This window comes from Mobula hypostoma, chromosome 21 (genome assembly GCF_963921235.1).
Source record: "Mobula hypostoma chromosome 21, sMobHyp1.1, whole genome shotgun sequence".
Lineage (NCBI taxonomy): Eukaryota > Metazoa > Chordata > Chondrichthyes > Myliobatiformes > Myliobatidae > Mobula > Mobula hypostoma.
Window position 1 is genome coordinate 42,860,466 of NC_086117.1, and position 72,089 is coordinate 42,932,554.

At 44.1% G+C, this 72,089-nt stretch overlaps 1 protein-coding gene across 1 annotated transcript; it reads left to right on the forward strand.

The window, feature by feature from the left end:
- Nucleotides 1–1,460: 1,460 nt before the first annotated feature.
- Nucleotides 1,461–39,335, forward strand: bspry (B-box and SPRY domain containing). The gene is made up of 6 exons (XM_063073849.1): nucleotides 1,461–1,946; nucleotides 18,701–18,799; nucleotides 20,929–21,159; nucleotides 21,251–21,276; nucleotides 28,684–28,808; nucleotides 31,644–39,335. Exons 1-6 carry the CDS (start codon nucleotides 1,629–1,631, stop codon nucleotides 32,165–32,167), a joined length of 1,323 nt encoding a protein of 440 aa, XP_062929919.1. The 5' UTR covers nucleotides 1,461–1,628; the 3' UTR covers nucleotides 32,168–39,335.
- Nucleotides 39,336–72,089: the final 32,754 nt, after the last annotated feature.

Below are 72,089 nucleotides of genomic sequence, written 5' to 3' on the forward strand. Positions count from 1 at the left end.
GGAGGCTGAGAAGAGTTGGACTATGCCCATAAATCCTCAGGTCATTCTACAGATGCACAGTGGGGAGCACCCTAACAAGCTGCAGTACTGCATGTGGTAGACATGAAGACTACAATGGGTAGACAAAAGTACCCATCGCATCACTGGCACCATCCTACCCACCATCAAGGGATAATTAAACAAAAAGGTACCGGAAAAGGGTCAGCAACATCATGAAGGATCCCACCAACCCTGCTCATGGACTGTTTGTCCCTCTCTCATCAGGGAGAAGGCGGCGTTGTATCGATGCCAGGACCACCAGACCCAAAAACAGTTAATTTCCCCAAGCAGTAAGGCTGATCAACACCTCCACTCACTAACCCGTCTCTCCACATCCCCAACCACCACCCCTTTATCATTTCCTGTCAGTTACCTAATGTTAGACACTCCTGGACTGAGCATCGTTTATGGACATACAATCAATCTATGTTTCCTTTACACGTGAGTACTAGAAATGACATTGAACTATCTTGAATCTTATAGTAAGAGCTACCAACTTTGGCATTCTCCCCACCACCAAAAGCTGGTCATTCCATAAATACATGGGCTATTTTCACCCACATTTTGTTACCGCCGCTGCCTCTTTCACCCACACTAACCCAGTCTCCGCACCATCCCCAGTTCTCTTTCCCCACCCTCTCCCCCACTCCACCCTTCCCCACACTCTCTTGCTGTCTCCTTTTTCCCACTCTTTCCCCCATCTCCCCCTTCCCTACACTCTCCCGTCTCCCCACTTTACTGAGACTCTCCCGTCTCCCCACTTTCCCCACACCATCCCCATGTCCCTCTTTCTCCATATTCTCCATCTCCACCCTTCCCACACACTCCCCCCAACTCCACCCCTTCCCCCACTCTCCCCGTCTCCCCCATTTCCTTACACTCTCACATCTCCTCCCTTTCCTCACACTCCGACCTCATCTCAACCCCCCCCCCAACACCCAGCCTGAGCCTCTTTCTCTGCACTTTGACCCTGTCAACAAGGTCTTGCCCCAGGAGGGGCAAAGGTCCGCTTCCAAAACATGGAAAAATTCTGTAGTTGATGATGCAAGATTAAAGAACTGATTTTTCGGCCCTTTCAGTTGTTGCTATTGGTTTACTGTCGTCACATGCCCTGAGATCCCGCAGTAGAAAGCTTTGCTTTGCGGGCGGTCCGGGCAGATCATGCTCTAGTCTACATAAGTACAGTACACGGAGATAGTCAAAAGAAAACGGAATGCAGAATTTAATGCTGCAGTTATGGAGAAACCGAGGATTAAAAAGCCGCATAATTCTCAGCGAGGCGTCTATGGACGTCCTCGAGTCCAGCAAGAGGAAAAATAAAATGCAAATCAGTCACTATATCAGAGCAAATCTTTGTTTTATTTGTATACGACAAACTCACGTTTTAAAGGCAAACCCTCGGTACATTATCACTACTTTTGGGCCCCGCACTTTAAGGACTGATTCTGGAGTGAGTGTTTAGAAACCACCTGAAGGTGAGCTGAGTAAGGAGTGCCTGTTCCAGTATTTCCTGCATTGCCTGCCTGGCCCCCTCCCTCCACAGTGACCTCTGTAGCGATCGCTATTTCCGCGTTCACCTGTTGCCGGCTATGTCTCAGCCAGGGGCCGAGAACCAGGCAGCGGCCCGACCCCCGGCTTCCCCCTCCTGCCTCAGCTGCTCGGCTGCCGGGCAGCAGACGCAGCCGCCACAGGGGTCGAGCCAGCCGCAGTGCACCTGCCTGCGGGAGGGGAGCCCGGAGCTCGTCGCCTCGCCGGCGCCAGAGAGCGGAGTGTGTCCGGTTCACCGAGCCCAGGCGGACTGGTTCTGCTTCACCGAGGGCAAGGCGGTGTGCGCCCGCTGTGTCATCCCGGGAGCCTGCAGCGACCACCTGGGCGCGGGCATCGGGCAGGCGGCCGACCGCATGAGGGTGAGTGGAGAGGGGCAGGGGCAGGGGCAGGGCGGTAGGTTAAAGAGGGCAAGTAGATACAGGCTGAATGAGAACGGGACGGGTGGGGGTGGTAGGGTTGAAGTATTGGAGCCAAACTGATCAGGTACAAGAAATCATAAATTGATTGGGATACAGGTGGATTGTGGTACGGTAGGATTGTGTACAGGTGGATTGGGGTACAAGGAGTTAGGTACAGGTGATTGTATGGGGTACAGGAAATTTGGTACAGGTCGACTGGGCTACAGTTGGATGGGATGAATTAGCGTATAATTGGTTTCTGGTACAGGGATATTGGGTACAAGTGAACTGTGTTGTAGTTAGATCAGGTTACAGCTACATTGAGCAAGGTGAATTAGAATATAATTGGTTTCTAGTACAGGTGGATTGGGCTACAGGGGTATTGGGTACAAATGAACTGTGTTATAGTGAGATCAGGTTACAGGTGAATTGAGCAAAGTGAATTAGGGTATGATTGGTTTGTACAGGTGGATTGGGAACTGGTGAAATGTACAGGTGGATTTTGGTGTAGGGGAAATGTGGTACAGGTAGATTGTTGTACTGGTGGAATATGGTACAGGTGGATTTTGGTGTAGGGGAAATGTACAGGTAGATTGTTGTACTGGTGGAATATGGTACAGGTGGATTTTGGTGTAGGGGAAATGTGGTACAGGTAGATTGTTGTACTGGTGGAATATGGTACAGGTGGATTTTGGTGTAGGGGAAATGTGGTACAGGTAGATTGTACTGGTGGAATATGGTACAGGTGGATTTTGGTGTAGGGGAAATGTGGTACAGGTAGATTGTTGTACTGGTGGAATATGGTACAGGTGGATTGTGGCTCAGGTTAAATAAGAATCCGCAGAGTGTGGTCGAGGGGGAGAGCTGTCAAAGCTTTGAATGAGCTACAGACATGGTTTATTTGATTAAATGTTCTGTGCCTTACAAGTCTTTTCTCAATCTAGTTCATCTAGGCCTTTGGTGTGTATTTTACATTCTTTCCATCACGTGTGTACTATCCTCATGCTATTTGCCTCAGCCAGTTCCAGGATCTTCCAGTGATGGTTCCACCTTTCAGCACCAGCTGTGCCATCCTGCAGCTCATTGCCTTTCAGGAGTGCATAGTGCATGGACCGTGTAAGTGTGCTGAGGCTTCCAGCAGCTAATGTCAGTGCTCTGTGTGTTCCCGGAGAGGGAGCATGCCGTGCCCACTGACTCCGGTCTTCTGGGATCAGTGGGCACCACAGGGGCTGGAGTGCATCTTGGACAAGGATGATCATGCTTTAGTTTTGGTGTACAGTATGTTTGTAAAGAATGGTGTAGGTGCAGTATTGTATTATGTAAGTAAACCTCAATTTGGGTAGAAAAAGTGTTATGTTTTTGACCACTATCAAGCAGAGAGATCATCCTGTGTGTGGAAATATTTTTCCCCACCCTCCCACTAATAGCTCCACCCAGCTTGAGAAAATTTGTCCTTTATAATTGCTCAGTTTAGACTCCCTGGAATTTTAAACAGCTCAACTATATCTCTCTTTGGCCTTGTCCAATCCAGTAGCACCAGCCTATCTAATCTTTCCAAATAGCCTCTAGCTACCAATCCTGGTAATATCTTTATTGGTCTCTACACTCTCTCAAGTCTAATCACGTCTTTCTTGAAATGTGGTTGTCAGAAATGTACTCAAACTGTAGTCTAACTGTTATTGTACACAGTTTCAGCATAGACAGCCTCCAGTTGTTTGCCTTTTAATGTTATCACTGAGCATATTTTGGCCAGACTAATTGAAGAAGTCTTCAGGAACTTTTCATTGGGGTTATTAGTAAACATCTCACCCATTTTCATGCTTGAATCCTGGTTTTGGTCTCCCTCCCAAATGGAAACATGATCAAACAATCCCGAGTGCTCAGCTTGCTACCCTGCACAGGAAAAATGATGACTGGGGTGGGGCGTCCTAATAGAACAGCACATGATCTTGAAAACAATGAGCCATCCTTCAGCCTACAGTTTTCTCAAGAAAAATGCATCTTGATAGTTATAATTTCTTGATTTTAAGAGTGCGAGTGCGCTGGTGGTAGGAGTTGGGTACAGGAGAGACGGAAGGTGGAAGTTGAGCAGTAGAGGAGAAAGAGTTGAGCAAAAGCAGACGTTCTTGCAGATTTCCCCAATGTTTTCCCTGGGAGATTCGAGACTGGCAAGAAACCCATTGTAGAAACTTCCTCATTCTGTTCACCGTCCTTTTTGTGTTTTCCTTATCTTGGTGGGTGTAGCAAGATTCTTGCTGCCTCATCACTGGGGGAGTCCGTTTCTTCCTTGGAAGCACTCTGCTCTTTGCTGGGGTACAGTAGAGCCTTCGCACAGACATTTTACTAAGACAACTCAGATTCCGATTCATTTATTTATCACGTTTACGCTGAAATGCTTCATTTTAAACCATCTTAATTCCATTTCCCATTCCTATTCTGACATGGCCTCTTCCACTGCTACAAAGCAGTGGAGGCTATCTCAGTAAATATATTTAAAACAAGGTTGGAGAGATTTTTGCATAGTAGGGGAATTAAAGGTTAAGGGGAAGAGGCAGGTAGGTGGAGACGAGTCCATGGCCAGATCAGCCATGATCTTATTGAATGGCGGAGCAGGCTCAACGGGCCAGATGGCCTACTCCTGCTCCTGTTTCTTATGTTCTTATGAGGCCATTCTTATGTTGGAGGAGCAGCACTTCATATTCCATGTGGGTAGCCTCCAACCTGGTGGCATGAATGTTGATTTATCTAATTTCTGTTAATTTACCCCCTCCCCCTTCTTCAATTTCCCACTCAGGCTCCCCTCTTACCTCTTCTCTTTTCCTCACCTGCCTTTAGTACCTCCCCTTGGTGTTCCACCTCCCCTTTCTCCCATGGTCCACTCTCCTCTCCTATCAGATTCCTCCTTCTACAGCCCTTTACCTTTTCTACCTATCACCTTCCAGCTTCTTACTTCAACCCCCCCCCCACCCATCTGGCTTCACCTATCACCTTCTAGCTTGTACTCCTTCCCCTCCCCCTGCACCTTCTGATTTTGGCTTCCCCCCACCCCGCTTCCTTTCCAGTCATGATGAAGGGTCTTGGCCTTCATTTCCATAGATGCTGCCCGTCCTGCTGAGTTTCTTCAACATTTGTGTGTGTTGCTCTGTGAAATGCGTTTTAACAATCAACACAACCTGAGGGTTTGCTGGGGGCAAGTGTCACCACACATTCCAGTGCCAACATAGCATGCCATCATGTTCACAAAACCACACATGCAACAGCAACAGAACAGGAGGAACAAAACAACAACAGCAAAACAAACCCTTCCCTCGCACACACACACAGTCCCCCAAGCCCAGGGCAGGCAGTCTCTGAGCCTCCAGCTTCCAGTGGTCTTCTACTTCCCCAGTGGATTCACAGACTCAGGATTCAGGTCATCGGGCCTTGACTTCTGGACGTCCGATTGACCTTCGGTATCGATCCCAGGATGAATGAGGATCCTGAACTTCAGGCATCAAACTCCGGACACTCTGATGACCATATTGCCAAACACTTGGTGTCGAACGAGATCTAGGAAGTTGGAAGTACAACGAGATCTGAGTGTCCTTGTTCATCAGGCACTGAAAGTAAGCATGCAGGTACAGCAGGCAGTGAAGAAAGTTAATGGCATGTTGGCCTTCGTAACAAGGGGAGTTGAGTATCGGAGCAAAGAGGTCCTTCAGCAGTTTTACAGAGCCCTGGTGAGACCACACCTGGAGTATTGTGTGCAGTTTTGTCTCCAAATTTGAGGAAGGACATTCTTGCTATTGAGGGAGTGCAGCATAGGTTCACGAGGTTAATTCCCAGGATGGTGGAACTGTCATATGTTGAAAGATTGGAGCGACTGGGCTTGTATACACTGGAATTTAGAAGGATGAGAGGGGATCTGATTGAAACATATAAGATTATTACGGGATTGGACACGCTAGAGGCAGGAAACATGCTCCTGATGTTGGGGGAGTCCAGAACCAGAGGCTACAGTTTAAGAATAAGGGGTAGGCCATTTAGAACGGAGTTGAGGAAAAACTTTTTCACACAGAGAGTTGTGGATCTGTGGAATGCTCTGCCTCAGAAGGCAGTGGAGGCCAATTCTCTGGATGCTTTCAAGAAAGAGTTAGATAGAGCTCTTAAAGATAATGGAGTCAAGAGATATGGGGAGAAGGCAGGAAGGGGGGTACTGATTGTGGATGATCAGCCATGATCACAGTGAATGGCGGTGCTGGCTCGAAGGGCCGAATGGCCTACTCCTGCACCTATTGTCTATTGTCTATTGAACTCTGGTCTTGCGGACTGGTATACCTAGGGGGTCACCAGCCCTCTATGCCCACACAGAACTCCAAACCTGGAACCTGCCGATGACTCGCTGAACTGGGGAAGGGGTCTGGCCCAACATCTGACCATGGATGTCCTTCATCCCACGTACATGTTGCTGCTCTTCAAACGTGGAGCGCAGAGCAAAGGCCTAGACTCTGCCTGACCTCTAACTCCCACACATCCCCGTACCTAAACCCTAACTTTACCCTTAACTCTCCCCTGTGTCCCCAAAACCATCGCTATGAACCTAAAAGAAACCAAGTCTGAGCCATGAGATCGACGGAGACCGCAGCTTGGCGCCATCTTGACTGAAATTCACCATTATTCCTGTGTGAGCATTATGGATTTTCTTTCACCGCAAAGGGTGGATTGCAGCTGAGACTGATTTGATTGTGGGTTTTAGTGTCCCACTCAGAGGAAGGAAGTAATATTCTATCATAGCCTTGTTGCCCCAGGAAAAACTTACTCACAGATGCTCGTGTTGGGTTTTGCCAGGACTACTTGGCTCCAGTTTTCTTCACAGCCTTGGTCTGAACATAGGCCAAAGAGCTGGATTCCAGAGGAGAGGTCAGAGTGGCATTAAGACAGCATTTGATGGAGTCTGACATCAAGGCACCATAATGGTGGGAGTCAAAGACTCCGGCAGTTAAACTCTTTAGCTTGTTCGAGCTGTGATCGTCAGAAGTCAGTCAGTCTCCCCTGCCCTGGAATATCACCACTGGAGCAAAAATATAACCTCCACTGAACCCAAGATACAATCTGTCACGAAATGAGCAAGAATATGTAACTTATACCCTTCACTTTTATTACGCCCCCCACTCGTGTGACTGGTTACCACAATAAACATAACAAACGCACAACGCAGTTGCTCATAATGCAGCTGGAGAACAGATACATGGCTCCTACATTCCAACCCACTAATTGTTCTTAGCATTTCTAAAATTACAAAATCTATGTTTTTTTACTTGTGTATCCCATCCGATTATTTTCGTCCTTGATTGTTCCCTCATTATTCACCATTTGACTGCCTGACTTTCCTTCTTAGCTATTCATCTGTATTTCACTCTGTAACGCAGTGATTAAGGCCACTGACTGTTACTTCCAGATGTCATTTTGCGCCTGCTGCACCTTAATCCATTCACAGTTTCAGTAAGTCATGGTCCAGGGAAGAGTAATTGTTCATGACGCAGCCTTAAAAAGCCCTGACAACAAAATGCACCACAGGATGGATGCCCAGTATGAATTACTCAGTTAAGCATTAAAAACTCTCGCAAATTATATTGAGTTGCATGAGCTGGTGCCAGCTATCATTATTTTAAGTCTGCAATGCTTCTAAAATCTAACTTGTTAAACTATTTATTTATTTATTGAGATCCAGTGCAGGAAGGGCCCTTCTGGTACTTCAAGCCACGTTGCCTAGCAACCCCCAATTTAGTCCTAGCCGAATCATGGGACAATTTACAATGATCAATTAACCTACCAACTGGTACGTCTTTGGACTGTGGGAGGAAACGTGGAGAATGCACACACTCCTTACAGGCTGTGGTGGGAATTTTACCTCAGTGGGACTTGAGGCTCCCTGTACCTCCTTCCTGATGGCAGCAATGGAAGAGAGTATGGCCTGGATGGTGGGCATCCTTGATGATGGATGCTGCTTTCCTACAACATCGCTCTTTGTAGATGCGCTCAGTGGTGGGGAGGGCTTTACGCATGACGGACTGGGCCGTATTCACTACTTTTGGTAGGCCTATCCACTCAAGGGCATTGGTGTTTCCATACTGGGCCATGATGCAACTAGTCAGTATATCTAGAGAAATTTATCAGTTTAGATGTCAGGCTTCGAAAGAATTAGAGGCACTGCCATTGCTTTCTTTGTAATGGCACTTATGCGCTAGACCCAGGACAAATCCTCAGAAACGATAACGCCGAGGAATTTAAAGCTGTTGAACCCCTCCTGATGGGGACTGGCTCTTCAGGAGACCAGAGGTGGAGACATTTAGCAGCTTTAGATTCCTTGCTGTTATCATTTCAGAGAGCCTCCAGTTTCCTCCTCCTGTAGTCAATAATCAGCTCTTTTGTTTTGCTGATGCTGAATGAGAGGCTGTTGTGGCATCAATCAGCCAGATTTTCTCATATATGCTGATTCATCACCATCGTTGATTAGGTGTCGTCAGAAAACTTAAATGTGGAATTGGAGCTGTGCTTCGCTTCCCAGTCGTAAATAAAACCAATAGGCACATAACCTTGTGGTGTACCTGTGCTGGTGCTGATTGTGGAGGAGATGTTGTTGCTAATTCAAACTGACTGGGATCTACAGGTGAGGAAATCAAGGGTCCAGTTACTCAAGGAGGTATTGAGGCCTAAGTTTTGGAGCTTGTTAATTAGTTTTGAGGGAATGATAGTATTGACTGCTGAACTATAGGCAATGAAGAGCATCCTGATGAATGCACCTTCACTACACAGATATTCCAGGCTTGAGTGAAGAGTCAATAAAATGGCACCTGCTGTTGACCTGTTGTAGTAGTAGGCAGCTGTTGATCCCAGGGCATCATGGGTTTGTGCCTCTGGTGGATTCTGTCCTCTCCAGGGTGCAAGCTTGGCAGGAAGATTTGAGGAACCGGCTGTTGCCCATGCAGTGGGTTCCCCCTCTCCATGTCACTGATGTAGTACAAGAGAAGGGCAAGTGTCGATACAGCTTGGTACCAGTGTTGTTGCTGAGGTTGCCAGAGTGAAGTTGTAAACAACATTAGACTGCCTTTGGGACCTCGGCTTCGGATTTCTTCCTCGGGGTTTGCTCCCGAAGCCTTTCCCATGGGTGGGTATGGCCGCAAGACAGCGGAGGTTTAAAATCAGAGATTTCCTTCTGCTAGGCAGACTGCCGTCCAAGACTGACGGGCCCCTCCTGCCCGAAGCAACTGGTTTTGAGGTGCCAGTGGTCCGCCTTTGCCCTTCTCTTGTCAGTAGAAACAGTTCCAATAGTTCCACCGGGCCTAGTAGCTAAGCCACATTGAAAGCCAAGAGTTGGATTTGGTTGTCAGAGGCTGTTGGAGACGTACGCCATTTGGAGCACTTTATAGGTAGTGGGACCTTATCCCCCCACCACCCCCAACTATGACAACCTTAGGAACCTGACCTGTTGTGATGGTGGGTACATTGGAGCAGATCCAGGTTGCAGCTCGGGCAGATGACATGTTTCATGACCATCCTCTCAAGACACTTCATCACTCTGGATGTAAGTGCTATTGGACAATAGTCATTGAGACAGGGTACCACGTTCTTCTTGGGCACCGGTACAAATGAAGCCTGGTTGAAGCAGATAGGTACCTCAGACTGCTGAAGGGAGAAGTTAAAGACCTCAGTGAAAACTCCAGCCGGTTGATTAGCACAGGTTTTCAGTATTCGGAGAGGTGTACTGTCTGGGCCAGATGCTTTCTGTGGGTTCATCCTCTTGAACAATGTTCTCATACCATCTCATACTAGACTGTGATGCATCCACTGATGGGCTCATCTTTATCTGTTAAGTACAACTTCAAACTCTCTCTAAGATTTGTCAAACATTTCTTTTATAAATCCTTGTTGACTAGTTCTAAAATTTATTTTCCAAGTGCCAGTTTACTACTTCCTTAATGACAGATTTTTAAAATTTTCACCCTACCACACGGCCAATTGTTCCTATTTCAGTCCTTGAATCTTTATAATTAAGCAAGGTTGTTGTCCATTGCCCGAGTATTGGATCATACTCTCAGCAAGTTTTGTGGAGTAGTTTTGAGGTGATGGATCTGCACGAATTATGAACAACAGAGTCTCCATTGATACCAGATCTCACAGTGAGCCACATGGAGAACATCTTGCTCAGCTTTTAATGGTCAAATAGGTTTGCAGAGTGTGTGGTTTAGCTGTCGCTAATTGACGATATGCAATGAACTGTTAACCCACAATGGAGTATAATTCAAGAAAGTTAGTTATGGGTAGACAGAAGGGTGTAAAGTTACTGCATCTGTATGTGGGAAGTTTAGAAACAGAATCAGGTTTATTACCACTGTTGTGGAACTTGTTTTGCATCAGCAATACAGTGCAAGAGATAAAAAAAATCGCTCTAAATCACAAAGATAAGTAAACAGTACGGAAATGAATAAGGTACAGATTAGTTGCCATAGTTTCACCTTTCAATTGCCGATCGAGCAGCCAAGCTTGAGGCTGTCAGCCTTGTGCAGGCACTATAAATCACATGAGCCAGGTTTTGTTGAGGAAGTGTACTTTGCAATGTGTTTGAATCATGATCACATTAACAGTGATATTCAATAGTTCACCCTGTGTTTGTGTGCAGCCTAGCTGCTGTGGAGAGCAGGAAATTGGAAGCAGATTTATTCAGGTGACAGGCAGAGTAAAACATTTTCTCTCCAGAACCTCTCCCATCCACAGTCAACCTGGAGGAAACTTCACATTGATTCACATCGTTGGCACCCACTGTGTTCCGTAATGAAGCTTTCTCCATACAGTCTGCTCTCTCTGGAATTTATCGGTCATTTGCCCTGGCTTGAAAATTACTCTGCAAATATTAGAAACAGAAGGAGGCAAAGAATTATGTAGTGCCTGGTTATGTGTTTCTCAGTTAATAAACCACTATGTAATGCAGTCACTGGTCTCTTGACAAGGCCACTGGAACAATACATAATAGTCATGTGGTGTAGCGGGTGATCACTGATGTGAAGCCCAGTTTTCAACTTCAAAAGAAATAAAAATTGAGAGAATTGTAAACAACCTTAGCAATCTTTTTTACTGAGTCTGTTGGCCAAATTCCAAATCTGCCTCCTTAAACAACAAACATTTATATCCAAAATATCCACTTGTTGTGGAACATACAAAAACAACAAGTATTTGAGAATTATCTCTGAAGACTCTGTCCCATCCAGAGTCAGCCTGGAGGGACGGAGTTTATTCAACTCCTGACATCCATTGTGTTCCTGATCATTACCAGGCCTTCCCCGTACAGATTGTAGTGGTAAGCAAATAGACTTCAGTATCATTCAGGAAACTGGGTAACCAGCTCTAATTGGTTAACAGAGTAAGAGAATAAAGCTGAAACCAGGCAACTTAAGTATTCTGAGATAGACACTATTCCCTGAAATGTGTGTGTGGGTGACAGAGGCAATGTTGTCAGCCTGGGGCCAGGCTTGAGGACTTCCCCTTGGCGTTTAGAGTGGGCTTGGAGTCCAGTGACCCAGAAAGGGCAGTTTCAGTCCAAATTAAAAAGCAGCAGTCAGTGGATCATTTTCTGAAATCAGTTACAAATTGAACTCAGGTCAAAGTTCGAAGTAAATTTGTGAAAATGTTCAAAGTTCAAATCAAGCCAGTGAGATTGGAGTGTTCGAGTGGCTGGGTCAAGGATTGGTGTGAAAGGAATGCTGTTCAGATGGGCCTAACTTGGAATGAGCTTTGACCGGTGACGAACGGGATTGAGTAAATAGCTCTGTAGGGAAGGTTTTAAAGCAGATAGAAATGGTGGAAGTCCCTGCGAGGGAATATTTAGAAAGGCTAAATGAATGGATAAAGTGACAGCGCGGGGTATCCACGTGGGTAATGTAACCAGAGTACACCAGCAAGGGACAGAGAGTGCACATATGAGTGTATACCTGGGATTAGGACAGGTGATAGAGAGGCACATCTGAATACATACAACATTCACTTCGAGGTATATGAATTAATGGAACAAACAGAACTAAATGTGTGACAGGTGTTGTTAAGACCACAGGCAGAGTCAGGAATCGAGGTGCTGAGCAGCTACTTGTATTACAGCGCAAGAAGTATTGTAGGAAAGGAAGATGTGCTCAGAGCATGGAATGATGATAGTGTGGCCATTGCTGAGACGTGGTTTCAGGAGGGGCAGGACTGGCAGCTTGATATTCCAGGATCCTGTTGCTTTAGACGTGATAGAGTTGGAGGGATTAAAGGGGGAGGAGTGGTGTTACTAGTCAGGGAATATGTCACGCCAGTGCTCAGTCAGGACAGACTGAGAACTCATCCAGTGAGGCTTCATGTGTAGGAATGAGGAATAAGAAAGGTATAACCACGTTAATGGGATTATGTTATAGACCCCACCCCCCAAAAGTCTGCAGGATTTAGAGGAACAAATTTGTAGAGGGATTGCAGGCTGTTGCAAGAAACGTAGGTGATTTTAACTCTCCACATATTGACTGGGGCTCTTATACTGTAAAAGAACTAGATGGGGTAGAGTGTGTCAAATGAGTTCGGGGAAGTTTCCTTAATCAGTACAAGAGGTCCCAGTGAGAGAGTGTGCGATACTTGATCTGCTATTAGAGAATGAGACGGGGCTGGTCACAGTTCGGGTCCAGGATCACTTTGCATCTAGTGATCATAATATCATTAGTTTCAAGGTAACTATAGAAAAGGACAGGTCTGGTCCTCAGGTTGAAATTCTAAATTGGAGAAAGGCCGATTTTGATGGTATCAGAAAGGATTTGGCAAGTGTGGATGGCACAGGCTGATTTCTGGCAAAGGGTGTACTTGGTAAGTAGAAAGCCGTCAAAAGTGAAATTTTGAGAGTACAAAGCTTGCATGTGCCTGGCAGAATAAAAGATAAAATATAACAGGTGTAGAGAATTTTGGTTTTTGAGAGATATTGAGGCCCTGGTTAAGAAAAAAAATGGAGGAGGTGCATAGCAGATAGGAACAAATGAGGTACTTGAGTATAAGAAATGCAAGAGAACACTTAAGAAAGAAATCAGGAGGGTTAAAAAAGAAGGCATGAGGTTGCTATAGCAGACAAGATGAAGGCAACCTGAAGAGCTTCTACAGATGTGTTAAGAGCAAAAGGATTTCAAGGGACAAAACTGGTTCTCTGGAAGATCAGAATGGCAATTATGCATGGAGCTGAAAGAGATGGGGGAGATCTTAAGTGTTTTTTTCTGCACCTATATTTACTCGGGAGACGGACACAGCACCCGTAGAAGTGAGGCAAAGCAGCAGTGACGTCATGGACCCTGTGCAGATTACAGAGGAGGAGGTGTTTGCTGTCCTGAGGCAAATCAGGGTGGACAAATCCCCAGGGGCTGACAAGGTGTTCCCTCGGACCCTGTGGGAGGCAAGTGCAGAAATTGCAGAGGCCCTAGCAGAGATATTTAAATCATCCTTAGTGACAGGTGAGGTACCAGAGGACTGGAGGATAGCTAATATTGTTCTGCTGTTTAAGAAAGGCTCTTAGAATAAATCAGGAAATTATAGGCTGGTGAGCCTGACATCAGTAGTGGGAAAGTTATTGGAAGGTACAGTATACTAAGGGACTGGATATTTGAGTGTTTGGATAGACAGGGTCTGATTGGGGATAGTCAGCATGGCTTTGTATGTGGTAGGTCATGTCTAACAATTTTATAGAGGTTTTCGAGAACATTACCAGGAAAGTTGATAAAGGCAAGGCAGTGGATGTTGTCTACATGGAGTTTAGTAAGGCATTTGACAAGGTTCCACATGGGAGGCTGGTCAAGAAGGTTCAGTCACTTGACATTCAAGATGAGGCAGTAAGTAGGAATAGACATTGGCTTTGTGGGAGAAGCTAGTGAGTGGTAGCAGTGGTAGTAGATGGTTGCCTCTCTGACTGGAGGTCCGTGACTAGTGGAGTGCCACAGGGATCAGGGCTGGATCAGTTGTGGTTTGTCATCTGTATCAATGAACTGGATGATAATGTGGTCAGCTGGATCTGCAAAGTTGTGGATAGCGTGGAAGACTATCAACATTTGCAGTGAAATCTGGACCAGCTTGCAAAATAGGCTGTAAAATTGTAGGTGGAATTTAATGCAGGTGATTGTGAGGTTTGCACTTTGGAAGGACCAAGGGTAGGTTTTTCTCAGTGAACGGTAGGGACAGAAGAGTGCCATAGAACAAAGGGATCTGGGAATACATGTCCTTAATTCATTGAAAGTGGTGTCACAGGTAGCTGGAATCGTAAAGAAAGCTTTTGGCACATTGGCCTTCAAAAATGTAAGTATTGAGTACAGGAGACAGGATGTTATGTTGAATTTGTATAAGACATTGGTGAGGCCTAATCTGGAGTATTGTGTGCAGTTTTGGTCACCTACCTACAGGAAAGATGTAAGTAAGATTGAAAGAAGTACAGGGAGAAATTTACAAGGATGTTGCTGGGTCTGTAGGACCTGAGTAATAAGGGAAGATTGAATAGATTAGAACTTTATTCTCTAGAACATGGAAGATTGAGGCGAAATTTGATACAAGTATACAAAATTATACTTTATACTTTATTGTCGCCAAACAATTGATACTAGAACATACAATCATCACAGCGATATTTGATTCTGCGCTTCCCTCTCCCTGGATTACAAATCGATAGTAAATATTAAAAATTTAAATTATAAATCATAAATAGAAAATAGAAAATGGAAAGTAAGGTAGTGCAAAAAAAAACCGAGAGGCAGGTCCGGATATTTGGAGGGTACGGCCCAGATCCGGGTCAGGATCTGTTCAACAGTCTTATCACAGTTGGAAAAAAGCTGTTCCCAAATCTGGCTATACGAGTCTTCAAGCTCCTGAGCCTTCTCCTGGAGGGAAGAGGGACGAAAAGTGTGTTGGCTGGGTAGGTCGTGTCCTTGATTATCCTAGCAGCACTGCTCCGACAGCGTGCGGTTTAAAGTGAGTCCAAGGATGGAAGATCCTTGGACTTACTTGGAGGGATATAGATAGTGTAAATGCCACCAAGGTTGGGTGAGACTACAACTAGAGGTCATGGGTTGAGGGTGAAAGTGTTTAAGGGGAACATCTGGGGAAACCTCTTCACTCAGAGGATTGTGTGAGTGTTGAACAAGCTGCAGTGCAGGTGGTGGATGCGATTTTGATTCCAACATTTAAGGGAAGTTTGGACGGGAGGGGTATGGAGAGCTGTGGTCCCGGTGCTGGTCAGTGGGACTGGGCAGTTTAAATGGTTTGGCACAGACTAGATGGGATGAAGGGCCTGTTTCTGTGCTGTAGTTTTCTATGACTCTTTGACAGAGAGACTAGGTTTGGGAATTAAATGTTTAAGGAATTTTAACGTTTGGATGAGGTTCGGAAAATGGAAGTGGAGGCCGAGGAGCCTTGATATTGCAGAGTAGGGTAAAGGCAGTGAAGAGAAGGTGTCTTTATTCCGAAAATTAATCTTCAATCAAGTAATCTCTATTACTTACTAAGGGTAAATTCATGTAAATCCAGATCAGCATACTGATGAACCAATGGACTGGTGCTGGGTCCTTTGTTGTTTGTCATCGATATCAATGATCTGGATGATAATGTAGTTAACTAGATCAGCAAATTTGAGGATGACACCAAGATAGGGGGTGTGGTGGACAGCAAGGAAGGCTATCAAAGTTTGTAGCAGGATCTGGACCAGATGGAAAAATGGCAGATGGAATTTAATGCAGACAAGCGAGAGGTGTTGCACTTTGGGAGGACCAAGGGTAGGTCTTACACAGTGAACGGTAGGGCACTGACAAGCACAAAATTTTTATGCAATGGAAATGAGGTTATTGATGGTTAAGGGACTTTTAGGAAACAGTGATCATCACCTGGTAGAATTACATTCTGTATAAAAATTGAAACTGGTTTAGTGCAGTCTGAAATCAGAGTCTGAAATTTAAATAAAGCAAAAAGAGCACGAGATGCCAACAGTAGATTTGGAAATTGTATTAACAGCGTACGGCAGCAGACAAGAAATGGCCAACTTTTAAAGAAATAATGCAGAGTCCAGAAGTCATGTATTTCTCCTTAAAATAACAACACAAAACAAACGGGAAAAGTGGTCCAATTTTGTAATCAAGAGGAAGTTTTAGATCAAGTAGACAGACTTGGAACTGCCAAAAAATGTAGTGGACTTGGGAATGAGAAAATTCCAGGAACATGCAAGGGAGGGTCGAAGCACTGATAAGCAGAATATGGGAGTAACGCAGTGAGAACAAACTGGAAATTTCTGTACGTATGTGAAAAGATAACTGGGTTCCTCAGAACAGTAGATATATTGAGGAGTCAAGGAATGATAGAGAAATTAAACAAACATTCAAAGTTCAAAGAAAATTTATTATCAAAGTACCGTATACTACCTTGAGATTCATTTTCTCACTGGTATTTGCAGGAAAAAATATCCGATACAATATAATTTTAAGAAAAACTATACATTGACAGCTAAAGACTAACAAGCAACCAATGTGTAAAAGAAGAGAAATTGTGTAAATAAAAAATAATACTGATAACATGAGTCAGTAGGTTGTAGAATCAGTTCAGAGTAGTGTTGAATGAAGTTATCCATTCTGGATCAGGAAACTGGAAACTAGTGGAATGTTATCCAAGGTTTCTGTATCTCCTGCAACACACATCAAAGTTGCTGGTGAACGCAGCAGGCCAGGCAGCATCTCTAGGAAGAGGTACAGTCGACGTTTCAGGCCGAGTCCCTTCGTCAGGACTAGAATTTTGCTTGTCAGGACTAGAACTAGGATGTTGCTTGAATTTCCAGCATCTGCAGAATTCCTGTTGTTTCTATATCTCCTGCCTGATGGTGGTGGTACCCAAGGCTTCAGTTCCTCGTGCCTGATGGCATTAGTGACAAGAAGGCATGGCCTGGCTAGCAGGTCATTGGTGATGGATGTTGCTTTCTTGTGGCAGCACTCCACATAAATGTACTCCATATTTAACTGAAGAAAATACAAAGTCATGCTGAAAGCTCAGTAAGATGTGAGGACCCACTGTCCAGAATAGGTGACAGTGGGGAAATTGGTTGTCACCTTCCAGCATTCCACAGATTATAGAATGATTCCCATAAACTGGAAGATTGTAAATGTGTGTTGTATAATAAAAGGTTGAGGCCTCACACCAAACCCTGTTGTACATTAATCCTACATCTAGTCAACCAGGAAAAGACCCATTGATGCCTTTTCTCAGTTTTCCATTGGCTTGTCAATCGTCTGTATTCACCAGTATGTTATCTTACAAACCATGACCTTATACTTTCTCCAATAATCTCACATGCCTTTTGGTAATCTAAGTATATTTCCCTTTTATTTATAGTACATTACTTTAATGTCCTGATGGATTACTATTATACAAAAGAGCTGGCATTCAAAGACTCAACTGTTCCATAAATCTTGCCTTATACTCAGGCTGATTAGAACTTCACAACTAAACACTTCCCTTACAGCAGCAATAAACTTAGCTCCTGTGAGATTCCATCTTCTGTAGAGTCGTGTGCCCCCCTGCTGGAATGATGCCCGTTGTTCACTCACACACACAGATTGGGCTGAATTGCTGGGAACTGGACAACTACCAGAACTGTGGTCATCGATAAATGGAGTCAGCACCCTCCAACCCTGTTCTCTTTCGCTGCTCGTCTGGCATGAACATGAAAAAAGCTCATAAGCTGAAGGAGAACCACTGAAGGATGGTCTGATAGGTGAATTTAGAATTGTGATGGCATTGAAAATGACCGATGATTAATGATCAATGAACTTGCAGGATAGATCAAAACAAAAGACCATGGATAGGCAATTACCATCAATTTCCCCACTCTAAGGTTCAAGGGAAACTTCTTTACCCAGAGAATGCAAAACTCTACTACGTGAGGTGACACTGTTATGATGATAACTGAGGCAACCAATTGCTTGTGTTTCCATTTCTCACCTGAGGGAATCCAGATTACTTAATTAATTAGCTGTAACTTTCACATTTGCACCTGTATCTCTGTGTTATTTGTTCAAGCATCTGAATTACTTGCAGAATAATCTAGCCATTATACCACCTTTTTTTTATATAATGTAACTAATGTTAATAATAATGGGAGATCTTATAAAGATATACAAAGTTATCAGGGGCATAGATAAGGTAAATGTAAGTAAGTTTGCCCCACTGAGGTTGGGGAAGATTAGAACGAGGTGCCATGGGTTAAGGGGGAAAGGTGAAATATGGAAGGGGAACTTGAGGGGGAGCTACTGCATTCACAGGGAGGAATGAGGGTGGAACAAGTTGCCAGTGGAAGTGGTGGATACAGTTTTAATTGCAACATTTGCACAGATAAATAGATGGGAAGGGTATGGATGGCTATGACCCCTGCAGGTAGATAGGACTGGGCAGAAAAATAGGCCAGCCCTGACTGGATGGACTGAAGGGCCTGTTTCTAATCCCATAGTGCTTATGTCTATGACTCCATGAGGAAAGTAACACTTTACTTCAGCTACTGTTGAGCAAAATTAGCTACCTCTTACCATTCCATGAATTTAAAGGATATGTGTTGAATTAAATCTTGTGGTTTAAACACCTTTTCAGTATAACTTGGTGAATAATTGTTTTATTTTCCCTTTCTTTTACTTCCACGACCCCCCCTCCCTTGGCCACAGAATAAGATGGTTGATGTTTGTGAAAAATTGCAGCTGAGAATAGCCTCTGTGCAGAGGTTCATGGCAGAGACCCTGGACAGTAAAGATCACCGTGTAAAGGTGAGTATCTTCAATCAAAAAAAAACCCGCCTCTTGCTGTGGGCAAAATTCTTCCTCATACAGAGAATGTACTGTGCAGGATCCAAAAGGCAATTATTCTGTACCTTTTAATGGGATTTATTTTGTAGCTGATGTCTGCTGGGGAATCACAGGTAGAGAGGAGAAAGAACAGGAGTGGGACGAAGTGGATATTCCTTTCTAAGGCCCTGTTCTTGTTGGCTTCCCGTGCTGTGGGAGCAATTTTAATCTAGCTTGCTGGCAGAAAATCTGAGATAGAGTGCAATGCCAGTCATGTATTTGTCTGTGAGGAGTTTGCACGTGCTCCCAGTGACCTCAGTAGGCAGCGGGTAAAGCTACCCACCTAGAATGCTGCAGGAACTCAGCAGGTCAGGCCGCAATCTACAGAGGGAAATAAACCGCCAGTGTTTCAGGCCGAGACCCTTCATCGGGATGTTTATTCCCCTCCATAGAAGCTGACTGACCTGCCGACTTCATCAGCATCTTTCTGAGTGGCTCAAGGTTTACAGTGTTTGTAGAACTCTTGTTCCTCAGAGGGTAAAGCCAAGGCGATGAGCTTAAAATTACCAAGGTTTCCATGATCTTTCATCAGAGAAGCTTGAGACCTCCCTCTCCTTCGGTAAAATCACCTACCATAGCTAACCCAACTCCCTTCATTTTCTTGCCCAATCTCTATTTCCATTGTTCCCCCAGTGCAAAAAAAAATCTATTGGCCTTTGCCTTGAAGATAGTCATTGGACCAACACCCTCAAACCTTTGGACTTCAGAATTCCAGAGATTCACGCCCACTTGTGTGAGTAAAGTTCTCCTCGTCGCAGTTATAAATATCCAGCTGAGACCACGATGCCTGCTTCTCTGCTTTTTAGTATTTCGGGAGAACACTGATCAGTGCCTTTACCTGCTGGAATATCCAAGCACTATCTTCAGAGCACAAATAGAGGGGATGTGATACCTCTCACTGTCAATAGCTATAGCTGCCTTTGATTTCAGTGGCTGCTTTTCATTGTTAATGCTGATTGCAGTGACGGGAGTTGACTTCTACAATGGCAGTTCTTCCTAAAATGCACATACTTAAAAACTCTCATCATTGTGCTCTAATCACTTTCTGACACCTCCCCCTTCTCATCTCTATATCCCTCTTACAATTCTCCTTCAAACCAATGCCTTTGTCCAGACTTTAAGTCACCTACTCCGATGAAGTCGCAGAAGCTGATTGTTTCAATTTTGCGTGGAAGTGTGCCAGTGGGACATGTGAAGTTGTTGCATTTGAAACCCTTTTTTTACTGATCCTGTCTGGAAGTGTGGCTCGTTAGCTCCCAACAGCCACAGAACTCTGCGGTGAGAAACACACCTTTCTCAGCCTTCATACATCTAAGGTGTATACCACTTTGGTCCTGCCAAACCCCTGAGGCTGGGATGTCTCGCCCACCTGAACCCCAGTTTGTGTGAATGCTGTGTGATTTACTGCCCCCCTGCAATCGTCCATCAGCAAGAAATAACAGATCGTACACTGCAGATAATTATCAGGTGGTATATTTAAGAATGTTAACCTAAGCGGTTATTAAAGGAAAGAAAAGAAAACAAAAAGTGTCCATTATACTTAAACAGTCACGTGCACGGTGGAGCTCATATCTTCCAGAAGCCATTGTTTCGATGAATCAACTCCTATTCACTGTTTCCTGGTAAAAGTTCCCCTCTGGGTTACCACCGGATCAAGTTCTACGGCCAGTTCTCTCGAGCCCCTTCTCTCTCCGTCTCCCGCCAAATAAAGACCTTGACCCACCTCAGTGTTCGCCACAAAAACTGCTGCCCCAGCTTTCTCTAGAAACTTCTCTCAGCTCCACTCTCCTGGTTGGATGTCACACATTCCTAAGCATCCCTTATCTTTAATGGTAACCCAAACCCTGCCAGCAGAACACACTGCTTCTGCAGAAAGACCATTACATAAAATACTCTACAGCATTAGCAGTAAAACCTTTAGCAGAGTGTTACACATTGATTTTTTTAAATTGCTCTTGATGACTTCCAGTGATTAAGGTTATCATTGCTTGGATTAAATAGAACAGCTACAGCTTGTCCTTACTGACACCTTCACTCCTCTCTGGTGACAGGAAAATGCCAGTGGTTCCAGGGAGGTGATCATCCAACGCTTGAACTTTATTCGTGATGTTTGTGAGAATGAGGAGCAGCGAGTGTTGGATGCGATCCACGATGAAGAGGAACGAGTGCAGCAGAGCATCTTAACCCAAAAAACCTATTGGACGGAGGCCCACCAAAAGCTAGTGGACATTAAAAATTATTTGGTGGACACACTGACCAGAATGGATGATGGGGTGCTTATGGTCAGTGGAAGTTTTCCAATAGTGTTCTGTCAGATTTATGACTTGCTTCTATTTCAAATGAACTGAATTCACTTTTTTTTTTACCCTGCAGAAACACCAGAAGGAAATATTTGAAAGGTATGTCCAGCCAATAACAATGAACTGAACTCACCCTGCAAGTAATTCTTAGATAATTTGTGAATGTCTTTGAGATAAAGAAGCTGACATTACACCTTGTCTGAACCAGTGGTAGCTCTCAAATAGTTCTCTTTCATGTTAGAATTTTTGAACAGAGCTTTGCCTTCTCTCATCTCTTTGATAACAACAGACCTTATCTGAACTCTTGACGTAACACTGTACCTGTTCTGAACTCTCGAATTGTGATATGCTTTGTCTGAACTCTGCAGTGTGCTGTGGCTCAGGGTAATGTGGAGAATTGCCCAGGTCAGTCCCATCCACTAAATGGGACAACTAAATAGTGGAAAAACTGGAAGAACCCAGACAGACGAGCAGCATCTGTGGAAAGCGAAGCCAATCAATGTTTTGGGTCATAAGACCACAAGGCATCGGAGCATAATTAGGCATTCGGCCTATCGAGTCTGGTCTGTCGTTCCATCATGGCTGATTTATTATTCCTCTCAATCCCATTCTTTTGCCTTCTTCCCATAACCTTTGATATCCTAACTAATCAAGAACTTATCAACCTTGGCCTTGAATATCCCCAATGATTTGCCCTCCACAGCCACCTGAGTAACAGTTCTTCCTCAGAACTAATCTCCATCAGAAGTTCATTGTGGCTAATTATTGGCTAGGTGGCTGTTGTTCGATTGCCAGTAAATTAGTGGAGGTTGTTGACGGTGTTGTCAAAGAATATTAAAGCCAGGTTACTTGCACCTCAGGTGTGAGTATAATTTCTTAGCCTTTCAATATTCAATGGCTTTGCCTTTGCTGCTCCAACCATAGATACCTTGGGAAGTCACCATTGAGCAGAAAGTTAATAGAACAAGCCGGAAAACATTGTGGTTCTGGAAGGTTTAGATAGTAGGTATCCTGCAGTAAGAAATTGACCCTCTTCCACCCCAAAGCCTTTCCACCATCTACAAAGCATCTATCAGGATCATGATAGAATATTCTCCCAGATAAGTACAGCACCAAACTTGACACCATCCATTGCAAAGCAATGTGACTGACTCTCATATGCACCGACTTATAAATTCTAACCTTGCCCTGAATCATTAAGGAAATGTCACATTGAGCTGTGTAGTAAACCTAAATGTGGAATTGTGAGTCCATAGCCTGACTAAGGGTGCAAGTTCATATCCTGCAAATCATTCCTTTTGAATTTTTAATGTCAAAAATAGAATTTATTTATTTATGATTGAAAATATATATTGTTACGTACCCCGTAACTGGGTTGCCAAACCAGCAGAAATGGATCACTCAGTTGGAGTCTGGAGTACTAGAACTAAGAAAGTTTTATTAAAGAAACAAGCAACACAGTAATCGAAAGGATAATAAATGCAACAGTTCAGTGATGATAAACACACATGTGCACAGCATTAAGATAACAGCATCAATCAAGCTCTATCGTTGTCTAGGGGTAAATGACCAATTTCAAAATGACTCAAAGTTCAGTCCAGTTAGTAGTTCAGTTCGCAGTAATCGTTGCCATGGCGGTGGACAACGTGGGGGAAGAGAGACATAGAATAGGAACAACTGATCATTCAGAACGGCTTCACTCACAGACCAGCAAGATGGCTCACAGACCAGCGAGATGGCTCACAAACAGCTTTTGGGCGGGTCCTTGGTGATGTCACCTGAGGTCACCGACTGTGACCCCTCCTCCAGATGCGGTCGATCCTCTGCAGTGAACCCGGCACCCAGGCAAGGGCGGACACACACCGGGTTCCCGCTGATCGTACCTTTCCACCCTTGTCGTTGTCTGGCACTTCTCACCCACTCGTGAGAGGCGCACCGCTTCCAGGGTCTCGTTACCTCGGGTGGCGTGTGTCCTGCCTTAGCGAACCTGTCCCTTTTTATCCCCCTGCTGGGGTATCGCCTGTCCATCACTTCAAACAGTTCAAGGTTCAAAGGGGGGAGCCGCTCCAGACAGCTCTCTCTCCCACATCCCTTCATTACACATCTCCAGACGCTGCTCCATTGTTCCTTATCTCTCCTTCCCCTGAGGGCAGGTGGCAGACCAACTGCTGATGCCACTGATGCTAGCCCAGGCCAGCAAACATCTTAATTTTATGTGTATTCTCGTAACAATATACAAAGGTAGAAACAGTGCAAAAACCTTTACATTCATGGTTGATATGTTCAATAATGTAAACTTTAATGAACGAGGGAAAAAATCAGAGCACCATTGGCTCTCAGGTGGCTTCTTGAGGTGAGACACTCTTTGATTGTTCGAGGGGCTTCCCCACCCAACTCTGACCCTCCGTGGGTGCTAGTGGAAGGAGCCGAGATTGAGGACCTTCCCCATAGAGGCTGAGCACTGGTTGCACTGATTTTCAGCGCATTCCCCAGCATGTTCTCCAACAGCCTGGACTGAGCCAAGCTGGGAGGCAGTGTGAAATGTGACGAGGATGTTATGAGAATGCAGGGTGACTTGGACAGGCTGGGTGAGTGGGCAGTTACATGGCAGATGCAGTTTAATGTGGATAAATGTGAGGTTATCCACTTTGGTGGTAAGAACGGGAAGGCAGATTATTATCTGAATGGAGTCGAGTTAGGAAAAGGGGAAGTACAATGAGATCTAGGTGTTCTTGTACAACAGTCACTGAAAGCAAGCATGCAAGTACAGCAGGCAGTGAAGAAAGGTAATGGCATGCTGGCCTTCATAACAAGGGGAATTGACTGTAGGAGCAAAGAGGTCCTTCTGCAGCTGTACAGGGTCCTGGTGAGACCACACCTGGAGTACTGTGTGCAGTTTTGGTCTCCAAATTTGAGGAAGGACATTCTTGCTGTTGAGGGAGTGCAGCGTAGCTTCACAAGGTTAATTCCTGGGATGGCGGGACTGTCATATGTCGAAGGATTGAAGCGACTGGGCTTGTATACTCTGGAATTTAGAAGGCTGAGAGGGGATCTTATTGAAACATATAAGATTATTAAGGGATTGGACACGCTGGAGGCAGGAAGCATGTTCCTGCTGATGGGTGAGTCCAGAACCAGAGGCCACAGTTTAAGAATTAGGGGTAGGCCATTTAGAATGGAGTTGAGGAAAAACTTTTTCACCCAGAGAGTGGTGGATATATGGTATGCTGTGCCCCAGAAGGCTGTGGAGGCCAAGTCTCTGGATGCTTTCAAGAAAGGGATGGATAGAGCTCTTAAAGATAGCGGAATCAAAGGTTATGGGGATAAGGCAGGAACTGGATACTGATTGTGGATGATCAGCTGTGATCACAGTGAATGGTGGTGCTGGCTTGAAGGGCTGAATGGCCTACTCCTGCATCTATTGTCTATTGAGCCAGTTTGCAGGATTCCCTTGCAGATATCTCGCTGTGATTAGAAGACCAAAGGGTGTCCTTCGCTGAGACATTGACCTTCCAGCTGCAATTGATGTCCTTCTCCCTCCTGTGGTTTAAATTTCACAGTGTTGCCTACCCTTCCCTGTCACTTACTGTGGTATTTACCCTCTCCCTCTTACTCTCCAAGTAGAGGCTGGCACGAGAGAGAAAAAGCTTGCCTCATCATCACATTCATCATGAGAACCAGTGAACGTCAGTGTTGGCTTTCTGTCTACTGGGCCCCGTTGTCCTCTCCTCAGCTCCCTCTGTTGGCAAGTTGGTGCAACTCCTAAACTGGCTTCACACACCAAGTGCTGGAGGAACTCAGCAGGCCAGGCAGCATCTGTGAAAAAGAGTAAACAGTTGGCGTTTCGGGCTGAAATCCTTCGTCAGGACCCAACCTCCAACCTCTGTCCTAAACTGGCTTAAATGGTTTTGTAGCACTCAACCCTTTGCCGTGATTAAATTTCTACAAACACTCAATCAAAATTATTTCAATCCTAAAATGATACATTGAATTTTATTGGAGCAGATTACTTGCTATAGTTAACATTGTACTTGTAACCTTTGTTGAAATATAGGATATTGACCTATGTCACACCATCTCCACCAAATTTAGTCTTTTTAAATGCATGGCTGTTCTTATCATAACCACCATCAATGGTGTGAGACCATTATGTTTTTAACCATGGAATTGCTCTTCCAGAACAAATTTGTTGCTGGCGGTTTCAGACTGTTAATTTTCACACCTCTGCTTCCTTCACGAATATTTTTATTATTGAGAAACACGGGCAAAGAAATGCAGATAATACAAAATTAATTTTAATCGTCTGGTTACTGGAGGAAGTGTCCAAAGGGAACATCTTGAATTGCTGAAGACTCCAAAATGATCCCAAAATGTTAGAAACTGTTCTCCACAGTACAATCTGTGTGTAACCCTCTCACCGGGCTCGTACGCAAACTGGGCCCGATAGCTAACTCTGCGAACATCCCTGTGATTTAGCAGTGAGAAGGCCACCTTTCATAAACAATATACGTCTAGGGTCGATATGATTTGGAGTTCAACCAAACAGGAATGTCATGATGTTTCGATTAAAGAAACCTCGATTTGAGTGAATGCTGTGTAAATACTGCCCATACACAATTGTTGGTCGGCAAGAAATGATAGATCATACTCTGCATACAATTATAAAGAAAGTATATTTAACAATTTTGGCTTTATTAAACAGTTACTAAGAGAAAATAAAAGGGCCCACTACAGTTAACCCAGTCCAATGTACACATAACCGCTGGAGGTCATTCTGGAGTATTCGGGGTCTTTCTCTTACTCACGTGCTGGACCCACTATCTGCATGAAAGCACCCACCACATTCCAAACTTCCCTCAAAGACCAACTGAAGCAAACTGGGTCTCTCTCTCTCAGGAGAAAACAAGAGAAAATCTGCAGATGCTGAAGGGTTTCAGCCTGAGCCATCAACTGTACTCTTTTCCTAGATGCTGCCTGGCCTGCTGAGTTCCTCCAGCATTTTGTGTGTGTTGCTGTCTGTCAGGAGTATTGGCCCTTCCTCCTTGGAGCCACTCATCTGTACAAAGCACTTCTTGCAACAGGGTCTCTCTTTTCAACAGCATCTTCCCTTCCGTCCAGTCCGTAGCTCCCGTAGCCTCTGTCCGGCTCCGTAGCTCCCACCAAAAGACCCCAAACCGTACTACTATACTTTAGAAAACTCCTCCCCACAGCTCTCTAGAACTTTTCCTCACATCCCACAATCCTGACTGGCTAAGTTAGACAACATGGCTCATTATCTTAGCCACACTCACAACACGCAGGTCGACTGCTGTGTTCCTCCAGCGTGTTGTGATTATTGCTTTGATCCCAGCATCTGCGGAGTATTTTGTGTTTACGATTCATTATCTTAGCCAAAGCCAAAACATACTTTTCACCATGGCATGCTGCTTTTACAAAAAACTGCTAACATAAACTCCCTCATATCATAGCAGTAGAAATCTTAACCAGGCCATTCCATGTGGTATCTGTAAAGGTAATGATCTGAGCCAGAAAGGTTGTGGGGATGTGCCAGGTAAATACAGACTAGTTAGTTTATCTTTGTTCTTTTTTGTGTGGGGAAGTTCAGAAACAATAATTAGGGATATTATTAGAAGTTTGAGTTGATAACAGAGAGCCAGCGTGGGTTTGATTAAGGTAAATTGTATCTGGTTAACTCGAAATTTATTAGGTGAAAGAGAAGTGAAGTTTGCCATGGACGGTCCTAGGCCCGGCTGCTAAAGGAGGAGTTTTGTACATGGGGCTAGCAACCCCATCATATAAAAACCCAGAGGAAGAATGCACCAAGAAGATGGGCTACACCTGGCGACAACTCAAAAGTCTGGCCCGGGACAGGGGACTCTGGCAAGCTATTGTTGGTGGCCTATGCTCCACTGGGGTGATGGGCTTAAGGCAAAGAGAAGTGAATGAGGGGATTGCAGTGGGTGTCTTCGACATGGATTTATGGAAGGCGTTTCATAAACCGCACACTAGAAGGCTGGTTAGCAGATCCGAGGGCCATGGAATTAAAGGGTCACCAATCATGATAGGAAATTAGTTCGAAGGCAGAAAGAAGAGTAGAGGGAATGGTTGTTTATCAGACTGGAGGATGTTACGATGGTGTTCTGTCTGGTACCACTTAGTTTTGTTGATGTACATTAATCATTTAGACATTGGTGTCCATGAGAACATTTCCAAATCCTTTGATGACCCAAAGGTTCAAATAGTGGAAAACAGTAAGGAGGGTTGGAATAAACTGTGAGAAGACCTTAAACAGCTGACCAAATGGCAGTGGCTGCAATTTAATGGAGAGATGTGCAACTTCGGGAGAAAGACTGTGCAACACAGTTGATTAAACAGCGCAATTGTAAAGGCTGTCCATAAATACGAGGGACATTTCATCTTCCACCCAACGTCGAGGCTGCTGTTTCAAACCCGATGAGCAAGATTGAAGCTGTGAATCAAACCTGTTGGGCTGCTGTCTCAGCAGTTACTTGGTGCAAGATGATGTTCTTCTGGCTGTGACTGATGAAACTTCTGATCACATTGTGGGCTATTTGATAATGATAGTTGGCTATTTGATAGTGGTGTTATACAGATATACCTTCACCCCTTCACTGCTAACTAACCTGAAACTAGAAATAGTGTTGGCTCAGAAGAAGATGTTTGAGGAACCTGAGGCTCAGCTCTACCCCACCAAGCCTTTTCTGGATGGAATATGCTTCAAGGAGCTGATCTTCCAAACTCCAGTGAACATAGACCCAACTCACAAAATCCCTCCTATGAGGTCAACACTGTATTTCCAGGATGAAGTTCCTACATGGGTTTCCAAGGTTAATGTGCCCCTGGAGTGTGGAGAATAAAACAGTCTTGTACACTGGGAATAATTGTTGTCCAATTCTTGATCTAAAAGACCAACGTATCACTTTTCTTGCTAATTGCCCGTCTATTATTTGTGTTCCCCATGCTGGATATTGTATGTCACTTGTATACCAGCGTTTACTGGTTGCTCACTAATCTCCATGTAACAAAAGCCTCTCATTCCTGATAGCATTCCAGTAAATCTTCTCTTTTCTTTGGGGTTTTGATATTTTTCCAGATTCTCAGTGCTCATAGTATAGTTCCAGCCGCGCCAGAGCATGAGTTAAAGTCCTGCTCTAAAGAAGTTTATTTGTGGCATTGGTAGAGTTGGTTTTTTGTAGAAGTTAACTTGTAATCTGATGAAAAGAAAAGCCGGGGAACTCACTCCCGAAGCTCTGGCCAATCTTTCTCGTTCAACCAACATTGGTGAAATGGGTTGTCTAGTCCTCAGCATATTTTCAGATCATGATCTCAAAGTGTTTGCACTGTCTCCTCTTTTAAAACACTACCTATATTGCAAAGTTACCTCCTTGGGCGTAGAGCTCTTTGGGATGTCCATAAGGTCATGTGTTAATGCAAGTTCTTCTTTCTGTTGCCCTTGTTCTGAGTAGACTTCTTCTTTTGTTCCAGAGCGGAGGAAGCAGAGGGGATTCTGGAACCCAAGGACTCAAACAAACTGAACTTCAACCTTGCCTGTGCTCACAGCGACCTCCTTAGTAGCCTTTGGGCATCTGCGGTCATGATCTGTGTTGCAGGTCAGTAAGGGTTCATCCATAATAATATATCGGTAACTTGTGGTAGGGGTTCTAACAGAGTGAATTACTTTAACTGAGTAGTCACTCAACTATTTCAAAGGATAGTAAAGAAATGCTATTAATTGACCTTTGACACATCTTCCTTATGTTAATGAAGTTGGCCTTCCCCCTATTTAAAATAATTATTACTGGTCCTCTATGCTTTTTCATAACTGCATTAAAAGAAATGGAGTTGTAGTCACAATCTCCAAAATGATCTCTCCACTTCACTAGCGACATCCCGTTGTGATTGGTCTTTTGCTGTATATAGGTCATACCAGATAAGGACATCAAGCTTTCTTCCTGCAGAACAGTAGTGGCCTTTTATGATAACTTGGTAATCTCATAGTAACTATTACTGAGGTTAGGCAAGCACTGAGGATGCAGAGGAACAGAGAAAACTTCGCAGTGTGTGACATAGCTCTCGGGAGTTTATAGAGCTGGTAGGTGAAAGGGTTAACTTTATTAGGCATTGACTGAGTGAAGAAGTCGAGCCAGCAATATCTAGACGCTAGCTAGGCCATTACTGGAATATTGTCGGGAGAATCTAGGAAGGATTGATGACAGTAAAGGAGACTCAGAAGAATGTATGAGTAAGTTTGATGAAGAAAAGACTTTATTTAACGCTCGGAATTTGTTGCCGTCACTGAGAATGGTTGAAGGGCATGCAGTACTGGTAACTCAGAATCCCAGGGTACAGAAGGTTAGGGTGAGGCAGAGGATGGTGTAAAAGGGGAGCAGGGATTACAGTACGGTATTAGTCAAAGACTGCGTTACTTCAGTATTGCGAGAGGATATCCTGGTAGGCTCCTGAATCATGGCCAAAGGAGTAGACATTGGAAACAAAAACGGCTTTATCACTTGCAACACACACACAACAGTGGAGGAGCTCAGCAGGTCAGGCAGCGTCTATGGAAAAGAATAAACAGCCAACGTTTCAGGCCGAGACCCTTCTTCAGGGCTGATCCGCTGAGTTCCTCCAGCGTTTTGTGTGTGTTGCTTTGGATTTCCAACATCTCCAGACTTCCTCATGTTTGGCGTCATCACTTTCCTCCCAGTGCATTATAAACCTCCCAATGGTAAAGAGGAGATGGAGAAGCAGATATATAGGCAGACATATCAGAAACCAGCAGTAAAAATAATTATTGCACAGAGGTTTCAATTTCACAAACATTAACTGGGATTGCCTTCATGTTAAATGCTAAGTGTGTCCAGGAGAGCTTTTTGACACAGTATGCAGATAGACTAATGAAGGAAGGAGCATTGCTAGCCCTTATCTTGGGGACTGTAGCTGGTCAAGTAGAGGGATCATTTTGGAGATTGTGACCACAGCCCCATTTCTTTTAATGTGGTTATGAAAAAGCATAGAGGACCAGTAATAATGACCTTAAAGTGGCGGAAGGCCAACTTCATTAAGATAAGGGAAGACCTGGCAAAGGTAGTTTAGGAGCATCTACTTGTGGGTAAATTCATATCAACAATGGGAAACATTCAAACGAACAATATCCAGACCTTAAGGCCTACATGTTCCTGGAAGGTTAAAAGCTAGGGGAATCTAAGATGCTGGGGGATGTTAAGGATGGAAAAAAATTGGAAAATGGAAGCATATGACAGGAAAGGGAACTAATGAAAGGAGTAGCTCTACAAGCATGTTAAAAAGTGTTGGGAAACACAAAGAAAATCAGGAAGATTAGGACGGGTCACAAAGGATATTGGTATGCAGGATTAAGATAAATCGGAAGGAGTTCTGTGAGTGATATTAAGGGAAAACAATAACTAGGGACAAAGTAGGGCCAATTAAGCAATCTAAGGATAAGCCAAAGGTTTGTTTGAGGTCTTAAATAACCACTTTTCATTGGTATTCACAAAGGAAACAGAGTTTGTGGTTGGAGAAATCAATGAAGGGATAGTTGAAAATATAGTGTAGACCTCCTTAAACGTACTCGATGCCCTTGCGGCTTTAAAGGTGGATAAATATGGGAGGCAAGGAAAGAGATTCCTGGGGCTCTGGCTGAGGTTTTTAACTGGTAGCTCCCCTTTTAAAGGAAGGCAACAAGAAAAACCTGGCTACCAGAGATCTGTAGGCCTCATACCACTGGCCTGACAACTATTGGTCTGTGGGCCTCATACCACTGGCCCAGCAACCAGACGCCTGTGAGCCTCACACCACTAGCCTACAATCAGAGACCTGTAGGCCTCACATCATCGGCCTGGGAACCATAGATCTGTGGGCCTCACACCCACTGGCCTATCAACCAGAGACCTGTGAGCCTCATGCCATTGCCCTGGCAACTGTAGACTTGTAGGCCTCATACCACTGGCCTAACAACTGCAGACATTTGGGCCTCATACCACGACCGGGCAACCAGAGACCAGTGGGCCTCACATCACTGGCCTGGCCTAAAACTAGAGGCCGTAGATATAAGGTAACAGGAAAATGATTAGAGGAAATGTAACAGGGAACCTCTTCAGCCAGAGATGGCCAGTACCTTGAATACACTGCCTGAGAGTGATTGAAGCTCTCTAAATGAACACTTAAATTGCTTATGCAAAGAGAGCTCTGGACCAAGTACTGAGCAAAGCAATAACATGGAAATGTGCCAACTGGTCAGCATGGACAAATTGGGCCGAATGTTGTATGATCCTGTGATTTGATATATGATTGTAACATCATATGTATGATTCATTGGTTCTTTCTCATGTATCTCACTTGTTACGTCCTTAAAAATTTCAATAGATTTGTCAAGCATTTCCTGTTGAAATTTGGTTGAACTAAAACAGAATCCCCTGTTTCAGGCACCAAGAACCTTCACATTGATGAGAGGACATTGCACTCATCCTTGGCACTGTCGGAAAATAAAAAGAGGATAACATTTGCAAACAAGAAGGTCTACTTGTACCCAGACTGCCCTGAGCGCTTTGATCATTGGCCCAACGCCCTGGGACTGGAGCCTATCCAAAGTGGACTTCACACCTGGAGAGTGGACGTGGAGAAAAGCGGGGCCTACAAAGTGGGGTTGGCATACGGCTGTCTTCCACGCAAAGGCGCCGGCCATGAATGCCGGCTTGGATACAACCCGTCCTCCTGGGTCTTATCCCGGTACGATGAAGAATACACGGTGGCCCACAATGGGCAGATGAAGACCCTAGACCTACTGAGGCGTCCGGCAGTGATTGGTGTGCTGGTAGACTATGAAGGAGGTGAAATCCTTTTCTATGACCCTGACACCTATGCCATCTTACATTGTTACAGAACAAAGTTCACTCAACCTATATATGCAGCTTTGGCAGTAGCAAATGAAAGTATTGCAATCATCTAGTAGTAGATGGGTAGATTGTTGCATCGAATGGTATCCCTGATTCTCATCTAATAATTTGGCTTTGGAATTCCTTATTCCTGAAGGCATTCCGATATAATAGTCTAGAAGTCAGCAATTATGCCAAAACTAGTTTCAACTGACCATCAAACATACAGATGCTTCATCTATGGATCAGAGTTTGGATAAGATGTTGACAGTGTCAACATTGTAATTAACCAGGGAAAGGTTGGGTTGTACTTGCTGATCAACAATACCCTCTTGAAATCAAAATGATTTTCTTGCTGGTGTAATTTCTAATAAAAGTCATTCTTGGGACATGGTGCCTCTGGTCAGGATGGGATTCTCTCCTCATCCGTGGTGGCAAGCTTCTTTATTGATAAAATGGTATTGGATCAAAGCAAGTGATGGTGTTGATAGGAGCTTACCCCACTTGCCCAACCCCACTACCAGACCAGGTTAGACAGGACAACAGATTTCTTTCCCTGAAGGACATTAGTGAACTGACAAATCAGAATCAGATTTAATATCACCGGCATATGCTGAGAAATTTGGTTTTTCTGTGGCGATAGTATATTGCAATACATAATAGACATTAGACAATAGACAATAGGTGCAGGAGTAGGCCATTCAGCCCTTTGAGCCAGCACCGCCATTCACTGTGATCATGGCTGATCATCCACAATCAGTACCCTTTTCCTGCCTTCCCCCCATATCCCTTCACTCTGCTATCTTCAAGAGCTCTATCTAACTCTTTCTTGAAAGAATCCAGAGGATTGGCCTCCACTGCCTTCTGAGGCAGAACATTACACAGATCCACAACCCTCTGTGTGAAAAAGTTTTTCCTCAACTCAGTTCTAAATGGTCTACCCTTTATTCTTAAACTGTGGCCTCTGGTTCTGGACTCCCCCAACATCGGGAACATGTGTCCAATCCCCTAATAATCTTATATGTTTCAATCAGATCCCCTCTCAGCCTTCTAAATTCCAGTGTATACAAGCCCAGTCGCTCCAATCTTTCAACATATGACATTCCCGCCATCCCTGAAATTAACCCAGTGAACCTACGCTGCACTCCCTCCATAGCAAGAATATCCTTCCTCAAACTTGGAGACCAAAACTGCACACAATACTCCAGGTAGGGTCTCACCAGGGCCTTGTAGAACTGCAGAAGGACCTATTTGCTCCTATACTCAACTCCCCTTGTTATGAAGGCCAACATGCCATTAGCTTTCTTCACTGTCTGCTGTACCTGCATGCTTACTTTCAGTGACTGATGAACAAGGACACCCAGATCTCATTGTACTTCCCCTTTTCCTAACTTGACACCATTCAGATAGTAATCTGCCTTCCTGTTCTTGCCACCAAAGTGGATAACTTCACATTTATCCACATTAAACTGCATCTGCCCACTCACCCAACCTGTCTAAGTCACCCTGTATTCTCATAACATCCTCCTCACATTTTACACTGTCACCCAGCTTTGTGTCATCTGCAAATTTGCTAATGTTACTTTTAATCCCTTCATCTAAATCATTAATATATATTGTAAATAGCTGCGGTCCCAGCACCGAGCCTTGCGGTACCCCACTAGTCACTGCCTGCCATTCTGAAAAGGACCCGTTAATCCCTACTCTTTGTTTCCTGTCTGCCAACCAATTTTCTATCCATGTCAGTACCCTACCCCCAATATCATGTGCGTTAATTTTGCCCACTAACCTTCTATGTGGGACCTTATCAAAGGCTTCTGAAAGCCCAGGTACACTATATCCACTGGCTTTCCCATGTCCATTTTCATAGTTACATCAAAAAATTCCAGAAGATTAGTCAAGCATGATCTCCCCTTTGTAAATTCATGCTGGTTCGGACCTATCCTGCCACTGCTATCCAAATATGCCGCTATTTCGTCTTTTATAATTGACTCTAGCATCTTCCCCACCACTGATGTCAGACTAACTGGTCTATAATTGCCTGTTTTCTCTCTTCCTCCTTTCTTAAAGAGTGGGATAACATCAGCTACCCTCTAATCCGCAGGAACTGATCCTGAATCTATAGAACATTGGAAAATGATTACCAATGTGTCCACGATTTTTAGAGCTACTTCCTTAAGTACCCTGGGGTGCAGACCATCAGTGATTTATCAGCCTTCAGTCCCATCGGTCTATCCAACACCATTTTCTGCCTAATGCGAATTTCTTACAGTTCCTCCATTACCCTAGGTCCTCTGGGCACTATTACATCTGGGAGATTGTTTGTGTCTTCCCTAGTTTGTGTCTTACCTGTTCAGCTCGTCTGCCATGTCCTTGTTCCCCATAATAATTTCACCGGTTTCTGTCTTCAAGGGCCCAACTTTGGTTTTGACTAATTTTTTCCTCTTCACATACCTAAAGAAGCTCTTACTATCCTCCTTTATATTCTTGGCTAGCTTACCTTCATACCTCATCTTTCCCCCCTGTATTGCCTTTTTAGTTATTTTCTGTTGCTCCTTAAAAGTCTCCCAATCCTCTGGCTTCCCGCTCATCCTTGCTATGTTATACTTACTCTCTTTTATTTTTATACTGTCCTTGACTTCCCTTGCCATCCACAGTCGCCCCTTACTCCCCTTAGAATCTTTCTTCCTCTTTGGAATGAACTGATCCTGCACCTTCTGTGTTATTCCCAGAAATACCTGCCATTGTTGTTCCACTGTCATCTCTGCTAGGGTATCTTTCCAGTCAACTTTGGCCAGCTCCTCCCTCATGGCTCCATAGTCCCCTTTGTTCAACTGTAATACTGACACTTCCGATTTTCCCTTCTCCTTCTCAAATTGTAGATTAAAACTTATCATATTATAGTCACTACCTCCTAATGGCTCCTTTACCTCGAGTTCCCTTATCAAATCTGGCTCATTACACAACACTAGATCCAGAATTGCCTTCTCCCTGGTAGGTTCCAATACAAGCTGCTCTAAGAATCCATCTGGGAGGCACTCCACAAACTCCCTTTCTTGGGGTTCAGTACCAACTTGATTTTCCCAGTCTACCCGCATGTTGAAATCTCCCATAACAACCGTAGAATTACCTTTGCGACATGCCAATTTTAACTCTTGATTTAACTTGCACCCTATATCCAGGCTACTGTTTGGGGGCCTGTAGATAACTCCCATTAGGGTCCTTTTGCCCTTACAATTTCTCAGTTCTATCCATACTGACTCTGCATCTCCTGATTCTATGTCCCCCCTCGCAAGTGACTGAATTTCATTCCTCACCAACAGAGCCACCCCACCCTTTCTGCCCACTGTCTGTCCTTTTGATAGAACGTATACCCTGAATATTCATTTCCCAGCCCTGATCCTCTTGCAGCCATGTCTCTGTTATTCCTACAACATCATACTTGCTAATTTCCAACTGAGCCTCAAGCTCATCCACTTTATTTCTTACACTCCGTACATTCATATATAATACTTTTAATCCATTTAAAGTAATACTTCTACCCCCCTCACCTTTCACATTGATTCCTATTGCACTTGGCCATACTCTGCGATCCCTTCCTGAGCTTTCTGTCCCATTAATTCTGTTGTCTTTCTTAACTTTCCTTATTCTCTCTTTCCCTTTAACTCCATCCTTATATTTCCTCTCCTCCCCCCCAACTACTTTGTTTAAACACACCCGTGTAGCAGTGGCAAACCTGCCTGCCAGAATGCTGGTCCCCGGCCTGTTAAGGTGCAACCCGGCCCTTTTGTACAATTCATCCTTACCCCAAAACAGATCCCAGTGGTCTAAAAACCTGAATCCCTGCTTCCCGCACCAGCTCCTCAGCCACACATTCAAATCCCTTATCTCCCTGTTCCTGCCCTCATCAGCATGAGGAACTGGAAGCAAACCAGAGATAACCACCCTGGAGGTCCTGCTTTTCAGCCTTCTTCCGAGTTCTCTGAAGTCACGCTGCAGAATTTCTTTCCTCCTCTTCCCGACATCATTTGTGCTGACATGCATTACCATTTCTGGCTGTTCACCTTCACCCTTGAGGATGCCCTGCAATTGGTCCATGACGCCCTTGATGCTGGCACCAGGGAGGCAACACACCATCCTTAAATCCTGCCCGTTGCCACAGAAACCGCTTTCTGTACCTCTCATTATGGAGTCCCCTACTACCACAGCTCTGCCTGACTTCTGTCTCCTCGGCTTGGCTTCAGCACCAATTTTTGACTCGCAGACCTGTCCGCCTCCCAGACTGGCAGAGTCTTCTGTCCCGACAGCTTCCAAGAGGGTGAACCTGTTTTCAAGGGGTACATCCCCCAGGGTCTCTGTACTCCAAGCATCCTTCCAATCCTAATCATCACCCCCCTTCTCTCTTCTAGTGTCTTCGGTGTAACGATCTCGCTGTAGGTCCTGTCCGGAAAACTCTTGTTTTCCCTGATGATCCTGAGGCATCCAGTTGATTCCCCAGTGCCCCACACGGTCCTTCAGGAGCTGAACCTGGACACACTTTTCACATCAGTGTCCCTGACCTCCTACATCATGCAAGCATCACACTGAATCAGTTGACCTGTCACTTCTAATAGAGAATTGAATAATAATAGAGAAAATAACTGAATTACACTATATTTTTATTAGTTAAATTAAATACATAGTGCAAAAACAAAGTAGTGTTCATGGGTCCAATGTCCGTTCAGAAATCGGATGGCAGAAGGGAAGAAGCTGCTTCTCAAACGTTGAGTGTGTATCTTCAGGCTCCTGTACCTCCTCCCTGATGGTAGCAATGAGAACAGGACATGTCCTGGGTGATGAGTGTCCTTGATGGATGCTGCCTTTTTGAGGCACTGCTCCTTGAAGATGCCCTGGATACTACCGAGTTTGTTATTTTGTGTCAATATTTGCAAAGCTATATTGACGTTGCCAGCTTTTTATTTTCAGGGTTTAGAAATGATCAGCTTTCTGTGAAATGAACTTGTTCATGAGATTATTAACCCAGTTATCGATCTGCTTCAGTGGAAGCATCAAAGATCCTTGAGAGTAAATGTTGACAGGACATTTAACTGTCAGGGACTTATGGGAAGGAGGAGTCTTTGGATAACGAGAACAGACATCAGTGGGTGTTCATCCTCCTAAAATGAGCTTTGTGTGGTAGTTACAATCCTACCTCAGTCACGTGGTACCTGCTGGAGACGGTTAATCCAAGCCTGGTAGCTGGCAACAGTCATGAAGTTTTCAAGATGGGCAGTTTATGAAAGGACATGTCTTATATTCAGACAAGGTCACTGTTAGTGTAGGACTCAGAACCTCCAGACTTGTTTGAGTTCACTGCAAAGTTTAGGTCTTATTTCCATGTATAATGTGACCAAGTGATCTTGAGTGGGAGAGGCTAGAGAGATGAATAGCATGTCCCCTACTTCAGTTCTTTCATGCACGTCCAAAGTCACAGGTCAGTGATCCACGATAAGAGAGTTATGTTATGTTGTTTTCCTCACTATGCCTCTATCTCTGCCCCTCTGTCTGCCCCTCTCTCTTTCCCTCTTTCTTTCCCTTCACTTCTTGCACGTCACACTTCTCCCCTGTCCTCATGACCTGCCCATCACCTCTCTCTGGTTCCCAACCTCCTCCCCTTTATTCCACTATCCACTGCCCTTTTCTATTAGATTCCCTTTTCTTCAGCCCTGTAACCTTTTCTGCCTATCACCTCCCGGCTTCTTTCATCACCCACCTTCTCCTCATCTGGTCTTACCCATCAGTTGTCAGCTTGTATTTCTTCCCCTTCTCCTACTCATTCTGGCTTCTGCCCCCTTCCTTTCCACTCCTGATGAAGGGTCTCGGTCCAAAGCATCAACTGGAACTCCCTCCATTGATGCCCTCTGACCTGCTGAGTTCCTCCAGCATTTTCTGCGTGTTGCTCAAGATTTCCAGCATCTGCAGAATCTCTTGTGTCTACATCATACTGTCAGATCATTTAAAGGGACTTAGAGAGGGATGGGGTCAATCCTCTGGGAATTAAACCGGAATTCCAGGAATTTATGTAATGCTCTGCGCAGCACAAGGAAAAAGTTAATAAGTGTAGCTAAATATATATATGTTTACCCCTTGGGTGTGAGTAGGTTGGTGGGAAGGGCAAGGAGATGTGGTGGGACACTGTGCTTGTGGCTGTGACAAATTCAGCGAGAAATGACATCAGCAGTGGCAGGATTAGGCAAATAGTTTGAAGATTAACTGAAGTTCTGGTGGATTATATAACTGAAAGATGGTGTCACCCTGTATAGGAAATATAGGGGAATAAAAGGGAGGTGGGGGTAACATGGAGGTCAGGCTACAGGAAGGTCAGTTTACTCAAGAAGTAAGAAATTCCAGGAGATCGTCACCATGGTTCATGCCATCATCTGAAATCTCTCTGATGCTGACACAAGGACTACAGGTGCGGAAATCTGGAGCAACAAACAAGGCGCCAGAGGAGCTCAGTGGGTCAGGCAGCATCTGAAGAGGGAAATGGACACTCAGTATTTTGGGTTGAGACCCTTCACCCTGGATTAGACCCTTCACCCTGGACTGAAAGATAGAGGGGAGAGAGAGCATAGAAAGATGGGGAGTAGGTGTTGGGCAAAAGCTGGCAGGTGATAGGTGGACCCAGGTGAGGAGGGGAGAGTGGAAATAGCAAAAGAGGCTGGGAGGTGACAAGTGGAAGTGATAATGGCCGAACACAGTGGAACCGGATGAGGGAGGAGGGTGGAACATTGAACTTAATAAGGGAGGTGGGAGTGCAGATGGCCCAGTGGGTGGAGGGATTGGCAGAGGGAGTGGGTGAAGAAGGGAAAAGAAATAGGGTACTGGAGGTGCTAGGCTTGTGTAGGAGGAACTGGGTAGGTTTGGAGGAAAGAGTAAATGGACAGAGGAACTGGGTAGATTTGGAGGAAAGGGTAAATGGACAGAGGGGGATCAGTTTACTTGAAATTGCTTTCTGAATTCTCCAGTGCTTTTGATCACCTTTTGGTTTCGATTATACTCTGGAAATGTATTTTTCCAGTGAATGAGCTGATTCTGGACCCAAAAACATCCTCAGCCTGTTACAGAATTGCTATTCAGAGACTCTCAAGGCTGAATTTCTGAAAGAACATCTTGCCTGGACCTTGATATTTAATGATGAATGTATTACTTAGTAGTCTGTTATAAATAACTAAAGTATTTAATACGAAGTTTGTACCTTTTAATGAGTGTACTTCATTCAAAACCATTTCGTCCTTCCGATACTTTCCCCAGCCTTTTCAGTCCTATGCAATCACTGACACCACCCAATACAATGCCATGTTCTTCCTTATGAGAAACTGAGTCACAATGTGAAAGAACAGGGCAGAGGCACAGAGAAGAGTTATTCAAAGTTTATTGCTTTGGAATGACCTCTGATCCCTTTCAGAAAACAGGAAGCAAGTGGCTTCTGTTTTGCAACTGGTAAGTGCTGCCGAAAAAAACAACTGACTTGCAGACAAGACAGGGAAAACTGTGGAAAAATAACATTCATTTTCTGTTCAGAAGTGGTTGAGACAGAGGCTGGAGACCAATGTGGTGGGATGGTGTCACAATGCAAAAGAGTAGAATCTGCAGTTTTCACAGAATTGCAGCTTAAGGAAGGCACTGCCCATTGAACAACACAAGACAATTCACCATGGAATGGTAGAAAGCAAAGATATTAGGTCAGTTCCAGCTTCCTGATGTCAGGATGCTTAGAGAATTGGAGCGATTTGAGTACATTCTTCATTTGAGTACATTTTTCAGCTGAGAATGTAATATCAATCAAATGGCATTGAGAGAATACACTTAGAGGGCATTAGAGGCCAATTATCTCACCAGTCCCCTTCTCCTCTCATCCCCTTGTGGATCTGCAGTTTCTTTCTCTCGCACATCTCCATCAGCTTCCTTTAGATATTTTTACCAGTTCCCTACACTAATGTGTACTTTACAGCGGCCAGTTAACCTCCAGCACATCCATCAGATGTGAGAGGAAAGCAGGGCAGCAGGAGAAAACCCACCTAGTCATTGGAGAACGTTCAAACTCCACATAATACCAGTTGGTCAGGATTGATCCTGGGGCTCTGAGGCAGCAGCTGTATTAGCTGTGTTGCTCTGAAATACTAAATTAGTGGTTCACAAAGCAGGTGATATTACCCCACCCCCGGGGTTGGTGGGGGTTTCTAAGGGGGTGATAAAGATAAAAGGGTGGTGGGCAGGTGCTTGGTAGCAAGGGGAGGCGGAAGGATTACAGGCTTAATTTAAGAAATCAGTTATTTATTATGAGCATTTGATCTTGAGTGCCTCATAATTAATTACAATGATCACGTAATCATCTCATTGCTTGCTAACCATACATGAATATAGGCCTTCCTTTGGGGCCAAGGCACAAAGCACATTACCAACAGCACACAGCATACTGCACATGACACATAACACAAATAGCACATATGGTTAAGATTTCAGAAAAACATACAGTCTCAAAGGAAAAACAAACTAATATACCCCAAGTGCCTGAGTGGCATGACTGTAGATTGTCTTGGTCTAGCTTGTTCTTCCACTGAGTGAACACTGGAGGGCAGCACTGAATGAACACCACAAGGCAGTGCTGAGCAAACGCTGGAGAGCAGCAGCGAATGAGCAACACAAGGCAGTGCTGAGCGAATGTTGCTGATGTTCTCTTAGGCTTTGCTCAGAGTGGGTTATAGTTGTTGAAAAGCAATGTGACAGCTCTGTAATTGTCATATCATCAGAAATCTGGACTGACAAAATGTGTTATTTCTGGGCCTGCCTGCACATTATTGTTATTCACTACTGAAGTACAGAGTTAGCTGGTGTGATTCCCATACCCTAATCACGCAGTGATGCAATCCCTGTGAATTAGGGTATGGTGCTCAATTGGGTAAATATAAGAATCTGTCCTTTTGAATGGTCTTCACCTCATTTCTCTCGCCCACAGCAGATATCACTGCCCCACTTTATGTACCTTCAGGCAGAGAGTCAGGTTTTGCCTGAGCTATGATGACATCATAACTTGCCACATTATTGAACACAGCACTTGAGTGGGACTTAAATAATAGGGAATTGAGCATGGTCATTAATCCACAATGAAAGGGGCAGAAGTAGACCGAACAAAAAAGAATTGTGGACAGTGTAGTGTGGCGTATTTGAAAGGTGGATTTATACCAGCACCAAGCAACCTACAGCAGCCAATGTGCTGGTGTGAAAGAGATTTTTCAAATGAGGCAATGAAACCATCCAGGCTCCTTGAACGTTTGAAGAGAATACACTCTGATAAAGCAAAGAAGAACTTGGCTTATTCTCAGTCACTTTGCAAAAACTTTCAGAAATGGAAAACACTTCAAAACACCTTTACCAGTACTTCATGACAAAACAGTGATGCGTCGTGTGCTTCATACAACATTCCACTGCTCATCGCTAAGTCTAGAAAGCCCCATACAGTTGAAGAAGAACTGATTCTGTCAGCAGTAAGGGAGGTTCTGAGTACGGTTTCACGTAAGTCACTAGACCAAATAAATAAAGCAATTTTGCTCTGTGGCAACTCTGTTCAAAGACAAATAGATGAAATATCCCAGAATGTGAAAGACTCATTGTGCAGCATACTTAGAAAAACAGAAATTGCTCAGCAGTTGTTTTAAGTCATGAGGTTTTCGCTTTCTTGAAAAAAACTATACCTAACATATTTACCTTTCATTCTGTAATGCACAAACAACACCTTGTCGCAAAAAAACCAAGTGATTGACTGCACAAGTCATTAAATACTGTTATCACAGAGGTAAATAAAGTCAAGTTACATGCTGTCAATTCTCCACTATTTCGAGAACTTTCTATTGAGAGTAATGAACAGTTTGACCTCTTGCTGTTGTACACGGAAGTCAGATGGCTCTGTAAAGGAAATTGCCTGAGATGCTTTTATGCACGTTTTGAAACTGTAATAAAATTCTTCAAAGATTCAAATGCTTCATTCAGCAATCAAGTCAAGAATAATAGATATGACATTGCTTATTTGTCAGAACTATTTGCAAAGTTTAATGAAATTGATATTCAATTGCAAGGAAGTAATGTGGATCTTATCAATCAGTCATTTCCAAATTTCTGTCCAAATTATTGGCCATCGTAACCTTTTTCAATTTCCGAAAATCATACTTAGTGGACCATAGTTTTAGAGTAGTTGCCCAACATTTTTCAACGTAATGAAACAGACTGCAAATTACTGAACATGGGTTTCTGAGACTGCTTGCAAATGACATTCAGCCTGATGTTCACAAGCTGATACCACTGCACTAAACCCAGCTATCTCACTGAAAGGTGAAAAAGCAATGAAGTAGTGAATGTACACTCTAAAATTGTTGATGAAAATTGTTTTTGCTGTAATTAAATAAATAAATAATTGTATTTGTAGCTTTAAATATATTGAATATCTTTTACAATTACAGTGGATTCCAGTTAGTTGGACTGCTGGTTAATCAGGGCAGCTGATCTGGAACAACTCTTTTTCAAAAAAACACAAAAACGAATTGAGAAAATAGCCAGGATTCCCTTTGTTATTTGGGACACTATGGCACTTAATTGGGACAAGAGACTGTTGCCTAATTTTCTAACTAGTATTAGTCACGTGCACTTGTGTTAGATACTACACCATGCTTAGAGCAAACAGTCTGTAAATAGCATCATTTGCATGCATGGCTGTTCAAAATGCAGTGGTTTTTTTGGTTGCTGATAGTTGCCAGGAAATAAGCAGTAAGACAATTCAGAGTTCTTTCGCTCACTGCGGTTTCAAGTATTCAGGCTTGGAGATGACAGAAATGGCTGGGAGTGAAAATGAAACAATTTCACTATTTCAAAAAGTTAGGAGCTACGAAGAATTTGAAGGTGTCAACAATCATCTTGAAAGTTACAATGAAGACGAAGATTTGGAGAATGCAATCTTTGAAAAGATTGTATGAAGGCAGTCCTTTATCTACACTACATGTTTGTGCTGATTTTGTTCATTTACAGTCAATTAAAAGAACACGGCAGTGTACACTGGATGAATTCCTCTGTCAATAACTATTAGGAACTACTACAAAGTCTTATACTATTGTAGTAGTTTTGACAGCATTCTAATTTGTTCTGATTTTAATTTAAAAACATGATTTGTTACTCAGTTAAACCATAGTTTGTCTTTTTATACCTTTTCAATTATTTCTATGAAACTTTGGCTAATTAGGGTAGCTGCTTAACTGGGCCAAAATGTTCTGATCCCAATGTGTCCCAATTAACCCGAATCCACTGCACTTGTCACTGCTTTGAATTTGCAGTTCCTATTTTCTTTCACTGCGGATTGTAAATCAAAGTTCTTTATAGTTCTTCTGTAATGGCTGGACAGGGAGAAGGGTGCACTGAGTATGTGGTCTAGGAGCCAAGGGGGTAGTAACCCCCCAAAAAATTGTGAGTTATCTCGCTAATCTCCTCCTCTCATTCCCCCATGGATCTGCAGTTAATCTCTCTCTCTCTCTCGCATCTCCATCAACATCTTTTTATTACTTTTACCAGTTCCCCACACGAAGAGGAAGAGGAATCCTATCCCTGGTGGGAGGATGGGGTGAGGGCAGATGTGCACAAAATGGAAGAGATGCAGGTGAGAGCAGCATAGATGCTGGAGGAAGGGAAACCCCTTTTTACGAAAGATAGGGTTCCTCTTGTCCTCACCTACCACCCCACAAGCCTTCGCATCCAGCACATAATTCTCTGTGGCTTCCTCCATCTCCAACGGGATCCCACCACTAAGCACATCTTTCCCTCCCCCCTGCTTTCAGCTCCCCACGCGAATCTCTTGTCCATTCATCCCCCTCCCCCCACTGATCTCCCTCCTGGCACTTATCCTCGCAAGCGGAACAAATGCTACACCTGCCTCTACACCACCTCCCTCACTACCATTCAGGGTCCCAAACAGTCCTTCAGAGTAAGGCAACACTTCACCTGTGAGCCTGTTGGGGCTACTTACTGTATCCGGTGCTCCTGGTGTGGCCTCCTGTATATCGATGAGACCTGACGTAGATTGGGAGACCATTTTGCCAAGCATCTACGCTCCATCCACCAGAAAAAGCAGGATCTCCTGGTGGCCACTCATTTTAATTCTATTTCCCATTCCCATTCTGACATGTCAGTCCATGGCATCCACTGCTGCCACGATGAGGCCACTCTCAGGTTGGAGGAGCAACACCTTATATTCCGTCTGGGTAGCCTCCAATCTGATGGCATGAACATTGATTTCTCAAACTTCTGGTAATGGACCCCCCCCCACTTCACCATTCCCCATTCCCATTTTCCTCTCTCACCTTATCTCCTTACCTTTCCATCACCTCCCTCTGATGCTCCTCCCATTTTCCTTTCCTCCATGGTCTTCTGTCCTCTCCTGTCAGAATCCCCCTTCTCCAGCCCTTTATCAATTGAATTCCCAGCTCTTTACTTCACCTTCCCCCCCCCCCACCACCTCTCCCGGTTTCACCCATCACCTACCACTTTGTACTTCTTCCTCCCCTCCCCTCACCTTCTTTCTCTGACTTCTCATCTTTTTTCTCCGGTCCTGATGGAGGGCCTCAGCCCCAAACGTCGACTGTTCACTCTTCTGCATAGACGCTGCTGAGTTCCTCCAGCATTTTGTGCGTGTTGCTTGGATTTCCAGCATCTGCAGATTTTCCCTTGTTTGTGATACCAGTAAGCACATTGGACTGGTGGTGGATAAGCCATTGCCCCAGATTCAGAGTGGAGGGGAGGCTGCATGACTATGAAAATGTAGTGTTGCCTATCCTCCAGTGGTGTTCTGGAGTCGTCAAGGATGAAGATAAAGCTCCTAGACGTTCCTGCAAAAATATCCTGGGCTCTACTACCACGACTCTACTACCAGACAGAACAAAGACAGCCGGCACGTGATCACACCACCTTAACTTGGGACTGCATTGCCAACCCTTCGTCATCACCAATTGCAGAACTTCCCATCTAGCAGCACTGTGGAGGCAGTTCCATAAGAAGGAAAGCAGGCTTTGAGAAGGTGTCTCATCACCATCTTCTCAAGGGAAATGGGGAGTGTTAACAAATGCTGGCCTTGTCAGCAATGACTAGATCTACAAAAGTTGTTATGTTTAAAAATATGTGGGTAATTTCCACCCTGAGGAGAGGAGGTGTGGTGCTGCGCATCCAAAAGGCACTGTCTATGAAGCTACCATGTAATAGTGCAGCTAATACCACAAATGATGTCCATTGCTGAGCAGAATCTCCATGGTGTGAGCGTGATGTCCATGGGCTGCTGAAGGAGAGCAGCAGCTGCCTGGGCCCCTCAACCGAGGGGTCTCTGGTAGGAAATTTCCCTGGGCTCAATGACTGCACCGGTTCACCAGCTGGCATTGCCCGGAGTGTTAACCCTTTCTTCACTGCGCCCTCTGCCCCATTGTTCATGGGGACTCTCAGTGTTAACTCTTTCTTTGCCGGGCCTCCCTTTGTTCAGTGGGTCTCACTCGATGCAAACGTTAGTTATCGTTATCTGCAATGCACTATGATAGTATTAACCCCTCATTCGCCATTGGGAACCATTTAAAGGCCCTTCATTTGACTGCAAGCAACATTCAGAACAAGGCAGGGTATTTAATGCTACAACTAGAAATAAATGGTTTGATCTAATGACTACTGTAGAGAGGAGGTTCTGGTTGCAATGTAATCAAATACTGACTGGTCGTGCTGCTGATCTAATGGGTGGCAAACATAATAATTTCAGAAACAAACGTGAGGAACAACTGTTTCATGCACTCACTTTTATTATTTTTGTTAATTGATCTGCTTAAGCAGTATGAAGCGCACAGGTAAGCAAGGTTAGGAAGAAGCAGAGACTGATTCCATCACTGCTTTTGACGAATACTTTAACATTTTTATTAAAGTGATTAACACTTTTGAGATGCTACAGAATCAGAACGTTATCTGTCATTAATTCGATCTGTGCCTCCCGTTTAAAACATAGAAACATAGAAAACCTACAGCACAATACAGGCCCTTCAGCCCACAAAGCTGCGCTGAACATGTCCTTACCTTAGAACTACCTAGGCTTACCCACAGCCCTCTATTTTTCTAAGCTCCATGTAGCCATCCAGGAGTCTCTTAAAAGATCCTGTAGTTTCTGCTTCCACCACCGTCGCCGGCAGCCCATTCCACTCATTCACCACTCTCTGTGTAAAAAACTTACCCCTGACATCTCCTCTGTACCTGCTTCCAAGCACCTTAAAGCTATGCCCTCTTGCTCTAGCCATTTCAGCCCTGGGGAAAAGCTTCTGATATCCACACGATTAATGCCTCTCATCATCTTGTACACCTCTATCAGGTCACCTCTCATCCTCCGTCGCTCCAAGGAGAAAAGGCCAAGTTCACTCAGCCTAGTCTCATAAGGCATGCTCCCCAATCCAGGCAACATCCTTGTAAGTCTCCTCTGCACCCTTTCTATGGTTTCCACATCCTTCCTGTAGTGAGGCGACCAGAATCGAGCACAGTACTCCAAGTGGGGTCTGACCAGGGTCCTATATAGCTGCAACATTACCTCTCGGCTCTTAAACTCAATCCCACGATTGATGAAGTCCAATGCACCGTATGCCTTCTTAACCACAGTCAACCTGTGCAGCAGTTTTGAGTGTCCTATGGACTCAGACCCCAAGATCCCTCTAATCCTCCACACTGCCGAGAGTCTTACCATTAATGCTATATTCTGCCATCAAACGAAAGGCTGACTGGAGTCAGTCATTATAGATCCTACCAGCTGCATGTTCCAGGAATCTGCCCTGTGCCCAGCATGGACACATGGTTTTGAAACGATTGATTTTGTCATCTACTGACCTGAACTGTAACTTCAATAATCAGTATTTAATCAAAGGGGTTGGTTTCATTTTCACATCTTGCTCTTCAATGAAGTTGACATAATTCAGAGTTTCAGACTGGCACTGAGACATGAGCAGGGATTTCAAACTCAGCAGCGGAAACAGCCGGTGTTGTAGTTCAGAGTTTCAGCATTCATTAAACGGTCCTTCTCACCGAGGTGAATCAGGTCGATGAAACTGCACCAGAGACAAAACAGATGTCCATAAGACAGAGAAGCAGAGTTAGGCCATTCAGCTCATTGGGTCTGCTCCACCATTCCAACATGGTCGATTTATTATCCCCCTCAATCCCGTTCTCCTGCCTTCTCCCTGTAGCCTTTGACACTCTTACTAATCAAGAACCTATCAACTTCCCATTTCATTATAACAAATGACTTGGCCTCCGCAGCTGTCTGTGGGACTGAAGTCCACAGGTTTACCATCTTTTGGCAAAAGAAATTCTCCACGTAACTGTTCTGATGGAACATTATCAGGCATTATCTGCCACTATAAGAAGCGTCCTCTGCATGCACACTCTACTTCAGTCTTTCAATTTTCAACGGGTTTCAATGAGATCCTTCCTCATTCTACTGAACTCCAGTGAATACAGGCCCAGAGTCGTCAAACGCTTCTCATAGGTCAACCTTTTCATTCCTGGGATCATTCTTGTGATATATCCAAAGCTTGTCCCACGTATTTCCTGGTATTTTCTTACAAAAGTGAATGAAACCAGTGGACCTGCTGAGTAACTTTGAGCCGTCGAAGGAACTCCAATAAGCCCAATCCACTGTAACGTACTCTCTCTCTCAATGTCCATCAATTCTCCCCAATTCTCCTTCCACCCACTTCCACCTGAGCTGATTTACAGGAACCAGTTAAGACCATAAGACATAGGAGCAGAATTAGGCTGTTCAGCCCATCGAGTCTGCACTGTCATTCCATCATGGCTGGTGCCGGACCCCACTCAACCCCATACACCTGCCTTCTCGCCACATCCTTTGATGCCCTGACTGATCAGGAAACAATCAACTTCCACCTTAAATATACCCAGGAACTTGGACTCCACCGCAACATGTGGCAGAGCATTCCACAGATTCACTGCTCTGTGGCTAACAAAATATTCCTTCTTAACTCAGTTCTGAAAGGTTGCCCCTCAATTTTGAGGCTGTGCCCTTTAGTTCTGGATACCCCACCCATAAGAAACATCCTCTCCACATCGACTCTGTCTCATCCTTTCAACCTCCCAGCCTGCACACCTCTGGGATGTGGGAGGAAACCACAGTCACCAGGAGTAAACCACAGTCACCAGGAGCAAACCACAGTCACCAGGAGATGGTGCAAACCCACACAGCAGTATCGTGGGTCAGGATTGAACCCATCTCTCTGGAGATGTGAGCCAGAAGAACTAATGTCAATCCCTGTACATTCATTTGTATGAGATTTCAGTCCCCATGTCGATCTCCCCGTTCCAGTCCCTCTCCTTGGCCAAAGTCCAAAATTCACTAGCATAGTCGGCTGCCGACCGACTACCCTGACACAACTTCATCAGATGATCTGAGGTTCTGTTTGCTCTGACGGGATGGTGGAGCAACATTTTCATGGTAACCATGAATTTGTCTGAATCCGAGCAAATCTCCCCTCTCACGGTCAGGGGAGAGATCTTGAAGGCCATCTTTCCGCGCTCCATAGGGGATTGAATGCAGCAAGATGTTTAACTTTGAGAAGAGATCAGAAAAATGGACAAGGAGACAAGGGAGCAGTAATGTTAAAGGTGAAGCTAAAGGCAGCAGGGAGGAAGAATTGTAGCTCAGAAAGAAGTGGAGAAATAGCAGGGAGCAGGAGATTGGTGGGGTGAAATACAGAGTTTGGACTGTAATGGAGGAGAAATTAGAGGTGATTGAAACAGTATTCATGAGGGACATCAATCACTTTATAGACTTGGTGAACCAAATGAGGAGTAATAGTATTATGCACGACATCCTGGTACGAGAGGGAAAGCAACCAGAAGTCGTGATACATGTTAGGACCAATGACATAGGCAGGAAGAGGGATGAGGTCCTGAAGTGTGAGTTTTGGGAACTAGGCAGAAGGCTGAAGAACAGGACCTCAAGGGTGGCATTCTCAGGATTGCTGCCAGTGCTACGTGACAGTGATGGTAAGAATTGGAGGAGATGGCAGTTGAATGCATGGCTGTGGAGTTGGTGCAGGGAGCAGGGTTTTAGATTTTTGGATCATTGGGTTCTGTTCTGGGGAAGGTGGGACCTGTACAGATTGGATGGATTGCACCTGAACTCGAGGGGGAGCAATATCCTTGCAGGTAGGTTTGCTAGCATGGTTCAGGAGGGTTTAAACTAATTTGCAAGGGAGATGGGACCCAGAGCGATAGAGCAGTGAAAGAAGTGCATGGAGTAAAGCTGGATATAACATACAGAGAGGCTTTGAGGAAAGAGAAGCAGAATAAACGGTGTAAAGACAGTAAGGTAGAAGGGCTGAAATGTGTGTACCTCAATGCAAGAAGCATCAGGAACAAAGGTGATGAACTGAGAGCTTGGATACATATATGGAATTATGATGTAGTGGCCATTACAGAGACTTGGCTGGCACCAGGGCAGGAATGGATTCTCAATATTCCTGGATTTCAGTGCTTTAAAAGGGATAGGGAGGGGGGAAAGGGAGGAGGGATGGCATTACTGGTCAGGGATACTATTACAGCTACAGAAAGGGTGGGTAATGTAGCAGGATCCTTTTTTGAGTCAGTATGGGTGGAAGTCAGGAACAGGAAGGGAGCAGTTACTCTATTGGGGGTATTCTATAGGCCCCCTGGTAGCGGCAGAGATACAGAGGAGCAGATTGGGAGGCAGATTTTGGAAAGGTGCAAAAATAACAGGGTTGTTATCATGGGTGACTTCAACTTCCCTAATACTGATTGGCACCTGATTAGTTCCAAGGGTTTAGATGGGGCAGAGTTTGTTAAGTGTGTCCAGGACAGAGTCCTATCACAGTATGTTGACAGGCCGACTAGAGGGAATGCCATACTAGATCTAGTACTGGGTAACGAACCGGGTCAGGTCACAGATCTCTCAGTGGGTGAGCATCTGGGGGACAGTGACCACCGCTCTATGGCCTTCAGCATTATCATGGAAAAGGATAGAATCAGAGAGGACAGGAAAATTTTTAATTGGAGAAGGGCAAATTATGAGGTTATAAGGCTAGAACTTGTGGGTGTGAATTGGGATGATGTTTTTGCAGGGAAATGTACTATGGACATGTGGTCGATGTTTAGAGATCTCTTGCAGGATGTTAGGGATAAATTTGTCCCGGTGAGGAAGATAAAGAATGGTAGGGTGAAGGAGCCATAGGTGGCAAGTGAGGTGGAAAATCTAGTCAGATGGAAGAAGGCAGCATACATGAGGTTTAGGAAGCAAGGATCAGATGGGTCTATTGAGGAATATAGGGAAGCAAGAAAGGAGCTTAAGAAGGGGCTGAGAAAAGGAAGAAGGGAGCATGAGAAGGCCTTGGTGAGTAGGGTAAAGGAAAACCCCAAGGCATTTTTCAATTATATGAAGAACAAAAGGATGACAGGAGTGAAGGTAGGACCGATTAGAGATAAAGGTGGGAAGATGTGCCTGGAGGCTGTGGAAGTGAACGAGGTCTTCAATGAATATTTCTCATCGGCATTCACTAATGAGAGGGAACTTGATGATGGTGAGGACAATATGAGTGAGGTTGATGTTCTGGAGCATTTTGATATTAAGGGAGAGGAGGTGTTGGAGTTGTTAAAATACATTAGGATGGATAAGTCCCTGGGGCCTGATGGAATATTCTCCAGGCTGCTCCACAAGGTGAAGGAAGAGATTGCTGAGCCTCTGGCTAGGATCTTTATGTCCTCGTTATCCACAGGAATGATACCGGAGGATTGGAGGGAGGCGAATGTTGTCCCCTTGTTCAAAAAAAGTAGTAGGGATAGTCCAGGTAATTATAGACCAGTGAGCCTTACATCTGTGGTGGGAAAGCTGTTGGAAAAGATTCTTAGAGATAGGATCTATGAGCATTTAGAGAATCATGGCCTGATCAGGGACAGTCAGCAAGGCTTTGTGAAGGGCAGATCGTGTCTAACAAGCCTGATAGAGTTCTTTGAGGAGGTGACCAGGCATATAGATGAGGGTAGTGCAGTGGATGTGATCTACGTGGATTTTAGTGAGGCATTTGACAAGGTTCCACATAGTAGGCTTATTCAGAAAGTCAGAAGGCATGGGATCCAGGGAAGTTTGGCCAGGTGGATTCAGAATTGGCTTGCCTGCAGAAAGCAGAGAGTCGTGGTGGAGAGAGTACATTCAGATTGGAGGGTTGTGAGTAGTCGTGTCCCGCAAGGATCTGTTCTGGGACCTCTACTTTTCGTGATGTTTATTAACGACCTGGAAGTGGGGGTAGAAGGGTGAGTTAGCAAGTTTGCAGACGACACAAAGGTTGGTGGTGTTGTAGATAGTGTAGAGGATTGTTGAAGATTTCAGAGAGACATTGATAGGATGCAGAAGTGGGCTGAGAAGTGGCAGATGGATTTCAACCCAGAGAAGTGTGAGATGGTACACTGTGGAAGGACAAACACCAAGGCAGAGTACAAAGTAAATGGCAGGATACTTGGTAGTGTGGAGGAGCAGAGGCATCTGGGGGTACATGTCCACAGATCCCTGAAAGTTGCCTCACAGGTAGATAGGGTAGTTAAGAAAGCTTATGGGGTGTTAGCTTTCATAAGTCGAGGGATAGAGTTTAAGAGCCGTGATGTAATGACGCAGCTCTGTAAAACTCTGGTTAGGCCACACTTGGAGTACTGTGTCCAGTTCTGGTCGCCTCACTATAGGAAGGATGTGGAAGCATTGGAAAGGGTACAGAGAAGATTTACCAGGATGCTGCCTGGTTTAGAGAGTATGGATTATGATCAGAGATTAAGGAGCAAGGGCTTTACTCTTTGGAGAGAAGGAGGATGAGAGGAGACATGATAGAGGTGTACAAGACATTAAGAGGAATAGATAGAGTGGATAGCCAGCGCCTCTTCCTCAGGGCACCACTGCTCAATACAAGAGGACATGACTTTAAGGTAAGGGGTGGGAAGTTCAAAGGGTTATTAGAGGAAGGTTTTTTACTCAGAGAGTGGTTGGTGCGTGGAATGCACTGCCTGAGTCAGTGGTGGAGGCAGATGCACTAGTGAAGTTTAAGAGACTACTAGACAGGTATATGGAGGAATTTAAGGTGGGGGGTTATATGGGAGGCAGGGTTTGATGGTCGGCACAACATTGTGGGCCGAAGGGCCTGTAATGTGCTGTACTATTCTATGCTCTATGTACTGTGTATTCAGGATAAATCTGTACTCCAGGGAGCACAAAGCACAGAATCAAATATCACTGTGATGATTGTACGCTCTAGTATCAATTGTTTGGCGACAATAAAGTATAAAGTATAAATTGCTTACCATGATACAGATGGAGGCCATTCAACCCATTGGGCCTGTGCCAGCTCCCAACAGGCAAACTGAAGTGCATCACCAATTAGAGTGGGCAAAACCTCTGTATTCCCACTGCTGGTGCTGGGAACGGGAAATAAATAAAGGTTCTCTGTTTCCATTGTTATGTAACCGGCAACAATGAATATCTATCAAGACAGGTTTTATGAAAGCAACCAAACATTTATTAAACCCTGATAAACAATAAAAAAAACAAACGAAAACCTTAACCGGAAGTTAACCACTATGCGGCCGTTCAACAAATCGCCACTCGGTACTGGTTCTTAAAGCGATAAATGCGAAAACAGTTCTTAAAGCAGTAAAGTAAAATACAGCTCTTAAAATAGTAAATTTGAAAGTCCAACAGATTTATGCATTCAATTGGGAGAGACTTCTCTGGAGAAGGATTTCTTCATAGACGTGACTTTCCTGCTGGTTCTGTCCAAAAGGATTCACGATGAAGGAAATAAACGGCTTAAAACAACTGACCTTTCTTCTAGTAAGCAAATCCTGCATGAACTACCTTGCTTTTTTGACAGGAGTTATCTTTAATGCAGGTCACTACTTCTTCAACGAAGATTCAATAAGGTCGATCCTTTGTTAAACTGCCGAATGATACCAACTTCTCTTAATCCTTCAGGTCCTGTACTTTGATAAAGTCTTCATTCTCCAATACTACTGAAAAGGTACATCAACAGACCTGGCAGGAATTGCCAGTCCAGCACTATTGTACCTTACAATAGAACGTAACACTCCGTTTTAAAAATGAAACTGCGTCATAAAACAAATACGCAACGGAACGGGGACACTGACTAATGTTCTAGCTGGAAAACTAACTGCGTCACCAGGGGTCTTCCTTTTTATACCCGTGGTGAACATGTCATCACGTGACCTCACATTGGTGGGAAAATTACATCAGGTGACCTCCAAAAGACCATTACATCATTCTCCCAAGAAAATCACAAGATCTTCTTGAGGTACGTAACACCTCCCTCCAAAAAAATATTGGTCTCTTAAGGAACAAAATTTTAACAATTAACAATTTACAGAAAAAAATACAAAGGTATAAAATTTACAACATTCACAATGTACACAGTATTATCTTTCAGCACTTTACAAACTAATATACAGTAGGAGTGATACAAATGTTAAAATACCACTCTATTAAAAAATTCTTTGTACATTTAACATCTAGATAGACAATCAGCAATCACATTATCTTTACCTTTAATATGAGTGAACAAAATTTTGTACTCCTGTAACATTAAACTCCAATTTAATAATCTTCTATTTTTGTTTTTCATCTTACTCAAAACACTAATGGATTATGATCGGTATAAACTGTGAGTGATTTATGAGTAGTACTAACATACACTGCAAAATGTTGTAAAGCCAAAACAAGGGATAATAATTCATTTTCTATTGTTGAATAATTTCTTTAATGGGCATTAAATTTCTTAGAAAAATAAGCTACCAGACGATCAACTTCATCACCATCATCTCTTTGAAGTAACATTGCTCCTGCAGCTTCATCACTAGCATCTACAACTAACAAAAATGATTTTTCAAAGTCAGAAGATTTGAGTACAGGTTGACTACATATTATAGTTTTTAATTTATCGAACACTTCCTGACAAGACTCTGTCCGAACAAACTTTTCATTTTTCTTCAGAAGATTAGTTAGTGGAAGAGCAATACTCACAAAATTCTTACAAATTTTTCTGCAATACCCTACCATACCGAAGAATCTTCTGAGAGTTTTCTTACCAGTTGAAGTGGGTACTTCTAAAATTGCCTGAACTTTTGCTTGAACAGGAGCTAATTTTCCTTGACCCACAACATAACCAAGGTAAGTCACTGTGGCATGGCCAAATTCACTTTTAGCTAAGTTAATAGTTAAGTTAGCTTTTGAAAGTCTCTAAAATAGTTTCTCCCCCGCAGTAATATGTGCTTTCCACGTATTACTTCCTGTAACTAAATCATCAATATAGGCATCTGTATCTTTTAACCCATGAATCACACTATTAATCATCCGCTGGAAAGTACCTGGTGCATTCTTCATCCCAAATGAAAGAACATTATATTCATATAACCCAGATGGGGTTACAAATGCAGAAATCTCTCTACCTCTATCTGTCAATGGAACACACAAATAACCTTTTAACAAATCAATCTTTGTAAGGAATTGGCCTTGTCCAACTTTATCCACACAATCATCTACCCTAGGGATTGGATATGTAACAGTTTTTGTCACAGGATTCACCTTCCTGTAATCTGTACAAAACCTAATACTATTGTCTGGCTTAGGCACCATAACACACGGTGAACTCCAATTCGAATTAGAATGTCTAATAATATCATTCTCCAACATATACTTAATTTCTTGTTCAGCAAGTTCACATTTTTCCCTGTTCGTTCGGTACGGATGTTGTTTTATGGGTTTTGCATCTGCAACATCTACATCATGTGAAGCTATGGTGGTTCTTCTAGGAACGTCTGGAAATAAATCCCTATATTTAAAAATTAACTGTTTCATCTGCTCTCTCTGCTCTGGCTGTAAATGAACTAATTTCTCATCAATATTTTCTAGAATTTTTGAATTTGGTAACCTGGCTGAAATGATGTTGGGCTTAAAATGAGTTTCAGATGAATCATCCATTAAGTTTTTATAACGATCAGACTCATTATTGACCACAACAGTCATAGTAGCAGCTTCTCTCTCATAATACGGTTTTATCATATTTATATGACACAGCTGTGTTGGCTGTCTTTGATCTGAGGTTTTTATCAAGTAATCCACATCATTTACCTTAGATTTAATCTCATAAGGACCATGAAATTTAGCTTGTAATGGGTCTGTTTGCACCGGGAAAAGAACCAACACCTTATCTCCAGGCTTAAATAACCTCATTCTAGCTTTCTTATCATACCAAGTCTTCATCTTCTCTTGAGCCAGTTTTAAATTTCCCTTTGCCAGTATAATCTTTCTTTAAATTTTAAAACATAATCTAGCAAATTAGTGTGTACCTCTTTATTAATCCACTGTTCCTTCAACAAGGCCAAATGTCCTCGAACTCTATGCCCAAACAAAAGTTCAAAAGGACTAAAACCTAATAATTCCTGTACTGCCTCCCTTGCTGCAAAAAGTAGTAAATGTACACCTTCATCCCAGTCCTTTCCATTTTCCACACAATACGTCCTAATCATAGTTTTTAAGGTAGAATGGAATCTCTCCAAGGCTCCTTGCGATTCTGGATGATAGGCTGATGAAATAATCTGTTTTGCTCCCCAGTTTATAAACTATCTGCTGAAACAATCCCAATATAAAATTACTACCTTGATCCGATTGCATTTCCTTAGGCAACCCAAAATAAGTAAAGAATTTTATAAGAGCCTTTGTCACAGTTTTGGCTGTTATATTCCTAAGAGGTACTGCCTCCGGAAACCTAGACATTGTGCACATAATAGTTAACAAATGTTGATGTCCAGTTTTAGTTTTGGCAAAGGACCTACACAGTCTACAATGATTTTTGAGAACGGCTCACCAAATGCTGGAATTGGTTGCAGTGGGGCCACTGGAGTAACCTGATTAGGTTTACCCACAATTTGACACGTATGACATGTTCTACAAAATGTCGTCACATCCTTTCTTAAACTAGGCCAATAAAAATGTTTAAAAACCTTGTTCATACTTTTCTTTACACCTAAATGACCACCCGAAGGAATACTATGAGCCATAGTTAAAATCTCATTTCGATAAACTTTAGGAACTACTACCTGGTGATTAACTTTTCAGTCCTCACTAGCATTCTCATTAATACTCTCTTTTCAAAATAATATCCTACTGCCACATTCTTAATTTCACTATCTGGAAATGCTTGTTCCTTTAATTTAACTATCTCAGGATCTCTACCCTCCACTGCTATCATCTCCTTCCGAGATAAAGACAAATCTGCATGGTCAGACTTACTACCAAAATCCTGACCAAATAATAATCGGTGGGAAAATTACATCAGGTGACCTCCAAAAGACCATTACATCATTCTCACAAGAAAGTCACAAGATCTCCTTGAGGTATGTAACACCATTCAGAGTTACACCAGCTCCATTACCGTCCATTTTAGTTTGCTCTGGATGGTGGCAGCATCTGAATTTGAAATTCGGCCTCATCTGATTTAGATGATTGGTATTGGCTCCCTGGTGCAAATTCCCTTCATGTAGACAGCTGGAAGGCCAACCCTGGCACAGTGCATTGAGTGGTAGCCTTGTGAGTCGAATGGCTGTGAACTAATCCCACTCCAGTGACCAAGGTACAACAACGTAAGTTGTCACTGGAGCACATTGCAATGTTGGATCCTGCACAGGTGAGATGTTAAACCACGGCCTGAGGAACTCACTCAGGAGGATGTAGAAGATCTCAGTGCGGGGCAGTTCTTGCTCGTAACCTGATATGATTCCCTGTGGTGACCATTGCTGACCCTGTTTACCACATTGTTATCTTAATCATTAATATAGATGATAACCAATGTAGCCCCCCCCCCGCCAACCTCAGGGTCGCTTGGCTCGCTGTCGCCTAGGGAAACAGCCCTCGGCCCCGACAAACTGGGTAATTAGTTTGTGTGGATGCTGTGTGATGTACCCCACCCCGCCCAAATAACAGACAATACACCAGATACGATTAAATGGTTTACAGTTTATAGATATTACTGGAACTATATAATTAAGAGAGAATAAAATACAAAAGGAAAATAAAAGGCACCACACTTATCAAAGTTCAATCTCTTCGTGCACAAACAGTTGGAGCTCAGGACCCTTCTTCCTCACCCTTCGACCCCTTGGACCACCTCGACCGGCCGCCTGGGACCAGCAACGGTGATCGACAGGACGCTCCACACGAGTCTGTCTCCTCTCCTCGCTGAATGCCTTCCTTGGGGTCCGACCCCATTAGCAGACATCACAGCACCTGGTCCATCCTCTGTCTCTCTCTCCCGCCTTCTGCCTCCAAAACCCCATGCATAAAAATCTTCCAGATACACCAAAATCATAACAACTATCCCAATTGGCTTGTTACATCTTCTTATCACCCCCTTACCCAAAACAAGCTGCTAGCGCAAAAGCTTTCACAGCGTTTAACATAACAAAGAAGCATTCCCAAGTATACCATAACAAAGAAACCATTTTAATTAGCCTATGCAGTAAAAGATGAAACCCCCTTACACTCTCCCCCCACCAAATAAAGTCATGTCCTCATGACTTCCAAATAACTCGCCAATCAGTCCTGCAGACACACAACACACACATACACAGATACACACAGTGACAGTGCTCCCCAAACAGTGGACCTTACGCCCGTCCCACGGGTGCTACATAGGCCAACCTCTCTGGGAGCTTCTTAACCCTCCAAGACCTCCGTACTCCCTCACCTAAACCCAAAAGGCTCAGATACTACTAGGGATACCTCGGGCCTGCTTGCCAACTCCTCTCTCACTCAGGCCACCATTACAGCGCGGAGCCCCCTGTCCCGTGTCCCGGGCCCCGCTTCTCCTCCTTCCCGATCCTGCCGCAACTCAGACTGCCCACAGGTAGCTTTCCCCGCTATACTTGACTCAGTGGGAGAAGGGCCAAAGGTGTCTTCCTCAATCACAGGGAAGTTAGCGAAAGGCAGCAGGTACCACATGTGCAGCACATCATCCTTCGAATCCGTATTCTTCCTCATTCCCTCAATTGGTAGCTGCTGTTTAAGTTTCTCCAAACTGAAACAGTTAGCCGGGGCTACCCCTTCAGCCTCCTGCAGTCGAGACGTCAGCTTCTTCGGGGACTCCTTCAACTCTCACCACAGCCTCATCAGCTCTGACTCAGGGTTCTTGGACATCTCCATCTGGGACGCAACTACCCCACCAGCTTCTTCCACTCTGACCTGAAAAGCAGCAGTTAGAGGATGGTCAGCCTCCAGTTTTTTCTTCCTGAGGACGTCTTCCAGGTCAGCTTTCAGTTTTTTCACTTCATTTAAACTCGCGATAGTCATCTTCAGGTTCCTTTCAAGCGTCCGCCTCCCTTTTCTGAGATCTGTCCTCCATTTCTTTACCTCCTCGGGAGTGTAGTCAAACTCCCCTCCCTGGGCTCTCGGTTTTCTGTTGGCCTTAGTCAGAACATTTCCTTGATCTTCCCCAACTTGTAAGTCTTCCAATCTTTTCTGAATTGATATCTTGAGTTTCTGCTGATCCCTTCGAAGGTGGGTCATTGTTTCTTCTCGCTGGATTAATTCATCAGTACATGACCGCACTGTCGGCTCGGAATTCCGTTGCTCCTTCTCCACGTTGACGAGCGTGAATTCCAAGTCTGCAATGGTCGTCCCACAGGTGCGGCACTTAGTCTCCCGCCGGCATTTCTGAGCACTCAGTTCAGCGGTGCAAATCCCCTCTCTCCCCTTTGTCTCATTCAGATTGATGACCTGGGTTTCCATCCCCAGGTCCACCACCGTCTGTCCGAACACCAGGAAGTTCAACTGGTATGTCGGGTCATTTTTCTCACATTGCACCAAATTCCTCCGGCGAACAACTCCTCCACATTTGACACTTCACTTCTGTCACCCGGGCTCAGCCACTCGCCTCGCCTTATCGTCCCCCCAGGCGAATCCAAGCTCCAGGTGGTCATCTACATACGCCAAAACTTCACACACCTTCACTTCCCCCATGGTCTTCCTCATGCCCCACGGGAAGGATGCAGGGGCTCCGGATATCCCCTTGGGCATCTTTTCGGCTCACAAGAATCCAAGGGAACTAATAATGGATGTCTTCGGCTCGACAGCCACACTCCTCGGGACCTGACAACATCCACTCCTCAGATCCAGCACATTAAACCGTGTCGCATAATCCACACACACGCTGCTTCCATCTTCCACGGCGCCAGGGTCCCGTTGCCACAACCTCTCTCTCACTGAGGTGTCTTCAGCGGTCAACTCCCCTCCCTCGTGGTAGTTCGGAACATCTACTAAGAGGGTCTCACCCTCAGCTACTTTCCCCAGGCCTTACCACTGCTGGGTCTCGCTTAAATTCGGTACCGGCTCAAGGCTGCTACATATGTCCTCAGAAGCAACTCGACACACTGGGTGCCCAGACAATGCCCCCAGGAACTCCAGGGTCATTAACCAATCATCGTCTTCTGGATAACTACTGGCACTGGTACACAAAATCTCCGGTGCCCTTGCAGTTGTCAAGGGTAAATGCTTCAGACACCGGTTGTAAAATGAACTGTACAACAACTTGACCTGCGCCCCAGGGTCGTGGATGGCTTTAGCATCGCTTCCCTCTATCCATAACGACACCCCGGGGCGTAGTCCCTCTAAGCCTTCGGGAATAGGGTCTTTTCCTTCCGGAAATTCATTGGTACATTGCTGGAAACGTGCTTCCCCGGAGACGCCTAGCCGTTCCCCACTGGGCCTCCACTAAGTTTCCCGACACCTCTCTAATCAGCTGAACAACTGAAGGAGGGGCTGATCCCCTGAAATTATCCCCCGGCACTGCAACCAACTTAGCCGCCCTCCTAGCCAGAGAAGACACACTGAAAACTTTTCCCCCTCTTTCAAATAACTGACATCTGTCACTACGGTGTAAGTGAACCTGACAGCTCTAACACCACCACCAGCCCACCTAATAAACTTTCAACCAATCCCTGTCGCTCTCCCTCAACCGAGCACTGCCACTCATCTAACAACTGAGAGATCCGCTCCGCCCGCGTCTCGCACGCCTCTGCCCCTCTTGGGGTGGGCACTATCCCAAGCGCCAGGCGGAGCCTGCCAGAGCTAGAACATTTATTCGTACACACTACCTCCAAATCAGACCACTCTTTCCTCTCTCTCCCAACAGCATGGACAACCCCGAGTGCCACCTCCAACTCGTCAATGCCAGCCTGAACTTGAACAAAGACCTCACCCACCACGCATACAGCAATGACCAGCAAATAACCCACAGAGACACACATTACAGATTTAAACAGGGCACCCACACAGTATACCAGTAGATCCAATCCCAGCCGAGCCCCCAATGTAGCCCCCCGGGCAACCTCAGGGTTGCTCGGCTCGCTGTCATCTAGGGAAACAGCCCTCGGCCCCGACAAACTGGGTAATTCATTTGTGTGGATGCTGTGTGATGTACCCCACCCCGCCCAAATAACAGACAATACACCAGATACGATTAAATGATTTACAGATTATAGATATTACTGGAACTATATAATTAAGAGAGAATAAAATATAAAAGGAAAATAAAAGGCGCCACACTTATCAAAGTTCAATCTCTTCGTGCACAAACAGTTGGCGCTCAGGACCCTTTTTCTTCATCCTGCGACCCCTCGGACCACCTCGACCGGCTGCCTGGGACCAACAACGGTGGTCGACCAGACGCTCCACACGAGTCCGTCTCCTCTCCTCGCCAAACGCCCTCCTTGGGGTCTGACCCCATTAGCGGACATCACAGCACCTGGTCCATCCTCTGTCTCTCTCTCCCGCCTTCTGCCTCCAAAACCTCACGCATACAAATCTTCCAGATACACCAAAATCATAACAACTATCCCAATTGGCTGATAACATCTTCTTATCACCCCCAACCCAAAACAAGCTGCTAGCGCAAAAACTTTCACAGCGTTTAACATAACAAAGAAGCATTTCCAAGTATAACATAACAAAGAAGCCATTTTAATTAGCCTATGCAGTAAAAGATGAAACCCCCTTACACCAATGTTATAAATAATCAGCAGTGGATCCAGGATCGATCCCTACAGCACATCACTAGTCACTGGCCTCCAGTCAGAGAGACAAGCATCTACTTTCAATCACTGATTTCTCCTACTAAGGCAATGGTGGATTCAATTGCTACTTCATCCTGAGTGCCAGGACCTTAAACTTCTCGACCATCTCCCAAGCAATACGCTGTTAAAGGCCTTGCTAAATCCGTGTAGAAAATGTCTACCTTATTTTTTTCATTAGCCTTCTTGATAACCTTCCTGAAAATATGTATAAGATTGGTTAGACATGACTCACCACAGTACTTAATTATAATTTGGAATTTAACCCTTCGATTGCTCTTTTCGGCACCTCCGGAGAGGGGGACACGCGTCTAAGTCTGACCAAATGTCGCACGCCGCCTTTTGCCTCTCTTTTGGCCAGGCGCGCTGTCTTGCTCAGGTGGAGGGATGCTGCCCCGCCCACCCACGCTCAGTGGCTCAGGGGCATCATGTCCCGTCTATACCTTGGGAAGATCCATTATTCAATTCTTAACTCGGACATAAAGTTCCAAAAGGTGTGGGGACCCTTTCTTGAATATTTTCAGAATTCCCAGCCAAACTAAAGGTCCATCCTTTCTTCCTTTCCTCTGCACATAAATCCCTGACTTCCAGCATTTCCTGGTAAAATTCTACGGAATAATCATACAACAGTCTACGTATTAGGAAAATACACCTTCTCTATACCACTGTAACTCTGTGGGGACAGAGGCTCTGTTTGACCCTTTTTGTTAATGTAATGATGGCTTGGAGATGGGGATTGGGAGGGGTGGGTCGGGGCAGGGAGGCAACTGAGTGGTAACCTTGTGAGTCTAATGGCTGTGAACTCATCCCACTCCAGTGACCAAGGTACAACAATGTAAGTTGTCACTGGAGCACATTGCAATGTCGGATCCTGCACAGGTGAGATGTTAAACCACGGCCTGAGGAAGTCACTTAGGAGGACGCAGAAGATCTCACGTAAAGAAGTGCAGGGCAGTTCTTGCTCGTACCCTGATATGATTCCCTGTGGTGACCATTGCTGACCCTGTTTACCACATTATTATTTTAATCATTAATATAGATGATAACCAATGTTATAGATTATCAGCAATGGATCCAGGGATCGGTCCCTACAGCACATCACTAGTCACTGGCCTCCAGTCAGAGAGACAAGCATCTACTTTCAATCACTGATTTCTCCTACTAAGGCAATGGTGGATTCAATTGCTATTTCATCCTGAGTGCCAGGACCTTAAACTTCTCGACCATCTCCCAAGCAATACGCTGTTAAAGGCCTTGCTAAATCCGTGTAGAAAATGTCCACCCTATTTTTTTCATTAGCCTTCTTGATAACCTTCCTGAAAATATGAATAAAATTGGTTAGACATGACTCACCACAAACAAAGACCATGAGACTAAGCTTAGTCTTAGATAACCCTGTCTATACATCCTGTCCTTAGAAACCTGCCAGTAATTCGCCCACGACTGATGTTAGGATCACTGCCTTATAATTTCCCAGACACTCTGAAAGGTTTTCTTGATCACCAGAATTCGCTATCATCCAGTCCTCTGGCACCTCACCCATGGCTTAAGGGTGTTTTAAATATCCCTGCCAGGACCCCTGAAATTTCTGCACGAGCCTCCTCCAGGGTCTGAGGGGGCATCCTTGTCAGATACTAGGGGTTTATTCACCCCAAGACAGCCAGCATCTCCTTTTCCATAACCCAGATTCGGTGCATGACGTCATTAGTATTTTACATCAGTTCTATAGGCTCTTTGTCTTTCTCTATAGTAACTATTGAAGTGTGGAGACAGCTGTGCTATTATCCAGCACCTTTCAGTCAGTTTCATTGCAGGGGATGTGGCATGCAATTGGTGGATGGATCGCCAATCATGTCGTTGTTGTAGTTGTAGTTGTCCCAGCCAATCATGTCCCCACAATGCTGGTCCTTCTCTTTTTACCACATACAAACTCAGTGGGGCTTGTTGATTGTTGTATTTCACTGCCATGAAAGTCATTCCCACAGGAGTTATCTTTTCTCTGGTATAAATTCTTAGCTGGATTTCTGCAGGCTTCAGTTTAGTATCTCTGAAATGCTGTTCAAACTAATTTTGTGGAATGACTGCAGTAGCTGAACCAGTGCCCAATTCCATTTTAATTAATTTGCCATTCACTTCTGGCATAAGCCACAGTGCTTGTCCGGTGTTAATTTCACACTATAAATTTCAAGGCTGCACAATCTTGCGTTACTCTCATCATTATCAGATCTGTCATTGTGGAGGAAAATATTGAGAGTCAAAGATTTTGATATATAAAGGGTTAATATTGGGTTTTTGAGCGCGAAAACCAGTTTGCAGCTTAATTTGCTATAGATATGGCCTTGGCTTTCAGCAGTGTCGATTCTTAGAATAAATACTTGCAGTTGCTTATCTCTTAAGATTTAAGACTCAGGGATATGATACAAACTGTCTGTTGATACAAAGTTGCACACAGGACTGAATGTTTAATTTTTGGCTGTTGCTATGGGTATAGTTTATCACAAGAGAACTGCATGTGCACCTAGCTTAACTTTTCTAATTCACAAGGTTAATCAAATAGCCTTTATTTTGTACTTCATAAACGGAGCTGTGTTCTCTATTATTTGGAGTTAGAGATTACACTCCCCACGATATCATGAATAAAGTTCTCTTTACTTCAAAGTCTGCGTCTGATTTACTTGAAATAAAATTTAATTGAATGTCCTTAGCAAATTTATTTCCCTAACAGTCATCAACAGCATGCAAGTTTGTCCTCTTTTTGAGGCAGAACTTGAATTTTTATCTTTTTCTCTTCACTGTGCAGTCCATTTATTTTTGTCTGCCCAACATACTCTTTGTAATTTTGTCTAAAACTAAATTATGTCGCATTTACCCAGATGTTAATCCCTGCAGTGACAAATGCAAAAGGGACGAGGCTTCCCTTATTCACATGTACTGGACGTGCCCTAGCTTGGAAAACTACTGGAAAGACGTTTTCCAAACTCTATCCCAAGTACTTAATTATAATTTGGAATTTAACCCTTCGATTGCTCTTTTCGGCACCTGCGGAGAGGGGGACACGCGTCTAAGTCAGACCAAATGTCGCACGCCGCCTTTTGCCTCTCTTTTGGCCAGGCGCGCTGTCTTGCTCAGGTGGAGGGATGCTGCCCCGCCCACCCACGCTCAGTGGCTCAGGGACATCATGTCCCGTCTATACCTTGAGAAGATCCATTATTCAATTCTTAACTCGGAGATAAAGTTCCAAAAGGTGTGGGGACCTTTTCTTGAATATTTTCAGAATTCCCAGCCAAACTAAAAGTCCATCCTTTCTTCCTTTCCTCTGCACATAAATCCCTGACTTCCAGCATTTCCTGGTAAAATTCTACGGAATAATCATACAACAGTCTACGTATTAGGAAAATACACATTCTCTATACCACTGTAACTCTGTGGGGACAGAGGCTCTGTTTGACCCTTTTTGTTATGTAATGATGGCTTGGAGATGGGGATTGGGAGGGGTGGGTCGGGGCAGGGAGGCAACTGAGTGGTAACCTTGTGAGTCTAATGGCTGTGAACTCATCCCACTCCAGTGACCAAGGTACAACAATGTAAGTTGTCACTGGAGCACATTGCAATGTCGGATCCTGCACAGGTGAGATGTTAAACCACGGCCTGAGGAAGTCACTTAGGAGGACGCAGAAGATCTCACGTAAAGAAGTGCAGGGCAGTTCTTGCTCGTACCCTGATATGATTCCCTGTGGTGACCATTGCTGACCCTGTTTACCACATTATTATTTTAATCATTAATATAGATGATAACCAATGTTATAGATTATCAGCAATGGATCCAGGGATCGATCCCTACAGAACATCACTAGTCACTGGCCTCCAGTCAGAGAGACAAGCATCTACTTTCAATCACTGATTTCTCCTACTAAGGCAATGGTGGATTCAATTGCTACTTCATCCTGAGTGCCAGGACCTTAAACTTCTCGACCATCTCCCAAGCAATACGCTGTTAATGGCCTTGCTAAATCTGTGTAGAAAATGTCCACCCTATTTTTTTCATTAGCCTTCTTGATAACCTTCCTGAAAATATGAATAAGATTGGTTAGACATGACTCACCACAAACAAACACCATGAGACTAAGCTTAGTCTTGGATAACCCTGTCTATACATCCTGTCCTTAGAAACCCGCCAGTAATTCGCCCACGACTGATGTCAGGATCACTGCCTTATAATTTCCCAGACACTCTGAAAGGTTTTCTTGATCACCAGAATTCGCTATCATCCAGTCCTCTGGCACCTCATCCATGGCTTAAGGGTGTTTTAACTATCCCTGCCAGGACCCCTGAAATTTCTGCACGAGCTTCCTCCAGGGTCTGAGGGGGCATCCTTGTCAGATACTAGGGGTTTATTCACCCCAAGACAGCCAGCATCTCCTGTTCCATAACCCAGATTCGGTGCATGACGTCATTAGTATTTTACATCAGTTCTATAGGCTCTTTGTCTTTCTCTATAGTAACTATTGAAGTGTGGAGACAGCTGTGCTATTATCCAGCACCTTTCAGTCAGTTTCATGGCAGGGGATGTGGCATGCAATTGGTGGATGGATCGCCAATCATGTTGTAGTTGTAGTTGTAGTTGTCCCAGCCAATCATGTCCCCACAATGCTGGTCCTTCTCTTTTTACCACATACAAGCTCAGTGGGGCTTGTTGATTGTTGTATTTCACTGCCATGAAAGTCATTCCCACAGGAGTTATCTTTTCTCTGGTATAAATTCTTAGCTGGATTTCTGCAGGCTTCAGTTTAGTATCTCTGAAATGCTGTTCAAACTAATTTTGTGGAATGACTGCAGTAGCTGAACCAGTGCCCAATTCCATTTTAATTAATTTGCCATTCACTTCTGGCATAAGCCACAGTGCTTGTCCAGTGTTAATTTCACACTATAAATTTCAAGGCTGCACAATCTTGCGTTACACTCATTATTATCAGATCTGTCATTGTGGAGGAAAATATTGAGAGTCAAAGATTTTGATAGATAAAGTGGTAATATTGGGTTTTTGAGTACGGAAACCAGTTTGCAGCTTAATTTGCAATAGATATGGCCTTGGCTTTCAGCAGTGTCGATTTTTAGAATAAATACTTGCAGTTGCTTATCTTGTAAGAATTAAGACTCAGGGATATGATACAAACTGTCTGTTGATACAAAGTTGCACACAGGACTGAATGTTTAATTTTTGGCTGTTGCTACGGGTATAGTTTATCACAAGAGAACTGCATGTACAGCTAACTTAACTTTTCTAATTCACAAGGTTAATCAAATAGCTTTTATTTTGTACTTCATAAAAGGAGCTGTGTACTTCATTATTTGGAGTTAGAGATCACACTCCCCACGATATCGTGAATAAAGTCTGTGTCTGATTTACTTGCAATAAACTTTAATTGAATGTCCTTAGCAAATTTATTTCCCTAACGGTTATCAACAGCATACGTTTGTCCTCTTTTTGAGGCTGAACTTGAATTTTTATCTTTTTCTCTTCCCTGTGCAGTCCATTTATTTCTGTCTGCCCAACATACTCTTTGTAAGTGTCCTAATTTGTTGCATTTTCTGGAAGTTTCACATTTATATCAGTATTTCCGGTATCCAGGCGTGAACTCCGGAAAGCCATTAAGGGCGCCAAGAGGCAATATCAAACCAAGTTGGAAGCCCAGGCTAACAAGAGGGATGCCAGTAGACTATGGCAGGGTCTAAATGAGATCACTGGGCACAAAGAAAAGGCTGGGAATATCAATAACTGTGGCGCTTCTCTTCCTGACGAACTTAACGTTTCCTACACAAGATTCGAACAGAAGAGGAGCATCTCGCTCCCTCCAGATGAACCGGACCTGGTGGCATTGAGATTCATCGTCACCGAGGAGGACGTTAGAAGGGCCTTCCTGAAGATAAATCCAAGGAAGGTGACGGGCCCAGATGGCGTCCCGGGACGGGTTCTCCGGGCCTGTGCAAGCAAGCTAGCTGTGTTTGCTGACATCTTCAACTGCTCCTTGCTTCAGTCTAAGATCCCCTCGTGTTTTAAGAAGGCAACGATAATCCCAGTGCTGAAGAAAAGCAAGGTGGCATGCCTGAGTGACTATCAACCTGTGGCTCTGACATCAATTGCTATGAAGTGCTTCGAGAGATTGGTTATGGCACACATCAACCACAGCCTACCGGTCAACTTCAATGCTTTGCAATTCGCCTACTGGAGCAACAGGCCAACGGCAGATGCCATCTCTCTGGCCCTACATTCCTCCTTAGAACACCTGGAGAATAAAGATGCATATATAAGGCTCCTTTTCATTGACTACAGCTCTGCCTTTAATACCATCATTCCAAATAAACTGATTCCTAAGCTCCGGAACCTGGGCCTTAGCACTCAGACCTGCAGCTGGATCTTCAACTTCCTTACAGACAGGACCCAGGCTGTAAAAATAGGGGACAAGCTCTCCTCTACAATCACTCTGAGCACCGGTGCCCCACAAGGCTGTGTACTCAGCCCCCTGCTGTACCCACTGTACACCCATGATTGTGTAGCCAAGTTTCCATCAAACTCAATATATAAGTTTGCTGATGACACAACAATTGTAGGCCGTATCTCGGGTAATGATGAGTTTGAGTACAGAGAGGAAATTAAGATCCTGGTGGCATGGTGCGAAGACAATAACCTATCCTTCAATGTCAGCAAAACGAAGGAATTGGTTGTTGACTTCAGAAGGAGTAGCGGACCGCACAACCCAATTTTCATCGGTGGTGCGCAATGGAACAGGTCAAAAGCTTTAAGTTCCTCGGGGTCAATATCACAAATCACCTGACTTGGTCCAACCAAGCAGAGTTCACTGCCAAGAAGGCCCACCAGCGCCTTTACTTCCTGAGAAAACTAAAGGAATTTGGCCTGTCCCCTAAAACCCTGACTAATTTTTATAGATGCACCGTAGAAAGCATTCTTCTAGGGTGCATCACAACCTGGTATGGAAGTTGTCCTGTCCAAGACTGAAAGGAACTGCAGAAGATTGTGAACACAGCCCAGCACATCACACAAACCAATCTTCCGTCCGTGGACTCACTTTACACCGCACACTGTCGGAGCAGTGCTGCCAAGATAATCAAGGACACGACCCACCCAGCCAACACACTTTTCTTCCCTCTTCCCTCCGGGAGAAAGCTCAGGAGCTTGAAGACTCGTACAGCCAGATTTGGGAACAGCTTCTTTCCAACTGTGATAAGACTGCTGAATGGACCCTGACCCGGATCTGGGCCATACCCTCCAAATATCCGAACCAGCATCTCAGTTTTTTTGCACTACCTTACTTTCCATTTTTATATTTTCTATTTATGATTTATAATTTAAATTTTTAATATTTACTATTGATTTGTAATCCAGGGAGCGGGAAGCGCAGAATCAAATATCGTTATGATGATTGTATGTTCTAGTATCAATTGTTTGGCGACAATAAAGTGTAAATTATAAAGTATTTGTTTAGTGTATGTGAGACCCTGCCACATTGCATGTAATGTTGAATCTGGTTTGCGGGTCTGGCAAGTGAGACAGAAAATGAACTGACTTCAAATAGATATATTCATCATTTATTTACAAACAGTAAAAATTCAACCAAACATTTATGTTCCCAAAGTTACAAGCCCTACAAAGCTGAATACTCAACAAACATACTTATTTAGAAGTGCGTGTAGAGCACACCCTCCCAATTGTCATGTGCATCCTTGTCTAAAACAAAGGAAGAAGAAAGCAAGTCCCTTCCACGTGCTATTTTATATACCCAGGATATTTGAAACTGGACACCAGGATCAATCCAATGGGAAAAGCAGCTGGAGCTTCTATGCTAACCAATCATAATGGAAGCGACTTTCGACAATCAGAATAGGGTACACCCACACAGGACACAGTAACACAATTGTTCGGCCAGGCCGGTTCTGTTTAGACACTGCGTTTTTATTCATGCTCACTTTCATTTCTGACTGCAAGTCAATTGCATCTCTGTCTGCGGTTTTTGATGTACCGCTTTTGATTCCACTTATGAAAGCGTTCCACTAAAGCGTTCTGCAATCACCAGTGGCTTCATTTCTAAGTGTTCCAGCATTACTTTGACAATATCAGGAATGCTCATTTCTGCAGGTTTGGTTGGAGGAATCATACTTCAAAGTAAACTGTATACCTTTAAACCTCATGCACTTAGCAAAGTAGGTACTTGTTTCTCATTTCCTATTTCATTTGTTTCAAAATACTGTTCCCCTCAGCAATCCCAACCTTTCGACCTCAAACGTGGAACCCGTCAAGGATGCCCTTTAAGCCCTTTACTTTTCGCTCTGGCCATAGAGCCACTGGCGATTGTGTTCCGCGGCTGTGCGGATCTGACGGGGATTTGGAGGGAGGGAGTTGAGCACAAAGTCTCCCTTTACGCTGACGATCAAACCCGATCACCTCCTTACCCCCCATGTTCTCACTCCTTAACAAATTTAGCCAGTTTTCAGGATACAAACTTTATTTACACAAGAGCGAACTTTTTCCAATAAATGGAGAAGCACAGGCTTCAGAGTTCCATAACCTCCCTTTTGAGGCAGTGAATAACCAACTTACTTACCTCGGCGTCACAGTAACAAGGAAACATAAGCATCTTTTTGGAGAAAATTTCATGAATTTGTTAAATCACACAAAACAGAGCCTAGCACAGTGGTCACCCTTGTCCATGTCCCTGATGGGCCAAATTAATGTTAGCAAAATGAACATCTTTCCTAAATTCTTAAACCTTTTTCAATCCATACCAACTTTCATTCCTAAAGCCTTTTTTGACTCGCAAGACTCAGTCATAGCGTCCTACTTATGGAAGGGCAAACCTCCCCAACTGAATAAGGTCCATCTTCAAAAATGTGTAACTGTTGGGGGCATGGCTTTGCCCAATTTCCGGTTATATTACTGGGCAGCTAATATACGCTGTCTCATCTTTTGGTCTCATCTTTACAACCAATCTCACTGCCCAATATGGGTGGCAATGGAGCTGAACTCTATTAAGAATTTCTCCATCTCCGCACTTCTTGGATCCGCACTCCCTTTTCTTACTCCTAAACCAATTGTTAATCCTGTTATCAGGCACACCTTGAGAGTATGGGCTCAGTTCAGAAAGCATAGTGGTCTTCTTGGCTTCTCTCTTTCAAGTTCTATGTTATATAATCATCTCTTCCAGCCTTCTATACATGATCCAACATTTCAAGACTGGTACAGAAAGGGCATCAGGTGATTTAAAGATCGTTTTATAGACCACTGCTTTGCATCATTTGAACAACTGCAAAGTTTAACCTACCCAACAACCATTTCTTCAGATATCTGCAAATTAGACATTTTATCAGCCCTTTGATATCAAACTTCCCCCCAACACAAACGCCGTTGATAATGTTTCTCTGCATGAATCCATTGTGCAAAGGTCTAATATCTACCATTTGCAACAAGCTAGCGGTCCTGAACCGAGCACCCCCTTGACAAAATTAAAACTGCCTGGGAGCAAGATTTAAATTCCTCACTGTCAGACAATGTGTAGTATTCAGTTTTTAACTTAGTTAACTCAACCTCTTTATGTGCCCGCCACTGCTTGTTACAGTTCAAGATTGTACACAGGGCCCTTACGTCTAAAACTAAATTATCTCGCATTTACCCAGATGTTCATCCCTGCTGCGACAAATGCAAAAAGGGCGAGGCTTCCCTTATTCATATGTACTGGACATGCCCGAGCTTGTAAAATACTGGTAAGATGTTTTCCAAACTCTATCCCAAATACTTAATTATAATTTGGAATCTAACCCTTCGATTGCTCTTTTTGGCACCTCTGGAGAAGGGGACACACACCTAAGTCAGACCAAACGTCGCACGCCGTCTTTTGCCTCTCTTTTGGCCAGGTGCGCGGTCTTGCTCAGGTGGAGGGATGCTGCCCCGCCCACCCACGCTCAGTGGCTCAGGGACATCATGTCCCGTCTATACCTTGAGAAGATCCATTATTCAATTCTCAACTCGGACATAAAGTTCCAAAAGGTGTGGGGACCCTTTCTTGAATATTTTCAGAATTCCCAGCCGAACCAAAGGTCCATCCTTTCTTCCTTCCCTCTGCACATAAATCCCTGACTTCCAGCATTTCCCAGTAAAATTCTATGGACCCAGACTTATAAACATGCAACAGAATATGTCTTAGGAAAGTACACCTTCTCTATACCACTATGGCTCTGAGGGACAAAGGTTCTGTTTAACCCTTTTTGCTAATGCAATGATGGCTTGGAGATGGGGATTGGGAGGGGTTGGTCGGGGCAGGGAGGCAACTAAAGTGTGATTGTACTATGGGTGCATCTCTTTCATAGATGTGAATTGTACATTTGATACATTTGTTATGAGCTGCACAAACCTCCTTTATACTATGTTCTCTTTATTTAAAAAAACAATAAAAATATTTGAATAAAGAAATACTGTTCCTATAATTCAGTATACCTGAGCCAATGACACATTTTGTAATCAAACTCATCAATCTTCCTGATGTAGCCAGCCAGTTCTGACTTTTTAAAAAAATGATTATTATCACCTGTACTCACTCTTTATGAACCCTGAATTTTTCCATTTTCTGGCTTAAAAAAAAACTTAATCTTGTCTTCCCTCCCAAAGAATATGTGCTTCCCTATTTTGGACGTTGCTATCGCTGCATTTGATTTTATTTTGATTGCCTCACTCCACTTTGAACAGGTCTCAGG

Coding starts and splice junctions, on each gene's coding strand:
- bspry (XM_063073849.1), top strand. CDS start 1,629: ATGTCTCAGCCAGGGGCCGAGAACCAGGCAGCGGCCCGACCCCCGGCT. Junction 18,800..20,928: donor GTAAAGATCACCGTGTAAAG/GTGAGTATCTTC, acceptor CTCTGGTGACAG/GAAAATGCCAGTGGTTCCAG. Junction 28,809..31,643: donor GGTCATGATCTGTGTTGCAG/GTCAGTAAGGGT, acceptor CCCCTGTTTCAG/GCACCAAGAACCTTCACATT.